General features: G+C 44.8%; 2 protein-coding genes across 3 annotated transcripts; one reads left to right on the top strand and one right to left on the bottom strand.

Annotated features, from left to right (window-relative positions):
* The first annotated feature begins 38,378 nt into the window (after positions 1-38,378).
* On the top strand, positions 38,379-41,755 carry LOC109764055 (E3 ubiquitin-protein ligase RSL1-like). The gene is made up of 3 exons (XM_073502044.1): positions 38,379-38,971; positions 41,027-41,082; positions 41,454-41,755. The coding sequence occupies exons 1-3, from the start codon at positions 38,379-38,381 to the stop codon at positions 41,567-41,569; spliced, it is 765 nt and encodes a 254-aa protein (XP_073358145.1). The 3' UTR covers positions 41,570-41,755.
* Positions 41,756-41,991: 236 nt separating this feature from the next.
* LOC109763999 (peroxisome biogenesis protein 19-1) lies at positions 41,992-44,754 on the bottom strand. Of its 2 annotated transcripts, none has more exons than XM_020322883.3 (4): positions 44,515-44,754; positions 44,152-44,431; positions 42,692-43,008; positions 41,992-42,234 (listed from the first exon to the last, which is right to left on the bottom strand). In XM_020322883.3, the coding sequence occupies exons 1-4, from the start codon at positions 44,625-44,627 to the stop codon at positions 42,189-42,191; spliced, it is 756 nt and encodes a 251-aa protein (XP_020178472.1). In that variant the 5' UTR covers positions 44,628-44,754; the 3' UTR covers positions 41,992-42,188. The 2 variants fall into 2 exon arrangements, with proteins under 2 accessions (XP_020178472.1, XP_020178464.1); XM_020322875.4 differs by having other exon boundaries at positions 44,152-44,434; positions 44,515-44,752.
* Positions 44,755-72,089: the final 27,335 nt, after the last annotated feature.

Here is a 72,089-nt window from a genome sequence, read left to right as displayed (position 1 = left end):
CAGCAGCCGGCCGATCGCTCCAGTGGTACAACCAGGCGGGGCTTGATGCCGGAGAGGATGAGTCCATTTGCTCGCTCAACCTAGCCGTTTGACTGCGGGTGGGCAACGGACGCTAAGTCCAGTCGGATACCCTGCGTCGCGCAGAAACGTGCCAGTGCTCCTTTGGCAAAGTTTGTGCCGTTGTCGGTGATGATGCTGTGCGGTACGCCGTACCGAGTAGTGATGTCAGTGATGAACGTCACGGCAGTCGGCCCGTTCAGCTTCTTGATCGGCTTCGCTTCGATCCACTTGGTGAACTTTTCCACGGCGACAAGCAGATGTGTCAAGCCGCCACGGGCTGTCTTGAAAGGGCCCACCATGTCCAGTCCCCAGACGGCAAAGGGCCAGGTGAGGGGAATGGTCTTGAGTGCAGAAGCCGGCAGGTGTTGCTTGGAACTGAAAACTTGGCATCCTCTGCAGCTCTTGACTATCTCTTTGGCATCTTCCAAAGCAGTCGGCCAAAAGAAACCGTGGCGGAAAGCTTTGGCCACAAGTGATCTTGAGGCTGCGTGGTGGCCGCATTCGCCTTGATGGATATCCTTGAGGATTGCCACTCCTTTTTCTGGCTCGACACATCGCTGGAAGACTCCAGTGACGCTGCGCTTGACAAGCTCTCTGTTGATTATTGCATATGCTCCGGCTCATCGTTGCACTAGTCTTGCTGAGATCTCATCAGCCGGCAGCACTCTGTTGACTAGGAATTTGAGGATGGGCTGGGCCCATGATGGAGCTGTGACTTCTTCTTCTGTTAGTGCGCCCACCATGACTCGGGTGGGTGGGTCGGGTGGCGTGGAATTGGAGTCGGCCACCGCTTCTTGTGTTGCTGTAGTCCCCGGGCCGACTGCTGCAGTCCCCGGGCCGGGTTCTGAAGTCCCCGGGCCGGGTGCGACTACGGCAGTCCCCGGGCCAGTTGTCGAAGTCCCCGTGCCGCCTGCGGGGTTCCTCCAGTCGGATCCGGCTGCATCGGGGACAGGCGGTACGAAGATAGAGTCCGACTCTGGAGACGGCTTGATGGACGGCTTGAGGAGGCGCTGGAGGGAGACGCCGGTCGGTATAGCCTGTCGGGTGGAGCCGATCCGTGCCAAGGCATCTGCTTGGTCGTTGTCGGCCCTTGGTACGTGAAGGAACTCGCACCCTTCGAAGTACCCACTGATCTGCTGGACGAGGAATCGATAGCTCGCCATGTTTGCATCCTTGGCGTCCCAGTCGCCAGATGACTGCTGGACCACCAAGTCTGAGTCGCCATAACACAGGATCCGGCGTATGCCGAGTTCTTTGGCTAGCCGGAGCCCATGTATGAGCGCCTCGTACTCGGCCACGTTGTTGGAGGCGGCGAAGTGGATTTGCAGCGTGTATCTGAGTTTGTCGCCTTTGGGAGAGGTGAGGACGATGCCGGCTCCCAAGCCGGTGCGCATCTTGGACCCGTCGAAGTGCATCCGCCAATGGGTAGAGTCGGGAGCCGGCGGTAGGTACTGGGTCTCGGCCCAGTCGACGAGGAAGTCGGCCAATGCTTGGGACTTGATGGCGGTGCGGGGTTGGTAGAAGATTGTCTATGGTGCCAATGCAATGGCCCATTTAGCCAACCGGCCGGATGCATCCCGGCTGCCTATGATCTCGGCAAGCGGGGCGGTGCACACGACCGTGATGGGATGCTCTTGGAAGTAGGGCTTCAGTTTCTTGGCGGCGAAGTACACCCCATAGCACATCTTCTGGTAGTGCGGGTAGTTTTGCTTTGAGCTGGATAGTACTTCGCTTAGATAATACACCGGCCTTTGAACTAGCTGGGCTCGGCCTTCTTCCGGGCGCTGGACCACGACAACTGTACTGACCACTCGGCTAGTCGCGGCAATGTAGAGGAGCATGGGCTCCTTCTCAGTCGGCTCCGCCAGGACAGGTGGAGTGGTCAGCATCTTCTTCAACTCATGGAAGGCTTGGTCTGCTTGGTCATTCCACTCGAAGTGAGTGGACTTCTTCATGAGTTGGTACAGGGGGAGAGCCTTCTCTCCTAGCCGGCTGATAAAGCGGTTTAGGGAGGCCAAGCACCCGGTGAACTTCTGCACATCTCGCAATTTGGTGGGAATCTCCATCCTCTCGATGGCCTTGATCTTCACAGGGTTGCACTCGATGCCGCGTTCGGAGACCAGAAAGCCTAACAACTGGCCGGCTGGTACTCCGAACACGCATTTCTCAGGGTTGAGCTTGATTTGGAATCGGCGCAAGTTGGCGAATGTTTCTTTGAGGTCCTCCAGCAGGGTGCCACGCTTCTCTGTCTTCACCACAATGTCGTCTACGTAGACGTGGGCATTTCTGCCGAGTTGCTTGAGGAGGCATTTCTGCATGCAACGCTGAAAAGTGGCACCGGCATTCCTTAGGCCGAATGTCATAGTCAGGTAACAGAAAGCTCCGAATGGTGTGATGAAGGCAGTCTTCAGTCGGTCTGCTGGGTCCAACTTGATTTGATGGTACCCTGAGTAGGCATCCAAAAAACTCAACAGCTCGCATCCGGCTGTGGAGTCTATCACTTGGTCAATCCGTGGCAAAGCAAACGGATCCTTGGGGCAGGCCTTGTTGAGGCTGGTGTAGTCTATGCACATACGCCACTTGTTATTCTTTTTCAAAACCAAGAGTGGGTTGGCCAGCCACTCTGGAAAAAATACTTCCATAATAAAGCCAGCGGCGAGGAGCCTGGCTATCTCTTCTCCTACGATTCTTCGCTTCTCTTCTGACAGTCGGCGGAGGGGCTGCTTGACCGGCTTCGTGTTGGCTCGGACGTGCAATTTGTGCTCGGCGAAATCCTTCGGGACACCCGGCATGTCCTTTGGGGACCATGCGAAGACATCTCGATTCTCACGGAGGAAGTCGACAAGCTCGCCTTCCTATTTACTGTCCAGGTTTGCCCCAATGACAGCAAACCTTTCCGGGTTCTCCGGGTCCAGGGATATCTTCTTCGTCTCCTTGGCCGGCTGGAAGGAGCCCTGCGCATCATAGTCTTTGGGGTTGGGGGACAAAGCCGGCTGCTTGCCGGCCATGGCCACAACCCGTTCCAACATCTTCTTCTCTTCTGCCACTACGAGGGACTCGGCCAGCCGACTGCTGGCCATGGCGCACTCGATGGACTTCTTGTAGTCGCCGGCTACGGTGATGATCCCCTTCGAGCTCGCCATCTTCATCTTTAGGTAGGCGTAGTGGGGCACAGCCATGAACTTGGCCAGAGCAGGTCGGCCAAGCAAAGCATGGTAGGGGCTCTCCAGATCCACTACCTCAAACCAGATCGCTTCTCGGCGAAAATGATCCTTGTCTCCGAAGAGAACATCCATCTTGATCTTGCCGACCGGGGAACAAGACAAGCCGGGCACGATGCCATGGAACACGGTCCGGCTTGGCATGAGCTGCTTCGCCTTGATGTTCAGCTTCTCCATGGTATCGCGGTACAGTATATTGATACTGCTTCCGCCATCAATCAGGACGCGGGAGAATCGGGCAGCTCGCCTCTCCGTCGCGAGGGTGACATCCAAGACTAGTGCATAGGAGCCAGGGGATGGCATCACCTCTGGGTGGTCGGCCTGGCTCCAGTTGATGGGCTTCTCGGACCAGTGCATGAACTCGGGAGCGCTAGAGACGACTGCGTTGACCTCTTGATGCTGACGGCGCCGACTACGCTTGTCTTCAACTTGGCTTGTGAAGACGACATAGGCGGCGTGCTCTTCAGGGAACTCATCTTGAATGGCTCCGACTGCTGGCCGAGCCATCGGCTGCTGGGGGGCTGGAGGCGGCGGGCCGGGAGGCGGAGGCGGCACCAGCCCCTCGCCCTTGGAGATTCGCGTGAGCCAGTGGCACTTTCGGGCCGTGTGGTTGGACGGATTCGCGCCGCTGTGGAACTTGCAGGGGACGTCGAGAGTCTGCTCGTAGGAGAAAGCCGGCTGCCAAGCTGGCCTGCCACCCTTCTTCTTGGGAGCGGGCCGTTCTTCGGGTTGCTCATCTTCAACTGTGGACACCTGCCGACTGGTGGAAGGCGGCATAGGGGCCTTGCGCTTGTGGTCGTTCTGGTAGGGGCGCCGATTGGACTCGCTAGCCGGCGTCTTGGGAGCCGGAGCAAGCACCTTCCCAGAGGCGTCCACTCGGAGCTCGGTCTTCATCGAGGAGTCGGCCGTGGCGTACTTATCCGCGATGATCAGCAGTTCGTCGAGGGTAGCCGGCTCGTCGCAGAGGAACCGGTGCTTGAGGAGGGTGCCCTCTCGGCACTCGGCGGTGAAGTACTCGATGGCCTGAACCTCGTGCACCCCCTCGCAGGAGTTGCGGAGCTCGGCCCACCGCGTGAGGTAGTCGCGGGTCGACTCGTTGGGCCCTTGGACGCATAGGGAGAGCTGGCGAGGCTTGGGAGGCCGCTTGTACGTGCTGGTGAAGTTGCGGACGAAGACTTCCGTGAAGTCCAGCCAGCTGTTGACGCTGTAGTGCTTGAGGCTGTTCAGCCAGGTGCGCGCCGTGCCTTGCAGCATGAGGGGGACGTATTTCACGGCGACGCGTCTGTTGCCGTTGGCTATGCTGACCGTAGTAGAATAGTCGATGAGCCAATCTTCCGGCTTCACAGAGCCGTTGTACTTGGGCGTGTCTCTGGGGAGCGAGAACCCTTTGGGGAAGGGCTCGTCGCGGATGCAGGGGCCAAAGCACGGCGGGCCGACATCGTCTTCTTCTTCTAGCGCCAGGGATCGAGCTAGGCGGTCGATCTGGTGGCGGGCGTCGTTCTCGCCGACTCCTTCGCGGCGACCTACTCGGCCACCAAGAGTCAGATGCGTGACAGGCGGCGGGGTGGGACGTCTCTCCCCTCGAGGCGGGGGAGGAGGCGGGTTTCCTTGGCGCTCCACCGCTCGAGGGCGGCCTTCCGCGTCACGCTCGATGGTGATACGAGTCCGGCTGCGGCTAGCAACCGGCTCCTTGTCTTTCCTCTCGCGGGCGCCGCTCGCAGTCGGCGACCGGGACGTCGCGGCGTGCTCCCGGCGCGGGGGATGACTATCAGCGCGGGCGCCGGCTTCGTGCCGTTCTGCGGCCGCGTCGATCAGCTGCTGGATCCGCCTTGTCATGTAGGGGAGCTCATCGGCTCCCAGCCCATTTAGCTCTTCAGCGGCCGCTTGAGCGGCTCGTAGATTCTCGAGCGGGGTGGCGTAGCCGGGGCGATCTGCCCCCAGCATGCTGGCGATAGCCGCGCCGCGCTTCTGGACGAAGCCGGCTCGGCTCGGCCCGCTATGCGGCGGCGTACCGAAGGCGGCGCGGTCGACTTCGCGCTGGTGGGCCTCGGTGAGGCGTCTCATGGAGGCTATCTTCTGGCGTTCCGCGATGAGGGCGAGGCGGCATGCCTCCAAGATCTCGGCGTCGGCGTCGGCCGGGATGGGGACGGATAAGTCGTGCATCGTCGCTTGCAGGGCGTCGTGGGCGTTCTCGCCCGAGTTGGCGACGTGGCTGATGACCAACACTTCGGTGACAGCGCTGCTGCCGCTGTCAGCTTGAGGGAGAGGTCGTCGAAGACCACCACGTCGGAGGGGTAGGCGTCGAGCGATGCCGTGTCGGAATCGACAAGCATCGGGTCGGTGGAGCCGACCGACTCCAAGTCTGCAGCAGGCTCGCTAGAGACGTGAAGTTGGTCGAGGAGGCTGACGAGGCGGCTCTCGGGGTAGTCCGTCGACGCCTTGCAGCGCGTCGGGGCGAACGCCATCGGGCGCAGCAGGCTGGCTGCGCTCGCGGGGGAGAAAAAGGGTTCCCGTCCAGAACAGGTCTCCGGACGACGGTGCACCTGGCCCCACGGTGGGCGCCAAATGTCGGGTGGTAGGTGCGACATATGCCAACGGGTGGCTTATCATTGTGGGAGCCAGTAAGACATCGCCGGTGCCTGGAAACGGGATGAGGCGAAGACATGCTCGCCGGCGAATCTTACCCAGGTTCGGGGCTCTCCGTGGAGATAACACCCCTAGTCCTGCTCTGCGGGGTCTCCGCATGATCACTAGATCAGAACGAGTAGCTACAAGTGCTCCTTGAGCTGTCGGGTTCAAGGGAGAAGAAGAGCAAGTCTAGCTCTCGCTTCCCTCTCTATATGGTGTGTGTGTGACTCTAAGAAACCAACCCTTTGCATGGGTGCCCCGGGGGGTTTATATAGGCCTACCCCCCGGGGGTACAATTGTAATCCGGCTGGGCGCGGGTCCCAGTCGTCAGTGTCTATGCTCGCCGGCTTCTCCGCCGGCCATTGGGGCCCGCCGACTGGTGGGTCCCGCCGGCTGCCGGCCTCTTGGTCGACAGGCCGGCCCCACCGCCTGGGGGTCTTGTCGGCGGCTGTTTACTGTAGCCTCGCCCCTGATGACGAGGGCTTTGTCGAGGTAAGCGTGGCTACAGTGTGCCGCCTCGAGGGCTCTCACTGTAGCCTTACCTTGTCTTGTCTCCTTAATGTGGCGCATGTTTCGAGGGAGGGGGTAGCCGCCTTCTGGGGGCCGGCCACACCCCTGGCCGACTGGGGGAGGCCGGGCCGCCTTCGCGCCTCTCTCTGGCTAAAGGGGCCCGCCGCCCGCGGGCCATACTGGCGTCTGTCGCGGATGACGTTGAGGCCAGCATGGCTATAGGGCCGAGCCGGACGGGAGATGGCTGACCCGTACGGCGTCCTGTGGCCATGCCTGCCTCGGGATTCGGGGGTAGTGGGTTGTACTTTAGCCATACCCCGTCTTGTCACCGTTATGTGGGCGTAGTCTTGGTGGGTGCGGTCTTGGCCGGCTTCTTGGAGTCGGCGTTCTTCATGGCCGGCTCTTGGGAGTCGGCGTTCTCCATGGCCGGCTTCCTAGAGTCGGCGTTCTCCATGGCCAGCTTCCTGGAGTCGGCCCTCTCGTAGTTATCTTGGGGGAGGTTTCTGAGGTGGGGTCGCCTCCTGAGAGTCGGCTCCTGGGGTAGCCGGCCGGGGGGAGGCGGCCCAATGCTTTGAATGCTTGAAGGCTCAAATGGCCTGATAATTTTTGAAGAGCCAGGGGTAGTCGGTTAGGCTACCCGTGGCCATTTACTCCGACAGTTGCGTCGTGGCTTGCCGTTGCCATCTCTGGCTTCGGAGGTGCCGGGGTCGCTGGTGCTGTTGCTTCTACGAGCTAGCCAGCTGTCTTCTCCCGCGCAAAAGCGGGTCATAAGTGCAGTGAGAGCTGTCATAGACTTTGGTTTTTCTTGGCCGAGGTGTCGGGCGAGCCACTCGTCACGGACGTTGTGTTTAAAGGCCGTGAGGGCTTCGGCGTCCGGACAAACGACAATTTGGTTCTTTTTAATTAAGAACCTGGTCCAGAGTTTCCGGGCTGACTCTCCGGGTTGCTGGACTATGTGACTGAGGTCATCGGCGTCTGGGGGCCAAACATAGGTACCTTGGAAGTTGTCTCTAAAGGCATCTTCCAAATCTTCCCAGCTGCCAATAGATTTTTCTGGAAGGCTGTTTAACCAGTGTCGTGCTGGTCCTTTGAGTTTTAGGGGGAGGTACTTGATGGCATGGAGATCATCACCGCGAGCCATGTGGATGTGGAGAAGAAAATCTTCGATCCATACTGCGGGATCCGTCGTTCCATCATATGATTCAATGTTCACGGGTTTAAACCATTCTGGGAACTGGTGCTCCATTACCTCATCGGTGAAGCATAAGGGGTGTGCGGCGCCTCTATATCGGGCGACATCACAACGTAGTTCGGGTGAAGTCCCTATGCGGTTTTCGGCCCAGGTGAGGTTGTGCCTGTTGCGCCAGGCCTGATGGTTGTCTTCTCGCGTTGGGGCAGGCCCCTTGATCCATAGATTGATCTGGCTTGGCCTGCTCTATTGTCCAGGTCCTGTCATAGGTCATAGGTGTATCCTGGTGCCGCTGTCTCTCTGCCTCTACGCCGGGGTGGTGCGGGTTGGTGTTCGGCGTAGGTGGCCACTTTATCTCGCCCGCGTGGCGGCTGGTCTGGTTCATCAGCACGGCCGTGTCTTGACGGTATGGGCTCGAGAGCCTCGTCGTAAAATTTTGGTAGTAGCCGACGCTTCGGATAACTCTTTGCTGGGCGTTGAAGGCCATACTCTTCGGCAGGCAGGACCTGGGTCCATCTGCCGTTGAGTGTATCCTGTTCGGCTTGGAGCTGTTGCTACTTCTTTTTTAGGCTTCTCGCAGTGGCAATTAGCTGGCCCTTAAAGCGCTCCTGCTCGAGTGGTTCCTTTAGCACGATGAAGTCTTCGTCGCCGAGGCTCACATCATCCTCGAAGATTGGTAGATAGTTACTATCCTCCGAGTCCTCGTTCCCGAGTGGATCGTCAGGGTTAACTTTCCCATCCTCCCAATCATCCTGTTCGGATGTTGGCTCGACGGGGGCTTCAGGGTCTTCGGCATTCTCCGGAGTGTTATTGTCTCCAGTTCCGGTATTGTTGTCTTTTTCACGACGCGATTTTGAGAGGCACCGCTGACGTTGATGCTTTGGAGGTGCCTCAGCAGGCTTGTCCTCAACCGGATCCTTCCTGCCGTCATCGTCATCCTCTTTGGGTGTGTCCACCATATACACGTCATATGTGGAGGTGGTCGTCCAACGTCCGGTGATCGGCGGGTCTTGGCCTTGTTTGTCTCCGGCATCGTTATCCATGTTGTCGATGTTTTCGGAGGCGTAGTCCCGCATGTCGGTTAAATCTTCGACAGTGGCTATGAAGTGGGTGGTGGGTGGGATGTAAAATTCCCTGCTTTCAGCCCCTAGTCTGGGCTGGGTGTAATTCAGAGGTGATTCCTCTGTGATGGCGAGGGGTCGCATTAAGTCCAGAGCCTCGTTTAAAAGCGAGGTTTGGACGGGGAAACGAGAGTCCGCGGGGCTGGCCGGGGCGAAAGCCTCCTGGTCACGCTCACTTGGCGCGGACTTCGAGAGTTCAGATCTGGAATCCGGGGGCGAGTCCGTCCTTTCAATGATAGGGGGAACCCGGTCTGATTCCGAGTAGCCATGGACACAATCGCCTTCGGATCCTCGACAGTGCGGTTTGCAGCAGAGATTCCGGTGGCCTCCAAACTCCCATCTTCGGACCTGGTGGTTTGCTTCGGATCTCAGGCCAGAGCGGTGGTCGGGGCCGCGAACCCTTTGAAGATCAAGTCTCCTTGGATATCGGCGACATAGTTTAGGTTCCCGAAATTGATCTGATGACCAGGGCGTAGCTACCGATCTGTTCGAGGTGGCCAATTGAGTTGGCACATAGAACGAAGCCACCGAATGCAAAAATCTAGCCGGGGAGGAAAGCTTCCCCGGAAACGACATCATTGTTGATGATCGAACGAGCCATCAAACCTTCTGTCGATGGCACAGTGGAACTCCCAATGAAAGCACCAATGTCGGTGTCAAAACCGGTCGATCTCGGGTAGGGGTTCCCGAACTGTGCGTCTGAGGCTCGAAGGTAACAGGAGGTAGGGGACACGATGTTTACCCAGGTTCGGGCCCTCCTAATGGAGGTAATACCCTACTTCCTGCTTGATTGTCTTTGATGAGTATAGGGGTTACAAGAGTTGATCTACCTCGAGATCGTAATGGCTAAACCCTAGATGTCTAGCCTATATGATTTGTGATAGCCTCTACGGACTAAACCCTCCAGTTTATATAGACACCGGAGGGGCCTAGGGTTGTACAGAGTCGGTTTACAGAGAAGGGAAATTGCACATCCGTACGTCAAACTTGCCATCCACGCAAAGGAGAGTCCCATCCGGACACGGGGGAAGGTCTTCCATCTTGTATCTTCACTGCCCATCAGTCCGGCCCACGTCACATAGCCCAGACGCCCGGGGACCCCATAATCCAGAACTCCCTCACCAACTATCGTGGATTTAACACAGCAGATGCCCTTGTGAAAGGACTTAGGTGGAGCCCTCGCAACTTAGGTTAGATTGAGGGGTTGAACTAGACAAAGGACACAAGGAGTTTACCTAGGTTCGACCCCTTTCAATGAGGTAAAAGCCTACGTCCTGCTTCTAGTTGTATTGCTTGAGTTTCAATTACAAGGGAGCGAATACGCTTGACCTAGTTCTCGATTGGTGGTTTCTTGAGATGACCCGCCGCTGGGTCTCACCTTAATATACACAGGTGAAGATCCGGAGGCTTACAGTCCCGGCCGGCTCACACAACGTGACCGACCCGGTTTCTAACTAGTCATGCCTTACGGGGCAAGTCATCATACGACAAGTCATCGGCCCGGGTCTTGGGCTTTCTCCAGGCCTGCCTCCATGAGCCGCCGTCTTCACACTTCTCTTTGGGCCTCCCTGGACCTTTTTTATATTAAGCCGCTAACGATGTAACCCGGCCCCTCCTAGGCTGGTCACACCTTGGGGCTATATCCTCAACACCCTGCAAATCACCATGTTCAAATTTGGCACTTTTCCGGGCTCATTTACACTATTTAGGGGATTATGTGCATTTTGTAGGCATTTAGCATAGATAAATCCAATCCAGCTACAGCTGCACGGGGTGATGAGAGGGAGGTGGGTTGTCGTTCGATCGCGGTGCATCCTACGGTGCACACGCGCGATCCGCGTGGTTGGGGTTACCGCCAATCATAACGCAACACACAATAGGCTCACGCACAGTGTTTTTGAAGGCGACGGAGATGAACCATGTGCGATAATGAATGAGCAAGATTGTAAGGGAAGCGAAATTTCCTTCATCGTTTATCCTTGAGCTCTTAAAAACCACTGCACTGTATGGATGTCCGGCCACTCCATCCCAGAGCTCTCTCCAAGCATCGTTCATGGCACCATGGTGCACAGTAACTGGTAAGGAAGCGATGGCATCCCACCGCACCGAGTTCCTCACCACCCGCGACCACATACATGGTAAGGAAGCGATGTCATCCCGTTGCTCCGAGTTCATCGCTGCCCGCGGCCGCACAAGTACGTGGGCGGACTTTGATGCTGCCATGGCCAAATGGTCGGTGGATCTAGAGGCGGCCAAAGCTGCAGAGAAGGAGCGGAAAAGGCAGAAAGGAGTCAATAAAAGAAAGAAGAGGCCGCACGCCATGCTGAGGAGAGCTCAGCGGAGACCGAAGCACGGTGGGCTGCCGCCGACAAGGCTGGGAAGGTGAATGACGGCGTCTGGCCAGCATGCCCTGATGCCAGCATGTGACAAGTAGTTAGTGCGTGTGTCACCCGTAAGTTTGTATAATTAATTACGAGCATCTACCAGTACTACATACGTACTAGTTTTAGAGCAAATTACCAGTAGTACTTTCAGTTGGTACTATCTATTATTAACATACAATGTCGGTAAGCGCATCCTTTGAGGGCTTTGAGCGTTGATTAGCATGTGTTCACTAAAGTTTTGTAGCCACACCCCGGCCCTAAATCCTCTCTAAACGTCCGCCCGCAGCCACCGGAAGACATCGGAGACTAGAGCTGGCCGCAACTAGTTTTTAGTCCCACCTCGCCACGCGAGTTAGCCGCACACCGGCTTAAATAGCCGTGCCGGCCGATGGTAGCAAGCTTCTCTCTTATTGCATAGGATCAATTCTGGCCATGCGAGCGAGGCAGGTTGAGACTTGATTGCATTTCATAAACCGGTGATTGCTCATCCGGTGTCACCTTTGCCTCGTTCATGTACATTGAATAACCCTGCTACAATGAAAGAGATTTTTAAATTAGGTGCGGCTGGAGATGCTGATAGATATAAGAATTATTAGAAGATCACAAAACACACAGTTTGTATGGCGTACCCGTGTGTGTTTTTTGCGTTAATAATCCATAAGTCAGTTACCTGTGCGATGTTTCCTAATAAAGCAAGTGTACCATTGACCGAAAAAATCAACTACACGTCTACATTTTTTTGGAGACGGGATCTGCCAATTTTCTTTTTTCTCGCACTCGAGTATTTTATGTGCTTCGCCTGTGTTGTGTGTTTCCCCCGCCCAAGTTTCAAGTTTCACAGTTAAATTTTTGTTAGGCGTGCGATTTCAGAATTTATTCCTCCCACCACATCCCCACCCATCAAATTTATGCAGTATCTCCCCCCATGCCCCCCTCCCGATAGCTCAAACCGCCGCCGCCGCAACCACAGCTTCAACCACATCTATGTTCTGCCCGAGCATCGTTGTTCCAGTCAGGTAACCCACCGATCTCTATCACGGCCCCTGCCTGATTTGTTAAATGGCGCCTGTGAAACATCCTCATGCCTCCAAATCCCCACCGCCGCTACCTCCAAAGCATCGCCGTGCAAGCCCAACCACATATCACGTGGAGGTCGAGGAGCTAATGGTGGTCGATGGCGCGATGGCCGATCTGCGTGTTGACCCGGAGGAACACCTCGCCTCCGCCGCCGCCAACTTGGTGCAGGCTCTGGCCTAGATGAAGTGCCCCAGCGACTACCCCCCAGGACTTACCAAGTATGATCTGACCAAGTCAATCTTACCAATACCACTTGCAATGGCTATGTTTTGTACGGTTGATGTATTAAGCATGTTCGTGCCTTGTTTATTTCAGTACTACACACTGTGTGATGTTCAAGTATTAACTCTCCAGCTCAATTTCACCAATACCAGAAACAAACTTACAATACATGACTTGGGATGTTGTTAGGCCTTTTGTAATTAATAGTTGTATCCATTTTTAATTTGTCCCTTTGCTACCATGCTACTCTCTGCGATGAAGATATCACTAGAGATGCTGCCCATTTGCTATTTTTGGTGGATGCTAACCCTGTTGTAGTTAACGTGCCTTTCCATGTACTTACGTAGGGCTATAACAGGCGATGCTGTTGTTTGCCGTCGAGGTTAGCTGCATCCCATGTCTTACAGTATTTTACATCATTTGTGCAATTGCAGTTTAACTTCTAACATTTATTGGTTGCCCGTAAGTACACATGTCAGTCGCACTGATCCACGCTTCGACCCGGAGGAACACCTCGTCTCCGCCGCCGCTGACATTGGGCGGGCTCTTGCCAAGATGAAGTGCCCCAGCAACTACCTCTCAGGACTTACTAAGTATGAACTCACCAGTTCAATCTTACCATTACCAGTTGCAATGGCTATGTTTTGTACGGTTGATGTATTAAGCATGTTGTAGTAAACATGCCTAACTCGTCTTAGCTATTTTCGATACCAATTTGTAGACAACTGGGCCATTCTCTGCTCTGGCAGAACCTGCCTTGCGATGTTTAACTCTATCAATTTCATTTCTATCAGTACCAGTTTCAATGGCTATACTAGGTTGTCTGTTGTAGTAAACAATTTTGTCCATTTTTAATCCATCCCTTTGCTACCATGCTACTCTTTCGCAATGAAGATATCACTAAAGATGATGTCGTTTTCTTACCATTTGCTATTTTTGGTGGATGTTAACCCTGTTGTAGTTAACATTGCCTTTTCATGTACTTACACAGGGCTACAATGGGCGATGTTATTGTTTGCCGTCGAGGTTAATTAGCTGCATCCCATGTCTTATACACCCTCTGTTCCTAAATATAAGTATCTTTAGATATTCTAATATAGACTACATATGGAGCAAAATGAGTTATCGAGATTCTAATCTAAACTATGTCTATATACATCTGTATGTAGTTCATATTGAAATCTCTGGAAATACTTGTACTTAGGAAACAGAGGTAGTTGTATTTTACATTATTTGTGCAATCTCAGTTTAGCTTCTAACATTTACTAGTTGCTTGTAGGTACATATATGAGCGGTACTGATCCACACTTTGATCCCTTTTGCGTATGGGGCAATGACATATTCATGAACAAGCGTCAAGTGAGGAAACCAACAAAGATTCTTAGGCGAAAGACACGGGTGATGGGAATTAAGCTCTTTGTTTACACTTTGTCCAAGACAACAGTGAACTTTAGGATGGTAAGTAATGTGTTGCCTTTTCCCCTGCCCACAACAAGTTACTCTATTAGACCTGAGTATCTGAAAGTATTCTCTTTTCAGTGGTTTCCGAAGCAATTTAATGATGATTAACTTGCAAACTACATGACCGGAGTGGAGGCAACTAAGGTTAAAGTATATAATTCATACTACCATGATAATTCTCTAGAAGTCTTCCTGAATGCGGTGAAGGATGTGCGGGCGATCATCACAAGGGGTTGGACAACAGTTGTTCGCGCCTATGGCATGCAGGAGGGCACATTATGGGCATTCCGCTTCTTCAACACCATTGGCAGACAAAACGATTTACACTTGTATCTTCAACTTTACCGCCTCTAAATATCATGGTTCATCATAGTTAATTGCTACCTAATCCTGTAATTACTGAACATATTGTACTGAGAATTTCATTTATGGATTGGTTGTTGAACCATTGCACTGAGAATTTGAATTCCATGTTTCATATTTCAAAATTTCCAATTCAAATAGTAAATTATAGGGAAAAATAAAATTAAACAGGAGCGATTAAAATAATGTACACACGGTTAGAAAAAAGACAACATGTGCGATGAAAAATAGAGAACAGACGGTTCTTTGCCGTGAAACGTTTGCGATGCCCGACGGACGCACACACGGTTTCGTCTCATATGCATGTGCGATTCATGGTAATACGACAAACGTTTCAAACCTGTGTGCATGTATGAGGCGATAGTAGAGGCACCGCACACATTTTACATTTTTGAACTATGTGCGGTAACGTACCTATCACAAACACATCGGTAGATTAAATGTTTGTGATATCCACCTTTTTCACAAGACTATAGCGGCGTAATCATTTCAGATGTCTCTCAGATCAGAAATGTAACGTCGAGACGTAACGTGTGGGACTGGCCTGACTTCTCATACGTTTATTCTATGGCGATCCTCAGTAGCCGCTCGTCTATCCCCGACGATTTCTGAGTCGTGTGGGAAGGACCCCCCCTGTCGCCAACACCCACTAGGCGACGGTTTCAAACTCCGTCGCGGAAAGGGGTTAAAAACCGTTTGTATAGCACGTTACGGTACCAGTGTGCTCAGGATAGTGGACTGGGTCTTTGCCTTCACGACAGGGTATGGGGGGAGTTCTATTTTCAGCCGCTGCCTGTCACGTCCCCTAGGAGGGCGGATAGGTTGATCAGTTTGGTCATGCCTGAATGGCACTTGTTCGGCGACTTCTTCATTGAACTCTGGAAGTAGACACCGACGTGGCTAGGACTTGGCTTGGGCTTCACGCCGTAGCTCCATGTCTTGTTCGGTTTTGAGAACCTCTACCCATTTGTCGTTCAGGGTATTTTGATCAGCTTCAAGCTGTCTCTATTTCATTTTTCATGCTACAGGACGTCACGATGAGCCGTCACTGGAACCTTTCTTGCTCGTAGGGGTCCTCGGGGATGATAAAATCCTCGGGTCTGAGGTAGACATCCTCCTCTGACTCGGGGCGGTAATTACTATCTTCTCCATCCTCGGGACTATCGGGGTCCTCATTATCAGACATCCATGTAGGGCTGTTAGGCTGGCCGGGTGTGGCGTTATCGCTGTTGCCCTGATCCTTGATGTCGCCTGCGGTGGTGCCGTTATCGATGGCATTCGTATTGTTTGTCTGGCTCTCCTTGCCTCTACCGGAACCCTTGGGTCGCCTCCGATGACGTCGGTGTTTTGAGGAATCTTTTTTCTTCTCCTCGTCACCCATAGGTTTTGAGGCATCCTTAGGGGTGTCGACTATGTAGACGTCGTAAGTGGAGGTCACGGCCGAACTGCCAGTACATGGTATGGTCGTAGGCAAAGCCGCTTGCGATGTGTCCCCGACATACTCATTTATGTTGGTTGCCTCATCAGAGCCGTTGTTCAGTACGTTGGTTAAGTCTTCGACCGTAGTGACTAGGTGGGTGGTGGGTGGAACATAAATTTCCCGATCATCGGCCTTACATTTGATCTTATCGTAAACCAAGGTCTAATCATCCAAGATTGAGAGTCTTTGGATGCGATCCAGCATCTCGTTTAGGTGCAGGAGATCCTCGGTGTCCATGGCTTGACTGTAAGCCGGACTGATTTCAAGTACGTTCTGCGGGTCGCTTGACGCAACTATGGAGTTTGGGTCAGCCAGGGTCGATCCTTGGCTAACTAGCAAAGAGATCAGATCTGGGCTTAATGTTGGCTCCGAGCTCAGTCTTGGCTTGAGGTTGAGGTTCGATGAGATGGTGGCCGGACCCGAGTTTGATGACGCACAGGTGATCAGGTCTGCAGGGTCAAATCTGATGTGAGATCCGACAAGGTTCGGGCCCGAGGCCACCGAAGAGATCTCGAGTCGATCCGGTCTCCAGCCGGAGAGGGCGAGATCACCACGCGAGTCAGCAATGTATTCCAAGCTTCCGATATCATTACTTGGTTCAGGATGAAGCTTTTGATGCGGTCGAGATGGCCGGTCGAGTTGGCGTGCAGGACGATGCTGCCAAAAGCGAAGAGTTGTCCGAGGACGAAAATGTCACCACAGCCGATGTCATAGTTGATCTGTAGGCGAACCATTGATCCTTTTTTGACCGCACAATGGAACTCTCAATGAAAGAACCAATGTCGGTACTAAAACCGGCAGTCTTTGGTAGGGGGTCCCGAGTTGTGGATCTTGGATCGATGGTTAATAGGATACAAAGGGCACGATGTTTTACCCAGGTTCGGGCCCTCTCGAAGAGGTAAAACCCTACGTCCTACTTGGTTGTATTGATGATGGAGTATCGAGTACATGTTTTTTTATCATAACAACTTTATTCATCAAATAATAGCAAGGTCATTTACATAGTGATGAAGAATAAAGTCAGGGGCATTGGATTCCCAAGATTCAGACTTATTGATGCTAAAACAGTGTTTTGCCAAGCAATCTACTACCATATTTCACTACTGGAATCAGCTTCTTTGCCGTCCTCCATGGCGGAAGGCAAAGGCATGGATCACGGACGGCAAAGTTCTTTGTCGTCTGCCAGCAGACGGCAAACTGTCCGTCCCAACACGTGCCAGCAAAGGCCTTCTTTGTCGTCCGCTTCCTGGAAGCGGACGGCAAAGGATTGTGCCGTCCGCCGTTGGCGGCCAGCAGACGGCAAAGATCGTGGACGGCAGTGAGGTGGTGTGAGGGCCGTTAGGTGTTAACGGCGTGCTTTGCCGTCAGCCAGCGGACGGCAAAGAGGCTAAGGTCTTTGTCGTCCACTGGCAGACGGCAAAGTGCTCAAACATGCCAGTCCCAGGAAGCACAGGTAGCTGCCACGTGGCATGTTTGCCGTCAGCTAGCTGACGGCAAAGTTCTTTGCCGTCAGTAGCTGACGGCAAAGAGCCTGTACAGCCCTGTTTTTAATTTAATTCATTCAATTTGACAGCAATTCAGAGATACACAGATATACACAACAATTCACATATATACACAACAAGCATATCCAACACACAAGTTTCATCATATATACATACATAACTAACACATATATAGTTCCATCCTTACATATTACAAAAGTTTCACATTGTTCATCCTACACCGTTATCCATCCATCCATATAACAAGTTCCAACCATGCAAGTTCATTGATACAAAATAAAAGCACAAATGGAAAAGAAGCACTCCATCCATGCAAGCTTCCGTGAATTAAATCAAATCTGCAAAATGATAAACAAGATGTTAGAAAAAGAAGAAGAAAATGAGGAAGAAGAAGAAGACTATAAGAAGTAAGCATACTTAAGTAAAATGGAGCTAACCTAGAAGAAAATGAAGAAGAAGAAGAAGAAGAAGACTAAAAGAAGAAGAAGAAGAAGAAGAAGAAGAAGAAGAAGAAGAAGAAGAAGAAGAAGAAGAAGAGCTTATTATGTAAACTTGGTCATTTTGTGCTAACATAAGTAATTTTGGAGCTAACCTATAGGAAACTAAGCGTAGTAGAGATAACTTAGCATATTAGAGCTAACATATGTAACGAAGCATATTAGAGCTAACATAGGTAACTAAGCATATTAGAGCTAACTATATATAGATCATTTTGGAGATCTGACATACCTGACATAGTTCAGTTCTCATTGTTCTTCTCCTTCTCCTTCCTCAGCCTGATGCGCCAAGAGCGGCAAGGCGGTGGAGGCAGTGGGATGTAGTCTTCTACCACAATCGGCGTGGTCATGTCGCCCAGTTGTGGGATCGTCGGCGCCACCACCGGCGCGAGGTCATTGTCAGGCACCACCACCATCGCGAGGCCATCTTCAGGCAGGACAGGCACGACCATCGCTAGGTCATCCTCAGCCACCACCATCCCTTTCCCATGGTGCACCACCACCATCTCTTGCCCTTGGTCAGCCACCACCATCGCTAGGTCATCATCAGCCTGATGCCCACTCTGCTCCTCTTCTTCCCCACTCTAGTCCGGATCATCCTCCTTGCTGTCTTTGCTGCAGCCAGAATCGTTGCTGCTTTTGCTACAACCAGAATCGTTGTTGCTTTTGCTACAGCCGGAATCGCTGCTGCTTTGGCTGTAGCCAGTGTCGCTGTTGCTGCTCCCATTGCCTGTCCAAATGCAACAATGACCATTAACAATCAATGCGAGATAAAGCCAAATGTAGAGGAATAAGAAGAGGCAGAACGTACTGGCATCATCATCGTCGGGGAGAGAGGACGAGAGAAACACACACAAGGAGAGAGAGAGAGAGAGAGAGAGAGAGAGAGAGTGGGGCGGCCGGGGTGGGGCTCGGCCCGTTAGTTAGGTCAACTCTTTGTCGTCCGCCGTCCTTTGCCGTCCGCTTTTTTGCTCTTTGTCGTCTGCTAACAGACGGCAAAGAGGGGGGCGTTAGGTTTTTTCTATGCAGCTCGTTAGTGGGGCCTACATCTCTCTTTGCCGTACGCCAGCTGACGGCAAAGATTCTTTGTCGTCAGCTAGCGGACGGCAAAGAAGTGGCTGACGGCAAAGACCTTCTTTGCCATCTGCCTTTTCTTTGCCGTCCGCTTTGTGGAAGCTGACGGCAAAGAGGCTCTTTGCCATCAGCTGGCAGACGGCAAAGAAGTGGATTCCAGTAGTGTTTGCTTCTCTACTGCAGTGGACAAACTCAATACTAGCAAACTCCATGGCCATGAGAGAACACTCTGCCATCATTGGAACATCAGTTCCCATATAGGCATTTGGATCAGAGATGTCCTCCAACGCCAACATACTGTCTGACTCGATGATGAGTTTTGTGCAACCCAATTTTTCTGCTAGGATCAAACCACTTCGGATAGCCATAACTTCCACTGAATCTGCCCTAAAAGCATGGCGTAGTACACAGGTCCCTGCTGCCAGAAAATTACCTCGATCATCTTGAGCTATCGCTCCGCAGGCTCCTGTCATATTCTCCACATGAAATGATGCATCAACATTGATTTTAACAACTCCCTCTCTTGGCTTCTTCCAGCTATGATCGATCTTGTGTATAGGCTAGTTTGGAGTATAAGCTCGGAATAAATCTGTAGCTAGAACCCGTATAGAAATGGCTGATTATTCTGCTGATAAGATTGACTCTCTTTTGGTAGATTGGCATCTCTGCCACTAAATGAACCACATAGCGACCAGAATCAATTCGGCTATTGGTATTTCATGCATCATAGTGCGAAGTCGGACCAAAATCTCTAGGTTGATTGATCCTGAGCGGTCCTGCCGCACGACCCGATCAATTTCATCATTAAGACCCAACTCGGTTCAAACCTCTGATTCCCGAGAACATGTGAACAAGCAGTCTTGAATGTCCTCAAGTCCGATCTTACAAAATGGACACTGAGGAACCAGTGGAATATGTCTGCTTGCTAGCACTCCATAGCATGGTAAAAAAACCTTAAGAACTTTCCAATCAAAATGTTTAATGTTTCCCGGGAGGCGAAGTTGCCATAACTCCTTCCAAATTGTATTCAAATGAACACTACTCGGGCTGTTAGAGCTTGAGTAATGACATCCAAACTGATGATCAAACTCAACATGGTAGGCCGACCTGACTGAGAAAGTTCCGGACCTAGTAAAGTGCCAAGCTACAAAGTCGTCAACAACTTCAACATTAAGAGGGATCTGCAATATTCTATTATCATCCACGGGTGAAAAGACACTCTGTATAAGCGCCTCGTCCCACTGTCCAGTATGTGAGTCGATGATTTCTTCCACCTTTGTTAACATTATTCCTCCTCTAGGGGTGATTAATTTCCTCGACTCACTAGATGGGATCCGAGGGTCACCCCAAATGTTTATGTGTGAACCAGAGCCCACTCGCCATATACAACCCCTTTTAAAGGTCTGAATTCCTGCTACAATGCTTTGCCACGTAAACGAGGATCCTTTCTTTGGTCCTGCCTCTAGGATATCGCCATTAGGATAATATTTAGAACTCAACACTCGTGCACGCAAAGAGTCGGGATTCTGGAGAAGTCGCCAACACTGCTTTGCTAACATAGCAAGATTAAAGCAGTGAAGGTCTCTAAACCCCATACCACCTTTCTTCTTTGGAACACACATCTTCTACCATGCAAACCAGTGCATTTTCTTCTTCTCTTCTTCATCTCCCCACCAAAACCCCGATATCTCATTAGTAACTGATTTACATATTCCTTTAGGCAACTTGAACACAGACATGGCATAAGCTGGAATTGCCTATGCCACTGATTTTAACAGAATCTCTTTACCTTGAACTGATAGATTTTTTCTTTCCATCCCCTCAGTCTCTGGCATACTCTATCAACTAGATGTTGAAAACAGTCACCGGTCCACGCCAACCATGGTAGGCAGGCCCTGATACTTATCTGACAAAGCTTCAGTTAAAATATCCAATATTCCACAAACACTCTCCCTGTCTGTAACTCTAGAATTTGGACTAAAAAATACTAGTTTTTGGTGTACTTACATGCTGGCCTGAACTAGAGCAATATGTGTCTAGAACCCTCTTCAAGGTATTTTCATTATGATCAGCCGCTTTCATCAAAATCAGGAAGTCATCAGCAAAAAGAAGATGAGAGATAGAAGGTGCATTTTTGGATGCTTCTATACCTTCAATTCCACCAATGTCTTCCTCATGAGCCAGCATGCTAGAAAGACCTCCAGAACAAATCAGAAATAGATAAGGGGATACTGGGTCCCCCCGCCTCAGACCCCTTGTTGGTATGAAATCCTCAGCTCTTTGTCATTGAATCTGATTCTATAGCTCACAGAAGAAACACATTCCATGATCAGCTCCGCCCATTGTGACTGAAAACCCAATTTTAACATCATTTGTTTCAAGAAGCTCCATTCTACCCTATCATATGCCTTTAGCATATCCAATTTCACAGCACAAACCCCATTAGACCCATGTGTCTTCTTCTTAATCGCATGAAAACACTCATAAGCTACCAGCACATTATCAGTGATTAACCTGTCTAGGACAAAAGCACTCTGCGTTGGAGATATCACCTCGGGTAGGATCTTCTTTAGTCTATTAATCAGCATCTTGGAAATAATCTTATAAACCACATTACACAAACTAATGGGTCTGAACTGGGTTATTACCTCAGGGCTATCCACCTTAGGAATAAGCACATCATTCGTGGAGTTCCACCCCTCGGGAATTTTTTTGTTATTGATCCCCTCAAGGATTTCTTTTGACAGCTCATCTCCTACAATATGCCAGAATCGTTGGAAGAATATAGCATGAAGACCATCTGGACTAGGAGCCTTCATGTCACTGCTACCTCTTGAGCATGCGTTGGTTTTCCCTTGAAGAGGAAAGGGTGATGTAGCAAAGTAGCGTAAGTATTTCCCTCAGTTTTTGAGAACCAAGGTGTCAATCCAGTAGGAGGCCACACGCAAGTCCCTCGTACCTACACAAACAAATAAGAACCTTGCAACCAACGCGATAAAGGGGTTGTCAATCCCTTCACGGCCACTTGCAAAAGTGAGATCTGATAGAGATGATAATATTTTTGTATTTTTATGATAAAGATTGAAAGTAAAGATTGCAAAGTAAAAATAGATTAGAAACTTATATGATGGAAAATAGACCCGGGGGCCATAGGTTTCGCTAGTGGCTTCTCTCAAGATATCATAAGTATTACGGTGGGTGAACAAATTACTGTCGAGCAATTGATAGAAAAGTGCATAATTATGAGAATATCTAGGCATGATCATGTATATAGGCATCACGTCCGTGACAAGTAGACCAACTCCTGCCTGCATCTACTACTATTACTCCACACATCAACCGCTATCCAGCATGCATCTAGAGTATTAAGTTCATAAGAACAGAGTAACGCATTAGGCAAGATGACATGATGTAGAGGGATAAACTCAAGCAATATGATATAAACCCCATCTTTTTATCCTCGATGGCAACAATACAATACGTGTCGTTTCCCCTACTGTCACTGGGATCGAGCAACGCAAGATTGAACCCAAAGCTAAGCACTTCTCCCATTGCAAGAAAGATCAATCTAGTAGGCCAAACCAAACTGATAATTCGAAGAGACTTGCAAAGATAACCAATCATACATAAAAGAATTCAGAGAAGATTCAAATATTGTTCATAGATAATCTTGATCATAAACCCACAATTCATTGGATCTCGACAAACACACCGCAAAAAAAGTTACATCGAATAGATATCCAAGAAGATCGAGGAGAACTTTGTATTGAGATCCAAAGAGAGAGAAGAAGCCATCTAGCTAATAACTATGGACCCGAAGGTCTGTGGTAAACTACTCACACATCATCGGAGAGGCTATGGTGTTGATGTAGAAGCCCTCCATGATCGATTCCCCCTCCGGCGGAGCGCCGGAAAAGGCCCCAAGATGGGATATCACGGGTACAGAAGGTTGCAGTGGTGGAAATAGGTTTTCGTGGTGCTCCTGGTTGGTTTCGGGGTACATGGGTATATATAGGAGGAAGAAGTAGGTCGGGGGAGCCACGAGGGGCCCACGAGGGGCCCACGAGGGTGGGGGCGCGCCTAGGGGGCAGGCGCGCCTCCCTGCCTCGTGGCCTCCTCGTTGATTTCTTGACGTCCACTCCAAGTCCTCCGGATCACGTTTGTTCCAAAAATCACGCTCCCGAAGGTTTCATTCCGTTTGGACTCCGTTTGATATTCCTTTTCTGCGAAACACTGAAATAGGCAAAAAAACAGCAATTTGCACTGGGCCTTGGGTTAATAGGTTAGTCCCAAAAATAATATAAAAGTGTATAGTAAAGCCCATTAAACATCCAAAACGGATAATATAATAGCATGGAACAATCAAAAATTATAGATACGTTGAAGACGTATCAAGCATCCCCAAGCTTAATTCCTGCTCGTCCTGGAGTAGGTAAATGATAAAAACAGAATTTTTGATGTGGAATGCTACCTAGCATATTTCTCAATGTAATTTTCTTTATTGTGGCATGAATGTTCAGATCCGAAAGGTTCAAGATAAAAGTTTAATATTGACATAAAAATAATAATAGTTCAAGCATACTAACCGAGCAATTATGTCTTCTCAAAATAACATAGCCAAAGAAAGCTCATCCCTGCAAAATCATATAGTTTGGCCATGCTTCATTTTCGTCACACAAGATGCTCTCATCTTGCACAACCCCGATGACTAGCCAAGCAATTGTTTCATACTTTAGTAATTTCAAACTTTTTTCAACTTTCACGCAATACATGAGCGTGAGCCATGGATATAGCACTATGGGTGGAATAGAATAATGATGATGGGGGTTGTGTGGAGAAGACAAAAAAGGAGAAAGTCTCACATTGACGTGGCTAATCGACGGGCTAGGGAGATGCCCATCAATTGATGTCAATGCAAGGAGTAGGGATTTCCATGCAACGGGTGCATTAGAGCTATAAATGTATGAAAGCTCAACAAAAGAAACTAAGTGGGTGTGCATCCAACTTGCTTGCTCACGAAGACCTAGGGCATTTGAGGAAGCCCATTGTTGGAATATACAAGCCAAGTTCTATAATGAAAATTCCCACTAGTATATGAAAGTGACAAAACAAGAGACTCTCTATCATAAAGATCATGGTGCTACTTTGAAGCACAAGCGTGGAAAAGGGATAGTAGCATTGTCCCTTTTTATTTCTCTTTTTTCTTTTTTTTATTTTCTTTTTTTGGGCCTTTCCTTTTTTCTATTTGGCCTTTCTCTTTTTTTTGGCCTTTCCTTTTTTTTATTTGGGACAATGCTCTATTAATGATGATCATCACACTTCTATTTATTTACAACTCAATGACTACAACTCGATACTTAGAAAAAAAATATGACTCTATATGAATGCCTCCGGCGGTGTACCGGGATGAGCAATGAATCAAGAGTGACATGTATGAAATAATATGCATGGTGGCTTTGCCACAAATACGATGTCAACTACATGATCATGCAAGGCAATATGACAATGATGAAGCGTGTCATAAAACGGAACAGTGGAAAGTTGCATGGCAATATATCACAGAATGGCTATGGAAATGCCATAATAGGTAGGTATGGTAGCTGTTTTGAGGAAGATATAAGGAGGTTTATGTGTGATAGAGCGTATTCGTATCACGGGGTTTGGATGCACCGGCGAAGTTTGCACCAACTCTCAAGGTGAGAAAGGGCAATGGGTACCGAAGAGGCTAGCAATGATGGAAGGTTGAGAGTGCGTATAATCCATGGACTCAACATTAGTCATAAAGAACTCACATACTTATTGCAAAAATCTACAAGTCATCAAAAACCAAGCACTACACGCATGCTCCTAGGGGGATAGATTGGTAGGAAAAGACCATCGCTCGTCCCCGACCGCCACTCATAAGGATGACAATCAAAGAACACCTCATGTTTCAAATTTGTTACACAACGTTTACCATACGTGCATGCTACGGGACTTGCAAACTTCAACACAAGTATTTATCAAATTCACAACTACTCAACTAGCACAACTTTAATATCACTATCTCCATATCTCAAAACAATCATCAAGTATCAAACTTCTCCTAGTATTCAATGCACTTATATGGAAGTTTTTATTATATCCATCTTGGATGCCTATCATATTAGGACTAATTTTATAGCCAAAGCAAATTACCATGCTGTTCTAAAGGACTCTCAAAATAATATAAGTGAAGCATGAGATATCAATAATTTCTATAAAATAAAACCACCATCGTGCTCTAAAAGATATAAGAGAAGCACTAGAGCAAAATTGTTTAGCTCAAAAGATATAAGTGAAGCACATAGAGTATTCTAATAAATTCCGATTAATGTGTGTCTCTCCCAAAAGGTGTGTACAGCAAGGATGATTGTGGTGAACTAAAAAGAAAAGACTCAAATCATACAAGACGCTCCAAGCAAAACACATATCATGTGGTGAATAAAAATATAGCTACAAGTAAAGTTACCGATGGACGAAGACAAAAGAGGGGATGCCTTCCGGGGCATCCCCAAGCTTAGGCTTTTTTGTTGTCCTTGGATTTTACCTTCGGGTGCCTTGGGCATCCCTAAGCTTAGGCTCTTTCCACTCCTTGTTCCATAATCCATCAAATCTTTACCCAAAACTTGAAAACTTCACAACACAAAACTTAACAGAAAATCTCGTGAGCTCCGTTAGCAAAAGAAAACAAAACACCACTTCAAGGTACTGTAATGAACTCATTATTTATTTATATTGGTGTTAAAACTACTGTATTCCAACTTCTCTATGGTTCATAACCTCCAATACTAGCCATAGATTCATCAAAATAAGCAAACAACACACGAAAAACAGAATCTGTCAAAAACAGAACAGTCTGTAGTAATATGTATCAAACGCATACTTCTGCAACTCCAAAAATTCTAAAATAAATTTCTGGACGTGAGGAATTTATCTATTAATCATCTTCAAAAATAATCAACTAAATAGCACTCTCCAGTAAAAATTTGTAGCTAATCTCGTGAGCGCTAAAGTTTCTGTTTTTTACAGCAAGATCAAAAAGACTTCACCCAAGTCTTCCCAAAGGTTCTACTTGGCACAAACACTAATTAAAACATAAAACCACATCTAAACAGAATCTAGATGGATTATTTATTACTAAAAAGAACCAAAAATCAAGAAATGAAAATAAAATTGGATTGCCTCCCAACAAGCGCTATCGTTTAACGCCCCTAGCTAGGCATATATAATTCTAATGATGCTCACATGAAAGACAAGAATTGAAGCACAAAGAGAGCATCATAAAACACGTGACAAACACATCTAAGTCTAACATACTTCCTATGCATAGGCATCTTATAGGCAAACAAATTATCAAGGCAAGGAAAAACTAGCATATGCAAGGAAGCGGAAAGAAACAATAGCAATCTCAACATAACGAGAGGTAATTTAGTGAAACAAAAATTTCTAGAACCATATTTTCCTCTCTCATAATAATTACATGTAGGATCATAAGCAAATTCAACAACATAGCTATCACAAAACATATTCTCAACACGATCCACATGCATGCAAAGTTGACACTCTTCCAAAATAGTGGGATTATCATTAACTAAAGTCATGACCTCTCCAAACCCACTTTTATCAAATATTTCATAAGATTGAACATTCTCCAAATATGTGGGATCTAAAGTTGACACTCTTCCAAACCCACTTTCAATACTATTGCAAACACTAATATCAATCTCATATTCATCATGGGGCTTTAATAAATTTTCAAGATCATAAGAAGAATCACCCCAATCATGATCATTGCAACAAGTAGTAGACATAGCAAAACTAGCATCCCCAAGCTTAGGGTTTTGCATATTATTAGCACAATTGAAATCAAGAGAATTTATAGTAAGATCATTGCAATCATGCTTTTCATCGAAGGAACTATCAAGTATGGGTGCAATAGCAACGATATCATGTTTAACATAAGGAACTATAGCAAATTCATCTTCATAAATATTGGCATCATGGCCACAAGAATAGCAAGCATCATGTTCATCAAGGGATATTTCAATCAAATCATCGGAATCATAATTTTCTATAGATTCATGCATATCATTATTTTCTTCAGAAGCAACGGTCATTCTTTCAATAAATGCTTTGACATAGACATTATGAGCATAGTTTTCATAGCAATATTTAAGTATGTCAAAATTTTCAGATTCGTAGAGAGTAATATCATACTTTTCAATCAAAGAAGCAACTTCATAAGCACCCTTAAAAGCAACAAATTCTTCAGTTTGTTCGATATCATAGTAACTATAAACACCCTTTGCATAAGAAGATAAGATTTCATTTTCATTAAACTCACATAGGTAGGGAAGGTGTTTTTTAGGGTTCTTAGAGCAACAAGTAAAATCATAAATTTCACAAAGATTCCAAGCATAACACAACAATCTGTTTATTTGATCCCATAAGAGTCTCCCTTTTTCAGACAAACGGTGACGCACAAAAGGAGCATGCTCATCTAAAGATTTCCCATCAACTAGGCTAGTTGGGGTTTTAGCACGAGCACATAAGGATCGAAGATGATCCAAGTAGAACACTTTAAGTGGATCCATATCAATAGATTTTTAGCAAGCGAAGATGCAAGCAAATAGAAGGCACGTGGAAACACAAACAGAAAGACATACGGGAAGAAGGCGAAGAAAAGGCAAAGGTGAAATGGGGGAGAGGAAAACGAGAGGCAAATGGCAAATAATGTAATGCGAGGGATAAGAGTTTGTGATGGGTACTTGGTATGTCTTGATTTGTGCGTAGACTCCCCGGCAACAGCGCCAGGAATCCTTCTTGCTACCTCTTGAGCATGCGTTGGTTTCCCTTGAAGAGGAAAGGGTGATGCAGCAAAGTAGCGTAAGTATTTCCCTCGGTTTTTGACAACAAAGGTATCAATCCAGTAGGAGGCCACACGCAAGTCTCTCGTACCTACACAAACAAATAAGAACCTTGCAACCAACGCGATAAAGGGGTTGTCAATCCCTTCACGGCTACTTGCAAAAGTGAGATCTGATATAGATGATAATATTTTTGGTATTTTTATGATAAAGATTGAAAGTAAAAATTGCAAAGTAAAAATAGATTGGAAACTTATATGATGGAAAATAGACCCGGGGGCCATAGGTTTCACTAGTGGCTTCTCTCAAGATAGCATAAGTATTACGGTGGGTGAACAAATTACTGTCGAGCAATTGATAGAAAAGTGCATAATTATGAGAATATCTACGCATGATCATGTATATAGGCATCATGTCCGTGACAAGTAGACCGACTCTTGCCTGCATCTACTACTATTACTCCACACATCGACCACTATCCAGCATGCATCTAGAGTATTAGGTTCATAAGAACAGAGTAACGCATTAGGCAAGATGACATGATGTAGAGGGATAAACTCAAGCAATATGATATAAACCCCATCTTTTTATCCTCGATGGCAACAATATAATACGTGTCGTTTCCCCTACTGTCACTGGGATCGAGCAACGCAAGATTGAACCCAAAGCTAAGCAATTTTACCATTGCAAGAAAGATCAATCTAGTAGGCCAAACAAACTGATAATTCGAAGAGACTTGCAAAGATAACCAATCATACATAAAAGAATTCAGAGAAGATTCAAATATTGTTCATAGATAATCTTGATCATAAACCACAATTCATCGGATCTCAACAAACACACGCAAAAAATTTACATCGAATAGATCTCCAAGAAGATCGAGGAGAACTTTGTATTGAGATCCAAAGAGAGAGAAGAAGCCATCTAGCTAATAACTATGGACCCGAAGGTCTGTGGTAAACTACTCACACATCATCGGAGAGGCTATGGTGTTGATGTAGAAGCCCTTCGTGATCGATTCCCCCTCCGGCGGAGCGCCGGAAAAGGCCCCAAGATGGGATCTCACGGGTACAGAAGGTTGTGGCGGTGGAAATAGGTTTTCGTGGTGCTCCTGGTTGGTTTCGGGGTACATGGGTATATATAGGAGGAAGAAGTAGGTCGGTGGAGCCACGAGGGGCCCACGAGGGTGGGGGCGTGCCCAGGGGGCAGGCGCGCCTCCCTGCCTCATGGCCTCCTCGTTGATTTCTTGACGTCCACTCCAAGTCCTCTGGATCACGTTTGTTCCAAAAATCACGCTCCCGAAGGTTTCATTCCGTTTGGACTCCGTTTGATATTCCTTTTCTGCGAAAAACTGAAATAGGCAAAAAAACAACAATTTGCACTGGGCCTTGGGTTAATAGGTTAGTCCCAAAAATAATATAAAAGTGTATAGTAAAGCGCATTAAACATCCAAAACGGATAATATAATAGCATGGAACAATCAAAAATTATAGATACGTTGGAGACGTATCAGTCACCTATTTGAAAAAGAGCTTTTCTCACTTCTTCTTTTGTATACAACGTATCTATATTTTTTATTGTTCCATACTTTTAGATTATCTATCTTGGATTTTTTTATGCATTTATATGCTATTTTATATGATTTTTGGGAATAACCTATTAACCTAGAGCCCAGTGCCAGTTTCTGTTTTTTCCTTGTTTTTGAGTTTTACAGAAAAGGAATATCAAACGGAGTCCAAATGAGCTGAAAATTTACGGTGATTTTTTATGGACCAGAAAAAGCCCCCGAAGCAAAAGAGTTGGGCCAGAAGAGCCACGAGGCCTCCACAAGGGTGGAGGGTGCTCCCCATCCCCCTGGGGGTGCCCCCGGTCTTGTGGGCTCCTCGTGGACCCTCCCTGACTTGTTCTCGATGCCCAAAATTCCTATAAATATAGAAACCCCCCAGAAATAAACCTAGATCGGGAGTTCCGCCGCCACAAGCCTCTGCAGCCATGAAAAACCAATCGGGAGCCCGTTTCGGCACCTTGCCGGAGGGGGAAACCATCACTGGTGGCCATCTTCATCAACCCAGCGGTCTCCGTGACGAGGAGGGAGTAGTTCACCCTCGGGGCTGAGGGTATGTACCAGTAGCTATGTGTTTGATCTCTCTCTCTCTCGTGTTCTTGATTTGGCACGATCTTGATGTACCGCGAGCCTTGTTACTATAGTTAAATCATATGGTGTTTCTCCCCCTCTATCTTCTTGTGATGAATTGAGTTTCACCTTTGAGGTTTCACTATTACCGGATTGAATACTATTATGGATTTGAGAACACTTGATGTATGTCTTGCGTCGGATACCCGTGGTGACAATGGGGTGTTCTATTGATTTACTTGATGTATGTTTTGGCACTCAACTCACGGATTCCCGAGGTGACATTGGGGTAATCTATGCATAGGGGTTGATGCACGTTTTCGTCCTTGTTTCTCCGTAGGAATCTTGGGGCACTCCTTGAGGTTCTTTATGTTGGATTGAATATTATGAATCTGAATTTGTTTGATGCATATCGTATAGTTGACCCATGGATACTTGTGGTGACATTGGAGTATCTAGGTGACATTAGGGTTGATTTATGTGTGTCATATGGTGTTATTTTACTATGAACTCTAGGACTGTTTGTGACACTTATAGGAATAGCCCAATGGATTGATCGGAAATAATAACTTTGAGGTGGTTTCATACCCTACAAGCAATTTCATCTTATGTTCTCCGCGATAGGAACTTTGGAGTGACTTTTGTCGCACGTTGAGGGATTGCCATATGATCTAATTATGTTATCATTGTTGAGGGAACTTGCACTAGTGAAAGTATGAACCCTAGGCCTTGTTTCTAAGCATTGCAATACTGTTTTCGCTCACTTTTGTTCCTAGTTAACTTGCTGTTTTTATATTTTCAGATTATAAAAACCTATATCTACCATCCATATTACACTTGTATCACCATATCTTCGCCGAACTAGTGCACCTATACAATATACCATTGTATTGGGTGTGTTGGGGACACCAGAGACTCTTTGTTATTTGGTTGCAGGGTTGTTTGCGAGAGACCATCTTCATCCTACGCCTCCCACGGGTTGATAAACCTTAGGTCATCCACTTGAGGGAAATTTGCTGCTGTCCTACAAAACTCTGCGCTTGGAGGCCCAACACGAGTCTACAAGAAGAAGGTTGCATAGTAGACATCAAGCTCTTTTCTGGCACCGTTGCCGGGGAGGTGAGTGCTTGAAGGTATATCTTTAGATCTTGCAATTGAATATTTTAGTTTCTTGTTTTATCACTAGTTTAGCCTATAAAAGAAAACCACAAAAAATGGAATTGAGGTTGCCTCATATGCTTCATCTTTTTAATGTCTCTCATGAAAATGATGGAAAGGAAATTGTGCTCTAGTGTTAGAAGAAGAAGTCTATAAATTGTTTGGCACTAAATCTTTGAATGATGAGCATGATTGCAATGTTGTTAGTATGAATTCCTTGAATATCCATGATGCTAATGATATGCAAAGCCACAAGCTTGGGGATGCTATGTTTGATGAAGATGATATTTTTTGTGCCCCATGTTGTGATGAGCAAATTTATTATGATGATATCACGCCTCCTATTTATGATGATTATATTGATGAAAGTGGGTTTGGAAGAGTGTCAACTCTAGGTAATTATCCCACTATTTTGGAGGGTGTTGAATCTTATAATATTTATGAAAGTAGATTTGGAGAGGTCATGACTTTATTTAGTGATGAATTCACTATTTCGGAAGAGGTTCCAATTGATTATGAGAACAAAGTTGCTATCTATGATGATTATTGTGATGACATGTATGCTATAAAGAATAATGATAACCATGAAACTTGTCATCGTGATTTTAATTTCAATTGGATTATGCCTCACATGATAGTTATTTTGTTGAGTTTGCTCCCACTACTATTCATGAGAATAAATTGGTTTATGTGGAGAGTAGTAAAATTTCTATGCTTATGAATCATGAAAAGAATGATTTATGTGATAGTTATATTGTTGAATTCATTCATGATGCCACTCAAAATTATTATGAGGGAGGAACATATGCTTCTACATATTGCAATAATATCAAGTTTTCTCTCTATGTGTTGCAAATCTTGAAGTCATGCTTGTTTTGCCTTCCTATGCTAGTTGATTCTTGTTCCCATGAGTTGTTTGCTCACAAAATACCTATGCATAGGAAGTGGATTAGACTTAAATGTGCTTGCCACATATGTTTCATGATGCTCTCTTTGCGTTTCAATTCTTTACTTTTATGCGAGCATCATTGAAATCATCATGCCTAGCTAGAAAGGCATTAAACAAAAGCGCTTGTTGGGAGACAACCAAATATTTACCCCTGCTGTTTTTGCATGTTCACATGATTAAGCTACTGTAGTAATCATGTTTTATAGCTTTTGTTTCATAAAGTTCCAAGTAAAGCCTTTGGGATAGTGTGGATGATAGTTGATTCAATTCTGTCCAAAAACAGAAACTTTTACGCCCAGTCACAGAATTGTTAAAAATCACTAGAGAGTCTAAAAATTCTGAATTTTTTACAGTATATTGATATACAAATTGTCTACGTTGGCCTAATTTTTCAGAATTTGTGGAGTACCAGAAGTATGGTTGTTGTTCATATCATTACAGACTGTTCTGTTTTTGACAGATTCTGTTTTCAATGCATAGTTTGCTTGTTTTAGTGTTTCCATAGCTTATATTGAGGATATAAATTGTAGAAATGATAAGGTACAGTAGGCATTGTGTGGGAACAATTATGAATATTATCTTGATAGTACCAAAGTGAATGATTTGTCTTTATCATACTAACCCATCTCACGAAGTTTCGTTAAGTTTTGTGTGATTGAAGTTTTTAAGTTTTGGGTGAGATACCGATATTAGGAGAATAAGGAGTGGAAAGACACTAATCTTGGGGATGCCCAAGGTACCCCAAGGTAATATTCAAGGAATACCCAAGCAACTAAGCTTGGGGATGCCCCGGAAGGCATCCCCTCTTTCGTCTCCAACATTAACGGTAACCTTATTTGGAGCTATATTTTTATTTGTTACATGATATGATTTTTGCTTGGAGCGTCATTTTCATTTTATTAGGATTTGCTTTCTGTTATTTAGAGTAATTATTTGCATCTTTTAGTTCAATAAAAAGTCAAGTGTAGCCTTTACCATGCTTATTTTGCAAGTCTATATGTTGCTGTTTTGAAAACAAAAAGTTTTCTATCATTGTCTGAATTCTTCTGGAAAGTCAGAATGTGATAAAATCTTGAAATTTTTACACAATGAGTAACAAAAAATTATCTACAGTGTTGTAATTTTTCAGAATTCTTGGAGTTAGGGAAGTATGATTCCTCTTGCATTCTTTATAGACTGTTCTGTTTAGACGGATTGCTGTTATGTTTGCATTTGTTTGCTTGTTTAATGATTTTATTTGAGGATAGGAGTATTAAATATGCAGAGGCATTTAGTATTTAATGTCAAATTATAATTTTATTTATTTTCTACAGTAGAGAATGATAAGGTTTTGCATGGATTTATACTAACCTATCTCACGAGTTCTTGTTGAGTTTTGTGTCAATGAAGTTTTTAAGAATTAGGAAAACCGTGATATGAGAGGAATTAGGGAGACACAAAATCTCAAGCTTGGGGATGCCCAAGGCAGCCCTAGTTAATATTTCAAGAAGTATCAAGCATCTAAGCTTGGGGATGCCCCGGTTGGCATCCCACCTTTCTTCTTCAACAACTACCGGTCAGTTTTGTTTAAGCCTAAGTTTTTGCTTCTTCACATGATATGTGCTATTCTTGTAATGTCATTTTATTTTGGTTTGCTTGCTGTTTGAAGAAAGTACTTAAGATCTGAATTTTTTTTATGAGAAGAAGTCTTCACATAGTCACATAATTATTCAACTACTCATTGTGCTTCGCTTATATCTTTTGGAGTAGCTTGTCATTTGCTCTAGTGCTTCACTTATATCTTTTTAGAGCATGACAGTGGTTTTATTTTGAAGAAATTGATGAACTCTCATGCTTCACTTATATCATTTTGAGAGTCTTAAATAGCCTGGTAATTTGCTTTGCTTATAAATTTAGTCCTAATATGATAGGCATCCAAGAGGGATATAATAAAAACTTTCATATAAAGTGCATTGAATACCATGAGAAGTTTGATTCCTTATGATTGTTTTGAGATATAAAGATGGTGATATTAGAGTCATGCTAGTGAGTAGTTGTGAATTTGAGAAATACTTGTGTTAAGGTTCGTGAGTCCCGTAGCATGCATGTATGGTGAACCGTTATGTAACGAAGTTGGAGCATGAGGTATTTTTTGATTGTCTTCCTTATGAGTGGCGGTCGGGGACGAGCGATGGTCTTTTCCTACCAATCTATCCCCCTAGGAGAATGCGCGTAGTACTTTGTTTCAATGACTAATAGATTTTTGCAATAAATATGTGAGTTCTTTATGACTAATGTGAGTCCATGGATTATACGCACTCTCACCCTTCCACCATTGCTAGCCTCTCTAGTACCGCGCAACTATCACCGGTACCATACACCCACCATAGACCTCCCTCAAAACAGCCACCAGACCTACCTATTATGGCATTCCATAGCCATTCCGAGATATATTGCCATGCAAATTTCCACCGTTCCGTTTATTATGACACGCTTCATCATTGTCATATTGCTTTGCATGATCATGTAGTTGACATCGTATTTGTGGCAAAGCCACCGTTCATAATTCTTTCATACATGTCACTCTTGATTCATTGCACATCCCGGTACACCGCCGGAGGCATTCATATAGAGTCATATTTTGTTCTAGTATCGAGTTGTAATTTTTGAGTTGTAAGTAAATAAAAGTGTGATCATCTTCATTATTAGAGAATTTTCCCATGTGAGGAAATTAAAAAAAAGGACAAAAAAAGAAGGCCCAAAAAATAGAGAAAAAGAGAGAAAGGACAACGTTACTATCCTTTTACCACACTTGTGCTTCAAAGTAGCACCATGATCTTCATGATAGAGAGTCTCCTATTTTGTCACTTTCATATACTAGTAGGAACTTTGGAGTGACTTTTGTCGCACGTTGAGGGATTGCCATATGATCTAATTATGTTATCATTGTTGAGGGAACTTGCACTAGTGAAAGTATGAACCCTAGGCCTTGTTTCTAAGCGCTGCAATACCGTTTTCGCTCACTTTTGTTACTAGTTACGTTGCTATTTTTATATTTTCGGATTACAAAAACCTATATCTACCATCCATATTACACTTGTATCACCATCTCTTCGTTGAACTAGTGCACCTATACAATATACCATTGTATTGGGTGTGTTGGGGACACAAGAGACTCTTTGTTATTTGGTTGCAGGGTTGTTTGAGAGAGACCATCTTCATCCTACGCCCCCCACGAATTGATAAACCTTAGGTCATCCACTTGAGGGAAATTTGCTATTGTCCTACAAAACTCTGCGCATGGAGGCCCAACACGAGTCTACAAGAAGAAGGTTGCGTAGTAGACATCAATGGTGCCATCAAAAATTGGTTCATCTGTGATGTAACTATTAGCTTAATTGTAGCCAACAAGCCCTCATCTATGTCCCCTGCATCAGAATTAAAGAGGCTTTGAGAATAATCAAGAATAAGGGGTTTGTGGTTATTATTCCCCTCTACCCAACCATCATTAATATTATTCAATTTTTTAATTAAATTGTGACATCTACGTGCCGACGCAAACTGATTAAAATATTTTGTGTTGCAGTCACCGTGACACAACTAGTTCACCCACATGTGTTGGGCCCAATAGATCTCCTCCTGCTCGAGGAGGTTCTCAATAATCAGCATGAGCTCCTTCTGCTTCGCCTTAGTTTCAGATGTATATGGAGCACGCATTAGATCATCCAACTCCTTTTGAGCAGTTCGCAAGCACACACGAGGGCCCTTCAGTACCTTCTGATCTCATGAGTGTAAGTCTCTATGTACTGTCACAAGCTTCTCACTGGTCGTTGGACAAAGGCCTCAAACAATAGCTTTTTGCCAAGCCGTTTTCACCACTTCTTCCACTGACTCTTCTGCCAACCAACGCGCCTCGAATTTTTGGCCAGCACTTGACCGTGTTGCCACCACTCCTACCAGGTAATCCGTGTCCAAGCAGATCGGCCGATGATCTGACTTAGCCATATCCAGGTTAAACACTCCACAAAGCGGGTGCATCTCCATCCATTTTGCGTTTGAGACTATGCGACCCAGCCGCTCTTGTAGCCCTCCTCTGAAGAACGTGAACTTGTCCCCATGATATCCTATATCTTCCAACGAGCAATCTGCAAGTGCGTCCTAGAAGGCTTGAAGCCAAGATTGATGCCGTGGAGCTCCACCTTCCTTCTCTGACGAGAAAAGGATCTCGTTGAAATCACCAATCGCCACCCATGGAAGGCTTGATTGTGCATGAATATCACGTAAGAGCTGATAAGTTCGCTCTTTATTGTCCCAACTCGGCCACCATACACTCCCTACAATCTCCAAACTTTCCCATCTGGTTCCTCTACCGACACATCAATGCAGCTAAAGGTAGTAGTCCGGGAGTAGATCCTAACCTCCTTCTTCCAGGCAAGTAGCAATCCACCTTTTCTGCCATCAAGACTTGGTGCAACAATCTTGTGGTCCGTCCCCAATTTCCTCATTAGAACATCTGCCTTATCTTCGTCTAGGTGTGTCTCAGACAGAAAAAACACATCCACGTTATGCCGCCTCTGGATGTCCAAAAGTGAGCGAACCGTCGGGGCACCCAGGAGGCCCCAGCAGTTCCAACTTATAAGTTTCATTGCTCCCGGTGACCCTTCACGGAGGAGGACAACGGTGGATCAGTTGCTGCCTCGGAAGAGCCCAATTTCAACCTTCAGTTATCTTAAACCTTTTCCTTCCTCAACGAAACCAAACTCAATGTGAGAAAGTACCAGCTCCACCAAATCAAACTGTATCAGCACATAAAGAGATCAGCGCATCCAAGCTGTGAAACGCTAGAGCACCACTTCCCCATGGGAATCTTACAAATCCATGCACGGCATGCTCCTTGGATTAAACCTAGAAAACTAATCTACTACGATGACCTGGACGGCCGTAACCTCGTAGTGGAGAGAGAGACCAGCGACGACGCCTCGTGACGTCGACCTGGGACAGAAAATGCCGGCCCTCGCGCCACCGCCAAGGAGGCGGCCGACGGCGGACCAGCCAAACCTAGCCGCGTGGAAGATCGCCTCTAACCTCTACGTACCGGTTGATCTACCTCGAGATCATATGTTGTGTTCTAAACCCTAAGGCTAACAATTGTGATTGTGTCCCTATGGACTAAATTCCCCGGCTTATATTGGCACCAGGGGTATCTAGGGTTACACATGATCAGTTGTCAACTAGGGATAATCATGCCGATAGATGAAGTGGTCCTTGAAGTACACACCAAGTCTTCAGCTGAGACCGTTTTGATCATGTCTGAGTTTGTGTCTTGTGGAGTCCTTCCTTGTGAGATTAGTGGGCCATAAGCTTGGCCCATGGATTGTGGGCTAACTAGGTAGGTACCCCTTAGTACAGGACACCGTCACACGGACTCCTTTCGATTTTTACAATCTTTTTTTCAAAATCCTTGAACTTTTCCGGATTGATGAACCTTAAATTGATGAACTATTTTTTTAAAATTGCTGATTTTTTTTATATCTGTGCACTTTTTTCAAAATTGGTGAACTTTTTTCAAATTCATGCACTTTTTTCAAGATTGATGAACTTTGTTTTGGAAATCAGTGAACTTTTTTCAAAATTGTTAACTTTTTATCAAAATTGATGAACTTTTTTTTCAAAATCGATGAACTTTTTCCAATTTGTGATTTTTCAATAATTTTATAAACTTTGTTTTTCAAAATTGATGAACTTTGTTTTTCAAAATCGATGGACTTTGTTCCGAAACTCTATGAAGTTTTTCGAATTTCATGAACTTTTTAAATTTTTGAATTTTCCCCCATATTTTGCGAACTTTTTATTGCAAATGAATGAACTTTTTTTAAATGAATTTCTTTTCATTTTTTTCGAAATTTGTAGTTTGTCTACAGTAGTAAAAACGGTTGACTTTGGGCACAGCTTACCGGTCAACCATCCACCCGTGCAAGCGATCGAAGAGACTATTATTATTATTATTATTGAAAAAAACGATCGCAGAGATGAGCGATCGAAGAAACAGCGAGCGATTCGAGGATAGGCTCTTGTTGGGCCAGGCCCATGGCGAGCAGCGCGCTTAAGGCGCCGAACAGGAGCGCCCCGCTGGGAAGCCCCTCGAGGGGTACCTTGGACTAGTCGCTCGCATCAATTGCTGTGCAACCAAAAGTCTAAAACATGGTTTTAACCAAAACACGGTCCAATCATATCATTTTCGCTCACCTTGGGAACATAAGACTATGGAAACCAACAGACGCCATTTAAATCTCGCCGTAAAAAGAAGAGGAAGGTCCTTTAAATCCCAACTAAACCAACAGATATGGTACCATTCTCTCTCCGAAACAAGAAGATCGTATACCATCCGTATTCATCGTAACCGTAGCTACACTGGCCGTAAAAAACGCCAAACTCAGTAACTTCCCACCTTTCCAACCAAAAAGCTCGCGCCACAGCAATGGAGGTGCCCGTGGGGAAGGCGCAGCAGCCCTGCGGCATCTGCATGGAGCCCATGGCGCCTTCCGAGGCCCACCGCGGCGGCAGCGGGTGCGCGCACGCCTTCTGTCGGGCGTGCCTGGCGGGCCATGTCCGCGCCAAGGTCGAGGCCGGCGCGGCCGTCGTGCGGTGCCCGGGCGTGTCCTGCGCCGGCGCTCTCGACCCGGAGTTGTGCCGCGCCGCCCTCCCGGCCGACCTGTTCGTGCGGTGGTGCGGGCTGCTATGCGAGTCCATGTTCCTCGGGGCGCGGCGGACCTACTGCCCTTTCCCCGACTGCTCCGAGATGATGGTGGCCGACGACGACGGTGGCGGCGTGTCCGAGGGGTGTGTGACGCAGTCGGAGTGCCAGGTGTGCAGGCGGCTGTTCTGCGCGCATTGCGCGGTGCCGTGGCACGCCGGCGTGAGCTGCGCTGAGTTCGCGCAGCTCGGCGCTGGGGAGCGCGGCCGTGAGGATCTGCTGCTCGTTGAGGCCGCCAGGGAGTGCAAATGGAAGCGCTGCCCGCGGTGCCGGTTCTACGTCGAGAAGTCCCATGGCTGCCTGCACATCACATGCAGGTACGTACTGTATAACACCTAGATGAATTTGCGACACGCCCATATCCATGCTTCTCTAATTTAGTAGCTATATGCCGACCTTTAACTTCTGATGTGTAATGTCGTAGCAGTAATTTTCTGGTGCAGAACAACACTTGGTTTCTGTGGAGTATATGTTTGTGACTTTTATCTGAAGTTTTAATAGTGGGGGAGTAACCCTTTCGGCTTTCGCTTTCGTAGTAGTGGGGGCATAACGAGCAGCGCATTTTGGAGATTGAACTCCATGGAGGCTTTGGACCAACTCTAGCAAATGCCGTATAATCTCGACCTGTAAAAATCGTTTGCGGCTCCATGTAAACTGACTTTGTTGTACCGCACGGTGTCGGGCAAAACAGATATCGCAAACCCGTGCTGTAAGGGTTTGTGGCATCTATTCTGCCTTGACGCCGTGCCGTACTGTAAATCCGTGCCGCAAATCATGGTTTTAGGCAATATAACTTAAATAAAAACAAATGTTCAAAGTTAAATGTTTTAACATCATACAATACATTAATTCTCTCAAATACAACAAATATTCAAATCTGAACAACAAATGGTCCGGAATTATTACAATAACAAATGTTCCAGAATTAAAACAATTGTTCAAATCACACATGAAAACAAATATATCGAATTAATACAATGGGAGTCTATTTCCCATAGAATTGCCACTGATACTCAATGAGATCATTGCAGAGCTGCTGGTGTGTGTCATGGTCTTCAATCTGTCGGTAGGTCTCATCAAATGCAGTTATCTCATCTGGGTTTCTGTTATCAAATGCAGTCTATTTCCCATAGCTACCAATATTATCACAGAAAAACGTTTAAATCCCTCTCATCCTCGTTGATCATGTTGTGTATAATTACACATGCAGTCATGATATTTGAGTATCCCTGAAGCGAGTAGGACCTCGATCGATGGCAAGCTGAGGTTCCAACACACCAAATGCCCTCTCAATATCTTTGTCGGCATGCTTTCTTGTGCTTGGGTGGAAATAGTTTGTATTTTGCCTGCACTAAATCCTCGCAAACTGGCGGCATTTCTCAAGGAGTGAAGAAACGACAATTTTGCTCGCAAGCTTCCACAATGCGAACAAAAAGAGGCCTATGCATTCGATAACGCCTACGTGTAAGAGATGACCCGGATAGGTTGGTACCTCGGCAAAATAGTCTTTTATGAGCAATTTGTGGCCGCGAGCTCAGTTGCGCGGAATTACAAAGGAGGTCGACGATCGATCTGTGGCACTTCTTCTTCTTCTTGCAGGCTTCAAATTTGTCGACGAGATGCAACAAGAGGACGTGCTTGGCATATCGTCAAAAAGCATCTCATCTATGTCCAATCATCTGACTCTGACGACGAGGACCAACTCCAAATATCATCCATCTATGAAAATAAATTCACAAGTTCATCAAAAATCGCCCGTTGGCCGAATTGAAAATCTGTAGAAAAGCTACAAATCTTACCTTTCATCGGAATCAAATCCTGCCCAAGCAAAGACGAAGCAGCCGCAACCCCCTTCCCCCCCATCGCTGACCGAAAGTCGCGCCCCCTCAGCTCCCTTCTCCACTGCAGCCGCCGCTTCCCCTACTTCCTCTCGCCTCCCTGCAGCTCGTGTGGACGGTGGACACTCAATCGTGGCCGGAGCAACTGGATCTGCCCGCAACATGGCAGCACTCGAAGCTACCGGACGGATCCATGGCGATGGCAGTTGCAGCCCGCCCGTGGCAAGAAATGCCCCCAGCTTTAATCTTGGTGGAGAAGATGCGGGCACGGAGCAGGGTGGCCGGGGGAAGCAAAAGTCATCGAAGATTTGGGGAGGGTGCGGCGGTCGAATGGCGGGTGCGCGCGGAAATTTCCCTCCCGCCAAGTCGCACGTGGGATAGAAGAAACCGCAAAGTAGGAGGCCCGATTAATTAACATGTGTATGTCAAGTACTCCCTCCGTTCTTAAATATACCCCTTTTAAAGATTTCAGTATAGACTAGATGTATATAGACATATTTTAAAAATGTATATTCACTTATTTTGCTATTGAAGGGAGTATATGATGCTTGATCGGTCGGAATGTAGGCGGACGCTCTGCAAAGCCAAAAGTATATGAATTCTTGTTACTTTAATTATCGTGCTAGCTCTAATTATGTTTATGCGGATTTTGTCTCCATGCATCCCTATTTGATCGTTGCTTGATTTTTGAATATATAGAAGTGCATTTAGATGTGCTCTAAGTATCGTACATCTAAATCATATGGCATTGATTTTACACTAAGATTTGTGCAAGCAGTTTCTTTTTCTTTATGATGCCTGATCAGTTCTTGGACTTTTTTATGGCTGAACATGTATATGTGATATATCATATGTGCCTAATTGTATGGGTTTTTTTTCATGTTTTCATGATTTATGAAAAAACACTAAAACAAACTGCTACATGGTCTGCTATTTAGAACTTTGCTTGATCCCATGGCAGGTGTGGCTTTGAGTTCTGCTATGGATGTCAAAAGCCGTGGAAACTCGAACACGACGGCTGCCCTGGAGAATGAAGTGTGTGCCCGTATTGAGTGTTCAATGTGTTCAATGACTTAAGTTGACAACCCACTGTATGCCCGTTGAAACTGAAGCGGGCAACGCGAGGAGATTTCATGCACATGATCGAGTTTACTTTTTATTTTGAGCGTGCCGAATCCATTTGAGGCTCAATTATTGGCTACATTGTCATTCTCAGACTTCGAGCATATGTTAGTTCCCTGAGTTGATTCTTCAGACCTTCAAGCATTTCTTTTGTTCCCATGAAAAGCACGAAGATGAATGCAGACCATGTTGTTTACAATATTTATGCAGAAACACTCGGATATAATTCATCTCTGAAGAATTGTGCATATCCAAACAGACTACTTTGCTCATTATTATTGTACATCAACTGAACCAAATATGACATTCATCCATGAATAAGAAAACTGAATCCGTTCTATATCTGCAGATATAATTCATCTCTGAAGAATTGCCCATATCCAAACAGACTTACTTTGCTCATTATTATAGTACATCAACTGAACCGAATATGACATTCATCCAAGAATAAGAAAAACTGAGTACGTTTTATATCTGCAGAGCTTCACAAATAATCCAACGAAAAGAAATTTCAACTGGTTACAGGTATTGTCGCTACTACATGGAATTTGCACCCAATGGAATGCTTTGCTCATCACATTATGCAGCAATTTTCTGTTGATTCAAGCATCTCAGGAGATCTGCAATACAGTAAAAATCCCTAGTTAATCAGTACTTCAGTGTAAATAAGGGTGTGCATCAATTCAGGCACAAAATTAATGCTAATTCAGGCAGCCTATTGTCTTGTAGTTCGAATCCAGAAGCAAAAACGTTCTGTTTCCCAACAAATAGAAGATAAACGACCATCACAAAAGAACAAGATCAACAATACATCATTCCGCCTGTCAGTGTTCAATAAGACTTTTTACAACTCACACCATTAAAAGAAGATTACATGATCTTCAGTAATAAAGTTTACCATTGTTCATCACAAGATATAAGTAATAAATAAATTATTATCTAGAGATACTATATCACATAAAACAAAATAAAGATACCAGTAGCCCACAAGCGTATAAACTTCAGTTCAGAGGACGTGCAAATAAAAGCAGTAATGACAGCGTTCTGCTTTAAAATGGAAATGACTGCAAGACTTACAGTTGTCCCAACTTGCTCAGATCCAGATCCGGAACAATATCTTGAACAAGATCACTGGGGGGCTGACCACATTCTTGCATGTTTTGCATAATCTCAAAAACCTTAGACATATTCTCAGGCTCATGTTCATAGACCTCATTAAGTTTCAGCATGAGTTCAAGCTGATTGCCGTAACGCTCATATTCTTCTTTGCTTATCTTGCTTTTGTTATCCTCCAGCCATTTTGGGTACTTCTCTACAATGTCCTTCATGGGTTCGTAAAGAATCTCCTTGGAAAGAAGTTGTTTCATCATTGTTTCAACAATAGAGTCCATATCCTGCGGAAGATGAGCAAAGTAAAGCAATTGATTCACAGTTGTATGAATACAACATAGGTTAACCGCACTTTATCATCAAACATTCTGTTTTGTAACTTTCTAACGACAAACACTAAATTAACAGCTTCTTTGCATGAAATTCTCAAATTCCCATGGTTGATCCATACAACTAGTAAATAACCAATAATATATACGACTTCTTCCCAAATAGACCAACAATATGCCAATGATGGTGCCGTAGTTTACATACTCCTGTAATATGTGTTGTCTTAAAAACTTCTTAGCAGTATCCATGCATATGCCCAAAATTTGCGATTCCATTACAACTGAAGACATCACATTCACATGTTCTAGGATTGGAGCAAACTTATTACACCATCCAAACTGCTATTCAATTTAACGAGTATGCCTTCCAAAACCAGATTTACATCAATGGATTCCTTCACCCCTATGCCAATGAGTTCATTTAGCTTTCTCAGGCAAAGATTCTTAAATAAACTAACAAAAATCCGTATGCCAGTACACCATTACATCCTAATTCTGTATCCCCACGAAGTGCTGGTTCACCCAATGGTTTTAAGCATGTCACATCTTTGACCAACATATATTAAGCAGCCTATTCTGTAAAACCCTCTGATATCTCCGTCTTCTAAGGCTCAGTTTGCGGGGTAAAACAAACACTAAAATAGGGAAAAGTAGAACCTAAATTGCATGAACATGCATTGTAAATGAAGCATACCTGCACTCGACATGTTTTCTCTTTAAAACATTTTAGTAATAGCCAGGCATATCCAAAATTGACAAGATAGGAATTGGAGCGAACATACGACATCACCTGAGTAGCTATAAAATTAAGGGAGTATGCAGAGCAAAAATCAAATTACATCAATGGCTTCCTCATTGCAGGCAACTAAATTAGCTTTCTACTCGCAAAAAAGGAAAAACTAAATTAGCTTTCTAGGTCAAAGATTCTTAAGCTAATGAATATCCCTAATAAAATGCCAATACACCGTTGCATCCATCCCAGCACTTTGACCCGATTTTAGCATGTCACATCTTTTAACAGCGTTGATTGAGCAGTCCCCGAAGTCATCGGGACTCTTTTCTAAGTTCAAATGAACATGCATCGTACACCAATCATACCTGCGCGCCAGCGAACTCCTCGAACTGCTTCACAAAGTCCTCCATCATCGCCTCGTCATCCAGGCCTGCGATTCCCCCGGTGGCCGTCTCGAGCCCCCGGACCGCCTCCCGCGTCTCGCGCGTCAGCTTCTCGAGCGCCTCTGACGCGTGCGCGCCCCTCGGCAGCGGCGGGGGTTGCCTCGCCGCGCGCCTCCTTGGCGCCCTGGGGTCAGGCAGCGACATCCCCAGGCCCCTCACCGGCCTCGCGCTCCCGGACGACGACGATGCCGATGCCTCGCTGCTGCTGCAGAGAAGGGACATCGTCACAGATTCAGTCAAAATCCTCGCGAAATAGTTTTGACTCGGCGGGTGCTCGAGGTGGACCTTTTGGGGGCGGCGGCGAGATCGAGGCTGGTGAAGTCGTCGAGGGCGCTGTCGAGGAGCTGGTCGAGGTCGTCGGCGGCGGCGGCGCCGGAGCTGGGGTTGGAGGAGGCCATGGAGGGTCGGGCCTCAGAGCTGGGGAGACGCCGCGGCGTGGATGGGGCTCCTGATTCGGGGGGTTCGGCGGAAGGCGTGTGGGAATTGGGCTTGGGATTCAGGGGTGGGAAATAAAGAGGAGGAGGAGGAGGCGGGCGAGCAGAGGCGAGGTAGTCCTAAGGCTGGCCATAGTGGGGTAACATAAATGGTAACATAGGGACTAGCAAACATGCTTATGTGACACATAATTAAAGAAAAAAGAGTGTTAGAGTAACATAGATAGATACCGTATCATGTTAAATGCTATGCTACTTTGTGTCATGCATGGCAATAAATATGATCATCTATGATACTAGTTTATGATACTATGCACTATGGAGGTAGTATCATACACTAGTATCATATGCATGTTACTAGCATATGATACTCCCCACTATGACTAGCCTAAAGAGCACGGCCGGCAGTGGATCCCTTCTCCCACTAGCAAGGATAGCCTTCGCTATCTCAACCGTCGGATGGTCATCCTTGGACGCAGGAACCGTATAAATTTAGGCTGTATTTGGATGCAAAGTTCTTTTAAAACCACTAAATTAGAACTTGTGGGCACAAAATATCGCCTTAGATTTCATAATTGATGCGCCCTTCGACAGAAAAACAACGGTGCAAATAACTTTTCCCGATCTTTCACGGCACAATTCAGTTGCAATCAGTATTTCTCCTTAATCTTCGGTCGTTCCCAAATCCGTGTAAAGCAGCAGCAAATCAATTTGCAAACCAGCGTAACAACAATCTAGACTACTCCAGAACTAGACTTACTAGATGCAAATTTAATCAAACAACATACAAACCCTACGAGACGTCGGAATCACGTGGACGAGCCCTTTGGACTCATGTAGCAGATCAGAAGTCACGGGTTTCAATCCTCCACGCGAAGCTAACACAGACCTTAGATGGATTCTCCACAAACGGAAGTGTTGTGCACACGATCCGTGCATGCACGATCCACACACGACATGATTTGGGCCACAGATATTTACGAAACGAGGCAACCCAAGGGTGTAGATGTGTTGTCGTGCGCAGATCGTGCATGAATTTATCGTGTGTAGCAGTGCTCCTCCACAAAAACAAGCAGAACTTGGCCGCACGAACATATCGAGTTTCTGGTTTATCTCCCGTAAAAAAAACTCCCTGATACACGGCCGGTTCAGCCCTATAAATAGTGCGCGCAGGCACTCGGCTAGACTTGTACGACTTAGGCCTTGCAGATTTCTTCTTTAACACTTCTACAGTACACTTTATATTATGTGCATCTTTAGAAAGAATAGCATAAAACTCACCCTTATGCATAAAAGTGTACATGTTTGTTCACTCGTGATGAAGAGTGTTAACATCATGCTGCCACGGACGCCCCAAAATAAGGTGACAAGCATGCAGTGGCATAACATCGCATTCCACCTTATCAACATAGCCATCAACAGAAAAAGTAACCTTCGCCCTATGAGTTACCTTCACTTTGCCAACATCATTTATCCACTTCATATAGTATGGTCTTGGGTGCTCCCATGCTGGCAACAAAAGAGACTCCACCACATCCTTGCTAATCATGTTGCTAGCATTGCCATCATCAATTATAAGTTTGCAAACTTCTCCCTTGATGATACATGCAGTTTGAAAAATACTCCGTCGTTGTCATTGTTCAACAATGGTCTTGTCATCTCGCTGGACCTTATGTGCTAGCAAACTCTCCATATCAGGATCATCTTGAGGATAACATAGTATGGTATCACCATGACCTCTTTCGATTTCATCCTCTAACTTAGGCGTCTCGTCTTCAAATTCTGAAATATATTCCGCATCAACAAGTAGAACCCTTCGTTGATTGGAACATTCATGCTTCATGTGTCCACGTCCTCCACACTTGTGGCAAATTGAGAAATAGTAAAACGGGGCGAGCCATGCCCCTCCACAGGGATTTGACCTCTTCAGCCGTTGGATTCTGCATACAAACGCACTAGATCGCTCAACTATCCCACAGTGCACGCATGGGCCTTTTTTTTCTCGCCATCCCTGAGCGTCATGACTGGCCCACGTCTATGGGCTGCTGCTCCGGTGACCGACTTGGACGTCCTCATGTTAATCGGGCCGAGGAACCGTCAACGGGCCGCAATTTCTCTCTTATGTACGAATTGGGTGTTAATATGTGGGCTTATTGTATGCGGTTGTCTCATGGATCGTCGTGCCCGAGATGACGGTTGACGGGTGGCGGCGGCAGGCGATGTGGAGTAGGTGGATGGAGGTGCGGCACCACAAGGACTTGAGAGTACGAAGAAAGAAGAGGAGTGCTTGATCCATCTAACACAACTGCTTAGGAGGCGATAAGGGATTACATGGGATCCAATCCAGGTGTCCATCGCTGCACCATCTGGCTGCAGGTGCTGCAACATCTACGATTTACCAGAGTCTGCGCCTTCCGTCATGGTAAGATTTCGTTATGAATTGTTACTATGATTCCTGCATGGTACAATTATTTTGTTCTGCTCCAATTAGCACTTAGATCTTAGTTACTTCGTGTGTTGTGCCAGGTCTAGGTTAGCTAGGCATTTTTTTTTGCCATTCGACGAGGACGGTTCATTTGTATTTTATTTTAGTAAATATTTGTACAATTGGCGGTTCACACTATCTTAGTGATGTCTTCGTAAACAATGACGCACTCCCTGGCATGTTTAAGAAAAAAAATATTTCTGCTTGGATTTCTCCATTGTTAATTCAGTTGTTACAACGGTGGTTGTGCACCTAAATCTTTAAGGCAGTAGGCTAGACATGCAGACGGAGTGTTGTCATTAATTTTCATTTGCTTCGATGAGAACATATAGCAAAACCTCTTTATCTTATGAATCCTCCTTTTGTATTGACGGGTGATGACATTATTTGTTATGGCCTTTTATCTAATGTACTCTAATTTGGACGTAACAAATATTTGTAATACCAAGAATTTTATTTTCAAATTTTTATGTCATTTCTTTCTTAAGATGAACGGGCGCGGCAACGCGCGCTATCATGCTCTAGTAATATTATGGTGATGCGATGACGTCGCACTAGATGAAACCTGAGACACCTCCTTTGGCGCAGCCGCCACTTTGCTTTGTTCAATGCTTCCTGACTTATAAGAAGGAGTCGGTTTAGCACTAAACCCACCATCAATAGGAGAAAAACCACGTCGCCCACTATTGTAAGTTGGACGAGTCTCTGAAGCTTGCTTCTCCAATACCCAACATTCAGCACGCTTCGCTTGATGAAGCAACTCATGAATATCATTATATTGCATTAAATCAACACGGCCACGAATCTTTTCTTCTAACCCCTCAAAGAAACGCACCATGGTCGCCTCCAAAGACTCACGCATGGCTGTACGGATCATCAAAATTTGCATCTCTTTATAGTACTCATCATCTGATTTTGTACCTTGCACTAGACGACGCAGTCTACTATGAAGCTGGCGAGTGTAATAACCAGGCACAAAACGTTCCCTCATGATTTGCTTCATGTCAGCCCATGTCACTGGTCACTCGTGAGTACGGTTCTTATTATCCCACCATACAAGAGCATACTCTGTAAATTCCATTGATGCAACACGAACCTTCTTCTCTTTGGAGTAGTTATGCCCATCAAAAATTTGATTTACGCGCATCTCCCACTCCAAATATTTCCCAAACCATCATCCTCCTGGGCACCATTGCCACCATAGTCACGGCGCCGCCCAGCATGGCGGTGAGCCCCAGCATCATGCCGTGGTCGTTGAGGTAAGCCTCCACGGGCATCGAAATCCTCATGAAAATTACCATCATCGTCGTTGTCACGGTCACAACGTCGTCCTGGTGAGCGGGACTGTCGGGGTGCCACATCTCTCGCCTGAAGGCGCTGAACTGCTGCGGTGAGCCGATTAAGACTCTCATGTTGGGGAACGTAGTATTTCAAAAAAAAAATTCCTACGATCATGCAAGATCTATCTAGGAGAAGCATAGCAACAAGCGGAGAGAGTGTGTCTACGTACCCTCGTAGACCGAAAGCGGAAGTGTATAGTAACGCGGTTGATGTAGCCGAACGTCTTCGCGATCTAATCGATCCAAGTACCGAACGTACGGCACCTCCGCGATCAGCACATGTTCAGCTCGGTGACGTCCCTCGAACTCTTCATCCAGTTGAGGCCGAGGGAGAGTTCCATCAGCACGATGGCGTGGTGACGGTGATGATGAAGTTACCGGCGCAGGGCTTCGCCTAAGCATTACGATGATATGACCGAGGTGTGTAACTGTGGAGGGGGGCACCGCACACGGCTAAAAGATCAACTTGTGTCTTTGGGTGCCCCCTGCATCCGTATATAAAGGAGGAAGAGGGAGAGGCAGCCGGCCCTAGGGGGCGCGCCAAGGTGTGGAGTCCTACTAGGATTCCCTAGTCCCAGTAAGATTCCACCTCCCACACGGAGTAGGAAAGGGGGAAGGGAGAAGGAGAAGGAAAGGGGGGGCGCGGCCCCCTTCTCCTAGTCCTAATCGGCCTCCTGCCCAAGGGGGGGCGCACCAGCCCCTTGTGGGCTGGTGTGCTTCCCTCTTATGGCCCATAAGGCCCATAACTTCTCCGGGGGGGTTCCGATAACCTCCCGGTACTCCGGAAAAATGCCCGAATCACTCGAAACCATTCTGATGTCCAAATGCAACCTTCCAATATATGAATCTTTAACTCTCGACCATTTCGAGACTCCTCGTCGTGTCCGTGATCTCATCCGGGATTCCGAACAAACTTCAGTACATCAAATCACATAACTCATAATACAAATCATCATCGAACGTTAAGCGTGCGGACCCTACGGGTTCGAGAACTATGTAGACATGACCGAGACGCATCTCCGGTCAATAACCAATAGCAAAACCTAGATGCTCATATTGGCCCTACATATTCTACGAAGATCTTTATTGGTCAAACCGCATAACAACATACGTTGTTCCCTTTGTCATCGGTATGTTACTTGCCCGAGATTCGATCGTCGGTATCATCATACCTAGTTCAATCTCGTTACCGGCAAGTCTCTTTACTCGTTCCGTAATGCATCATCCTGCAACTAACTCATTGGTCACATTGCTTGCAAGGCTTATAGTGAAGTGCATTACCGAGAGGGCCCAGAGATACCTCTCCGATACTCGGAGTGACAAATCCTAATCTCGATCTATGCCAACCCAACAAACACCTTCGGAGACACCTGTAGAGCATCTTTATAATCACCCAGTTACGTTGTGACGTTTGATATCACACAAGGTGTTCCTCCGGTATTCGGGAGTTGCATAAACTCATAGTCAGAGGAACATGTATAAGTCATGAAGAAAGCAATAGCAATAAAACTAAACGATCATAATGCTAAGCTAACGGATGGTTCTTGTCCATCACATCATTCTCTAATGATGTGATCCCGTTCATCATATGACAACACATGTCTACGGTCAGGAAACTTAACCATCTTTGATTAACGAGCTAGTCTAGTAGAGGCATACTAGGGACACTCTGTTTTGTCTATGTATTCACACATGTACTAAGTTTCCGGTTAATACAATTCTAGCATGAATAATAAACATTTATCATGATATAAGGAAATATAAATAACAACTTTATTATTGCCTCTAGGGCATATTTCCTTCAGTCTCCCACTTGCACTAGAGTCAATAATCTAGTTCACATCGTGATGTGATTTAACACCAATAGTTCACATCCTTATGTGATTAGTTCACATCTCCATGTGACTAACACCCAAAGGGTTTACTAGAGCCACAAATACGATGTCAACTACATGATCATGCAAAGCAATATGACAATGATGAAGCGTGTCATAACAAATGGAACGGTGGTAAGTTGCATGGCAATATATCTCGGAATGGCTATGGAAATGCCATAATAGGTAGGTATGGTGGCTGTTTTGAGGAAGGTAAATGGTAGGTTTATGGTACCGGCGGAAGTTGCGCGGTACTAGAGAGGCTAGGAATGGTGGAAGGGTGAGAGTGCGTATAATCCATGGACTCAACATTAGTCATAATGAAATCACATACTTATTGCAAAAATCTATTAGTTATCGAAACAAAGTACTACGCGCATGCTCCTAGGGGGGTAGATTGGTAGGAAAAGACCATCGCTCGTCCCCGACCGCCACTCATAAGGAAGACAATCAATAAATAAATTATGCTCCGACTTCATCACATAACGGTTCACCATACGTGCATGCTACGGGAATCACAAACTTTAGAACAAGTATTTATCAAATTCACAACTACTCAACTAGCATGACTCTAATATCACCATCTTCATATCTCAAAATAATCATCAAGTATCAAACTTCTCATAGTATTCAATGCACTTTTTACGGAAGTTTTTATTATACCCATCTTGGATGCCTATCATATTAGGACTAATTTTATAGCCAAAGCAAATTACCATGCTGTTCTAAAGGACTCTCAAAATGATATAAGTGAAGCATGAGAGATCAATAATTTCTATAAAATAAAACCACCACTGTGCTCTAAAAAGATATAAGTGAAGTACTAGAGCAAAAATTTTCTAGCTCAAAAGATATAAGTGAAGCACATAGAGTATTCTAATAAATTCCGATTCATGTGTGTCTCTCCAAAAGGTGTGTACAGCAAGGATGACTGTGGTAAACTAAAAAAAAGGCTCAAATCATACAAGACGCTCCAAGCAAAACACATATCATGTGGTGAATAAAAATATAGCCTCAAGTAAAGTTACTGATAGACGAAGACGAAACAGGGGATGCCTTCCGGGGCATCCCCAAGCTTAGGCTTTTGGTTGTCCTTCAATTTTACCTTGGGGTGCCTTGGGCATCCCCAAGCTTAGGCTCTTGCCACTCCTTGTTTCAAAATCCATCAAATCTTTACCCAAAAACTTGAAAACTTCACAACACAAAACTCAACAGAAAATCTCATGAGCTCCGTTAGCGAAATAAAACAAACCACCACTTTAAGGTACTGTAATGAAATTATTTATTTATATTGGTGTTACACCTACTGTATTCCAACTTCTCTATGGTTCATACCCCCCGATACTAGCCATAGATTCATCAAAATAAACAAACAACGCACGAAAAATAGAATCTGTCAAAAACAGAACAGTCTGTAGTAATCTATGTCAAACGCAAACTTCTGGAACTCCAAAACTTCTACCAAAATAGGACGACCTAGATAATTTGTTTATTGATCTACTTCAATTGGAATCAGTATTTTATCAATTTCTGGTGATTTTTAACAATTGTTTTTGTGTGCAAAAAAATTCTGACTTTTTCAGCAAGATCAAATAACTATCATCCAAGAAGATCATATAGGTTTTTCTTGGCACAAACACTAATTAAAACATAAAACCACATCTAACCAGAGGCTAGATCAATTATTTATTACTAAACAGGAACAAAAAGCAAGGAACAAAAATAAAATTGGGTTGCCTCCCAGCAAGCGCTATCGTTTAACGCCCCTAGCTAGGCATAAAAGAGAGAATAGATCTAAGTATCATCATCTTTGGTATGCAATTCCTCAATAGAACACTTATAACCTTAGGAGTTTCCTTCTTTTTGTTAATGACCAAACTCCTAGGCAAGAAATCAAGAAATTCATTTGTAGCAAAAGGTTCCTTAATGATAGCGAAAAAGTTGGGGTGAACACTTATGGATTTGAGGTCCGCATTTTCCTTACTAGAAGATTCACCCTTATTTTTAGGAACATACATAAATTTGGCAACTTTGATAGTAGGAGGATTTGAAGTATTTCTCACGGCGGAAAAAGCAGAACCTAAGTTGGTAATGATATCCTCAAGTTTATCAATTCTAGTGGAATCTTGATCTATTCTTTCATTAACTAAGGGTTCTTTTTCTTTAAAAAAATTCAGAGTCATTCCTACCTTAGATCCATATTGGGTAATTTGGTTGTGGATCTTTTTATCCAAATTCTCAATCAATTCCACAGTGGTAACTTTATTTTCAATAATTTCAAGCCTTTGCATCACATGTTCCAAAGTTAGCATAGTTCCATTAACCAAAAGAGGTGGTGGGCCGAACAAATCTATCATAGCATTATAAGAATCAAAAGTATGGCTACCCAAGAGATTCCCTCCAGTAATGGTATCAAGAATATATCTATTCGAAGGAGTGATGCCTACATAAAAATTGCGAAGAAGAACGGAAGTGGATTGCTTCCTAGTAGATCTATTCTGAGCGTTGCAAATTCTGTACCAAGCATCTTTTAGATTTTCCCCCTCCCTTTGTTTAAAATTAAGAACTTCATGATCAGGAGTACTAACTGTAAGTGCATCTAGTGCCCCTTAGTGATTTTTGTGTATTGGAGACTTATAGGTTAAGGGACTAATGTGTTTATGAGTGTACACAGGTCTATAAGTCTATGAGGAGTTTGATACTTACAGAGAAAGTCGACCCCTAAAAATGAAGTTCTTCGTCTGAAGACTTTGGATTTCTGAAGACTTTGAAAGTGAAGAAATTGGTGTAACCCTGAATACTTGGTATTCATACGAGGAACATGAAGCGTGAAGACTTTTGTTTTCGTAGTTTCATTTTCTCTTTCTTGAGTCATAGGAAACACCGTACTGTTAAAGGGGGTCGAGGAAATACTAAGGAAAAATTTCCATGTGATGCTCAACTCAAAATCCTACACCTACCAATCCCTTCGAGTGAAGCCATTGGAAATCTCATACAGTTCAGTCAATTTCTTCAGTGACAGAGACGAAGTTCTTCTGGTCTCTAAGGAATTTGTTCTGACTGAGGAATTAGGAATTCGCCAGTGCGGATTGCCTACACAGTGAGGAACATGATAGCCCTGAGGAATTTGAGCCTCAAATATCCGACCGTTGCTGTCCTACGCGCCAGCTGTCGCAAAATATCTACCCACCTAACGGTCATATCATTGAAGGGCATTTATGTCTTATCATGTCGGGCTGCTCCCTAGGCTATAAATAGTCGCCCCCTACAACCACTAGCTGGTTGGCTGCTCCGAGAGAAATTGACACTTGCCATTTGACAGCATCCCATCCTCCGAGGACTTTGAGCAAAAATCATCGAGTGAGGAAAACCCAAACCCAAACACCTACAAACCCAAAGTGATTGAGCATCACTGAAGAGATTGATCCTGTGTGGATTCGACACTTGTTACCTTTGAAGACTGTGCTTCTTCCAGACGGTTAGGCGTCATGGTCTAGAGCATCCAAGAGGAATTGTGGATCGCCGAGTGACCGAGTTTGTGAAGGTTCAGAAGTCACCTGAAGACTTACCACGAGTGATTGGGCGAGGTCTGTGTGACCTTAGCTCAAGGAGAATACAATGAGGACTGTGTGTCCGGGACTATGTGTCCTCAGGTTTAAATACCTAGCCGCTCCAACCAGATGTACAACTGAGACAGCAGTTGGAACTGCTCTACCAAATCATTGTCTTCGCCAAGCTTACTGGTTCTATTTCCTCAACTCTTTCATTTCTTCTTTACAGTAGTTGTGTGCTTGTTCATATCTGTTTGAAGACTTTGACTGAAGACTTTCTGTTTGTCTTTATCCTGTGTTATCATGTGTTTACGCTTTTTGTACTCTGTGCTTGTCTTCATTTCATCATGATGACCATGCTTGTGTTGTGTTATGTTTACTTTTGAGTACTTATTCCGCTGCAAGTAGTTCTTCGCTAAGGAATTTCCTCGTCCGCAAATTCCTCAGTGAAGAATTCATAAAAATTGCCTATTCACCACCCTCTAGTCGATATAACGCACTTTCAATTGGTATCAGAGCAAGGTACTCCCTTGTTCTGTTTGATTTTGGGTTAACCGCCTGGAGTTTTAGTTATGTCGACCGCAGGTATGATCAAGGTCTCTGCTGGGTGTCCTACCTTCGATGGGACGGACTACCCTTACTGGAAGAATAAGATGCGGATGCATCTTGAGGCAATTGATTACGATCTCTGGTATGGTGTGGAAAATGATGTTCCCTCAGTCACACCTTCTCTGAACGCTACTGATGTGAAGAGATTCAAGCAACTCGATTCTCAAGCGAAGAACATCATATGTGGCCATCTGAGCAAAGGACAGTATGGAAGAGTGAGTGCTTTGGAAACTGCTAAGCTTATCTGGGATAGGCTGTCCAAAGTGAATGAAGGAGTCTCAACTCAACGTGACTCTCGTGTTGACGTTCTTCGCAATCTCTTCAACCGCTTCAAGAGAGTCGACAATGAAAATGTTCAGCAAACCTTCGATCGCCTCACTGACATCTCAAATGAGCTTCAAGCACTTGGTGCCACTGACATCACCGACCATGAGGTGGTGAAGAAATTGCTGCGATCGCTTGATTCCTCATTTGATACTCTGGCACTGATGATACAAGAACGTGCTGATTACAAGTCACTTGATCCCGCTGATATCCTCGAGAGGCTAAACACTCATGAGTTCCAGCTTGCTGAGAAGAGAGACCTCTATGGTTCGAGCTATGGCAGATCAGGTGCCCTGAAGGCCAAGGCTGTCTCTGAATCTGAAGGTGAAGATTCTGGTAGTAGCCTTGGTGATCCTGAAGAACTGAGCCAGGAGCTAGCACTGCTCGTGAAGAAATTCCATACATTCTCAAGAAGTGGTCGCTTTGGAAAATCCTCAAGGAGCAATGATTCCTCATCCAGTGACTACAAGAAGAGGCTATGCCACAAGTGCAAGAAACCTGGTCACTACATTCAAGATTGTCCTCAGTGGGAAAATGAATCAAAGAAGAAGAAATACAAGGATTACAGTTCTGATGATGCGAAGAAGAAGAAGAAATCTTCAAAGTATTCATCATCAAAATCCTCAGAGTCTTCATCTCACAAGAAGAATAGCTCCAAGAAGGCTCGGGCATTCATTGGCAAGGAAATGGACTCTGAGGCTAAATCTGAGGAACATGAGGAAGAGGAGGCATCTGAGGAGTCCGAGTCTGGTGTGGGGAGTCTAGCTCTCGCTACTGCATTCGTCAGCAAGTCTATCTTCAACTCTGAAGAAAATGGCTTCACTAACAAGGCTGATGAAGACAATGATGACTACGCTACCACCTATTGCTTCATGGCAAAGGGTGCCAAGGTACTCAAATACCCCTCCTATGAATCAATTGAGAATGAATCTGATGAAAACCTCAAGCCCAGCTACTCTAAACTTGCTAAGATTGCTGTGAAACAACAAAAGGCTTTTGAAAAGGTTCAAAACATGCTAGACAAAATTGATGATATGTTGGGTGAAGAAATGGATCGCACTAAAACCTTGACTGAAAATCTTCAGAGACTTCAGTCTAGGTTTGACAACCTTCAAGGTCATCATAACACTCTCTTATCTGATCATGAGAAGCTTTCTTATGAATTTCTTTAAAGAAAGCAAGATCTTGAAAAGCTAAGAGTGAGTTATGAAGATCTTCAGAAGGAGCGCGATTCATTGCTTGCTCAACAAATTAGCGCTACTCAAGAAGAATTTGTTCCTCCATGTTTGAAGTGCATTGAACGTGAATATGCTAATTCTTCACCTGAGTGTTCAAATGCTTCTAATGCTACAAATTCTTCACTTGTCTCTGCTATCACTAATTCCTCATCTGAGGACATTGCTAGTATCACTGATGATGCAGGGCTGAAGGAATTATATATGACAGGCATGTACAAAAGCCTCAAAGGGCATCAGACTCTTTGTGATGTGCTTAAAAAGCAAATCCTCAACAGGAACCCTAGGAAAGAGGGTATTGCCTTTGAGAGGAAACTCAATGCTGATGGTACATATTGGAAGCCTGAGCAGTACCCCAAAACCTCATGGGTTGCTGCAAAGGGACCTCCAGTTGATCCATCCAATTTATCTAGCTTTACATGTGAATCTCCTCATTCTTCTGATGAGTCATTTGACTCCAACTATAAACTGTTCAAAAATCAGAATGGTGAAGTATTTGCTAGATATGTTGGCACTAACTGCAGGAACGGTTCCCCTGTGAAGAAAATCTGGGTTCCCAAAAGGTGCCTTGAAAATCTTCAGGTGAATGTCCTCATGACACCACCAGTGAAGAATAGGAACCCCAGATCAAATTCTTCATATGGATCCAAGTCCTCATACGGACCAAATTCCTCACGTGAATCAAATTCCTCAAAAGGATCAAAGTCCTCATATGATCATCATCGTGCTAACACCTCTGTTTCGCAGGGAAGAGCTAAGGCCTATGAATATGAGCATTATTCTTCTAACCATTATGTTCATAAGTCTTCGAAGAATTTCTCTGCCTATTCATATGCTTACCCTAACTCCTCTTATGTGAAACGAAATGGACTGGCTTTTATGCCACCTTTCTCATATGGAGCTCGCAGAGTGATGAACTCTTTGCCACCCCTTCAGATGTGGGTGGTGAAGAAAAAGAACTAATCTCTTATGCAGGGTCAGGTCTCCAGACGTGCTTAAACGTCTGAAGAATTTGCTGGAGACCTGAAAATGCCTGAAAGGACGCAGGCTAATCATGAAGAAATGAACTTTCATTTCTCACGTCCTCATACTGCTTTATCTGTTCTATTGCTTGATGAAATTGATCTGCTGAATTGATGTCATATTCTTCACTGATGAAGTATATGAGTTCGTAAGCTGCACTAATTCATCTGCAGGATGATCAACCCAAAGCCACTGAGTGGGTCCTCGACAGTGGATGTACAAACCACATGACTGGTGACAAGAATCTTTTGATGGATGCTCCCTTATCTCCATCGCATCTGAAGCATATCATCTTCGCTGACAAAGGCAAAAGTCAGGTATTGGGTCTAGGTAAGGTTGCGATCTCAAAGGATCGACACATGGACAAAGTCATGCTTGTCGAGTCCTTAGGATACAACCTCATGTCTGTCTCAATGCTTTGTGATCTTGATATGGTTGTTGTCTTTGGCAAGTATCGTTGTGTTGTGACCATGGAAGCTTACAATTCCAAAGTCTTCGAAGGCTTTAGGAGAGGAGACTTGTATATTGTTGATTTCTCTACAGGACCACAACCAGTCGTATGCCTACTTGCAAAAGCTTCAGAAGGCTGGCTATGGCATCGACGACTTGGTCATGCAGGCATGAGGAATCTGCACACGCTAGCGAAGAAGAAGAATGTCATTGGCATTGAGAATGTCAAATTCCTCAAGGATCACTTATGCGGAGCCTGTGAAGCTGGAAAGATGACCAAGGCCAAACATCCAACGAAGACAATTATGACTACCACTCGTCCATTTGAATTGCTTCACATGGATCTCTTTGGTCCTAACCATTATTCTGCTGTCACAAATGATGCATCTCTCTATGGCTTTGTTATTATTGATGATTACTCTCGTTACACATGGGTGCATATTGTCACTTACAAACATGAAGTGCAGGAAGTCTTCAAATGATTTTCCTCGAGAGCTTCAACCAACTTTGGTGTGAAGATCAAGCACATCAGGAGTGACAATGGAACTGAGTTCAAGAATTCTGGTCTTGATGACTATCTTGATGAACTTGGTATTACTCATGAGTTATCTGCTCCTTATACTCCTCAGCAGAATGGTGTTGTGGAGCGCTGATACGTCTCCAACGTATCTATAATTTTTTATTGTTCCATGCTCTTATATTATCTGTTTTGGATGTTTATGGGCTTTATTAAACACTTCTATATTATTTTTGGGACTAACCTATTGACCCAGAGCCCAGTGCTAGTTCCTGTTTTTCCCTTGTTTCAGTGTTTCGAAGAAAAGGAATATCAAACGGAGTCGAAACGGAATGAAATCTTCTGAAGAAGTTATTTTCGGAAGGAAAGCAACCCGGGGGACTTGGAGTCCACGTCAAGGAAGCAACGAGGAAGGCACGAGGCAGGGGGGGCGCCCACCCCCCTGGGCGCGCCCTCCACCCTCGTGGGCCCCTCGTGGCTCCCCTGACGTACTTCTTTCACCTATATATACCCATATACCCTAAAACGATCGGGGAACAGAATATATCGGGACTTCCGCCGCCGTAAGCCTCTGTAGCCACCAAAACCCAATCGGGGCCCTGTTCCGGCACCCTACCGGAGGGGGGAACCCTCACCGGTGGCCATCTTCATCATCCCGGCGCTCTCCATGACGAGGAGGGAGTAGTTCACCCTCGGGGCTGAGGGTATGTACCAGTAGCTATGTGTTTGATCTCTCTCCCTCGTGTTCTTGATTTGGCACGATCTTGATGTATCGCGAGCTTTGCTATTATAGTTGGATCTTATGTTTCTTCTCCCCTTCTACTCTCTTGTAATGGATTGAGTTTTCCCTTTGAAGTTATCTTATCGGATTGAGCCTTTAATGATTTGAGAACACTTGATGTATGTCTTGCCGTGCGTATCTGTGGTGACAATGATATATCACGTGATTCACTTGATGTATGTTTTGGTGATCAACTTGCGGGTTCCGCCCATGAACCTATGCATAGGGGTTGGCACACGTTTTCGTCTTGATTCTCCGGTAGAAACTTTAGGGCACTCTTTGAGGTTCTATGTGTTGGTTGAATAGATGAATCTAAGATTGTGTGATGCATATCGTATAATCATACCCACGGATACTTGAGGTGACATTGGAGTATCTAGGTGACATTAGGGTTTTGGTTGATTTGTGTCTTAAGGTGTTATTCTAGTACGAACTCTAGGGCTGTTTGTGACACTTATAGGAATAGCCCAACGGATTGATTGGAAAGAATAACTTTGAGGTGGTTTCATACCCTACCATAATCTCTTCGTTTGTTCTCCGCTATTAGTGACTTTGGAGTGACTCTTTATTGCATGTTGAGGGATAGTTATATGATCCAATTATGTTATTATTGCTGAGAGAACTTGCACTAGTGAAAGTATGAACCCTAGGGCTTGTTTCCTAGCATTGCAATATATACCGTTTACGCTCACTTTTATCAAGTTACCTTGCTATTTTTATATTTTCAGATTACAAAAACCTATATCTACCATCCATATTGCACTTGTATCACCATCTCTTCGCCGAACTAGTGCACCTATACAATTTACCATTGTATTGGGTGTGTTGGGGACACAAGAGACTCTTTGTTATTTGGTTGCAGGGTTGCTTGAGAGAGACCATCTTCATCCTACGCCTCCCACGGATTGGTAAACCTTAGGTCATCCATTTGAGGGAAATTTGCTACGGTCCTACAAACCTCTGCACTTGGAGGCCCAACAACGTCTACAAGAAGAAGGTTGTGTAGTAGACATCAAGCTCTTTTCTGGCGCCGTTGCCGAGGAGGTGAGTGCTTGAAGGTATATCTTTAGATCTTGCAATCGAATCTTTTTGTTTCTTGTTTTATCACTAGTTTAGTTTATAAATGAAAACTGTAAAAAATGGAATTGAGTTTACCTCATACGCTTCATCTTTTTAATATCTTTCGTGAGTATGATGGGAAGGAAAATTGTGTCAAAGTGTTAGAAGAAGAATGCATTAAAATGTTTGGCACTAAATCTTTGAATTATGAGCATGATTGCAATGTTGTTAGTATGAATTACTTGAATATCCATGATGCTAATGATATGCAAAGCCACAAGCTTGGGGAAGCTATGTTTGATGAAGATGATATTTTTTGTCCCCCAAGTTTTGATGAGCAAATTTATTATGATGAAAGCATGCCTCCTATCTATGATGATTATTGTGATGACACGTATGCTATAAAGAATAATGATAACCATGAAATTTGTCATCTTGATCTTAATTTTCAATCACATGATAGTTATTTTGTTGAGTTTGCTCCCACTACTATCGACGAGAATAAATTTGTTTACGTGGAGAGTAGGAAAATTTCTATGCAAGTAGATCATGAAAAGAATGCTTTAGGTGATGGTTATATTGTTGAATTCATTCATGATGCTACTTAAAATTATTATGAGGGAGGAATATATGCTTGTAGGAATTGCAATAATATCAAGTTTCCTCTCTATGTGCTTAAAGTTTTGAAGTTATGCTTGTTTTACCTTCCTATGCAAGTTGATTCTTGTTCCCATAAGTTGTTTGCTCAGAAAATCCCTATGCATAGGAAGTGGGTTAGACTTAAATGTGCTAGTCATATTCTTCATGATGCTCTCTTTATGTTTCAATTCTTATCTTTTATGTGAGCATCATTGAAATCATCATGCCTAGCTAGGGGCGTTAAACGTTAGCGCTTGTTGGGAGGCAACCCAATTTTATTTTAGTTTCTTGCTTTTTGGTTCTGTTTAGTAATAAATAAATCATATAGCCTCTGGTTAGATGTGGTTTTATGTTTTAATTAGTGTTTGTGCCAATTAAGACCTATAGGATCTTCTTGGATGATAGTTACTTGATCTTGCTGAAAATTCCAGAAACTTTCTGCTCACGAAAACAATTGTTTAAAATCACCAGAACGTGATAAAATACTTATTACAATTGCAGAAGATCAATAATCAAATTATCTAGGTCTTCCTATTTTGGTAGATTTTTCTGAGTTCCAGAAGTTTGCGTTAGTTACAGATTACTACAGACTGTTCTGTTTTTGACAGATTCTGTTTTTCGTGTGTTGTTTGCGTATTTTGATGACTCTATGGCTAGTAAAATAGTTTATAAACCATAGAGAAGTTGGAATACAGTAGGTTTAACACCAATACAAATAGAGAATGAGTTCATTACAGTACAATGAAGTGGTGTTTTGTTTTCTTTCGCTAACGGAGCTTACGAGTTTTCTGTTAAGTTTTGTGTTGTGAAGTTTTCAAGTTTTGGGTAAAGATTCGATGGACTATGGAATAAGGAGTGGAAAGAGCCTAAGCTTGGGGATTCCGAAGGCACCCCAAGGTAATATTCAAGGATAACCAAGCGTCTAAGCTTGGGGATGCCCCGGAAGGCATCCCCTCTTTCGTCTTCGTTCATCGGTAACTTTACTTGGAGCTATATTTTTATTCACCACATGATATGTGTTTTGCTTGGAGCGTCATTTTATTTTCTTTTGTTTTGCTTTCTGTTTGAATAAAATACCAATATCTGAAATTATTAAATGGGAGAGTCTTCACATAGTTGCATAATTATTCGACTACTCATTGATCTTCACTAATATCTTCCAGAGTAGTTTGTTGTTTGCTCTAGTGCTTCACTTATATCTTTTAGAGCACGGCGGTGGATTTATTTTGAAGAAATAGACGAACTCTCATGCTTCACTTATATTATTTTGAGAGTCTTAAACAGCATGGTAATTTTCTTTGGTTATGAATTTAGTCCTAATATGATGGGCATCCAAGAGGGATATAATAAAAACTTTCATATAAAGTGCATTGAATACTATGAGAAGTTTGATTCTTTATGATTGTTTTGAGATATGAAGATGGTGATATTAGAGTCAGCTAGTGGAGTAGTTGTGAATTTGAGAGATACTTGTGTTAAAGTTTGTGATTCCCGTAGCATGCACGTATGGTGAACCGTTATGTGATGAAGTCGGAGCATGATTTATTTATTGATTGTCTTCCTTATGAGTGGCGGTCGGGGACGAGCGATGGTCTTTTCCTACCAATCTATCCCCCTAGGAGCATGCGCGTAGTACTTTGTTTCAATAACTAATAGATTTTTGCAATAAGTATGTGAGTTCTTTATGACTAATGTTGAGTCCATGGATTATACGCACTCTCACCCTTCCACCATTGCTAGCCTCTCTAAATACCGCGCACCTTTCGCCGGTATCATACACCCACCATATACCTTCCTCAAAACAGCCACCATACCTACCTATTATGGCATTTCCATAGCCATTCCGAGATATATTGCCATGCAACTTACCAGCGTTCCGTTTATTATGACACGCTCCATCATTGTCATATTGCTTTGCATGATCATGTAGTTGAGATCGTATTTGTGGCAAAGCCACCATTCATAATTCTTTCATACATGTCACTCATGAGTCATTGCACATCCCGGTACACCGCCGGAGGCATTCATATAGAGTCATATTTTGTTCTAAGTATCGAGTTGTAATTCTTGAGTTGTAAGTAAATAAAAGTGTGATGATCATCATTATTAGAGCATTGTCCCAGTGAGGAAAGGATGATGGAGACTATGATTCCCCCACAAGTCGGGATGAGACTCCGGACAAAAATAAAAAAAGGAAAAAAAGATGCCATAAAAAAAAGAGAAAAGGCCCAAATAAAAAATAAAAAAATAAAAAAATAAGAGAAAAAGAGAGAAGGGGCAATGCTACTATCCTTTTACCACACTTGTGCTTCAAAGTAGCACCATGATCTTCATGATAGAGAGTCTCCTATGTTGTCACTTTCATATACTAGTGGGAATTTTTCATTATAGAACTTGGCTTGTATATTCCAATGATGGGCTTCCTCAAAATGCCCTAGGTCTTCATGAGCAAGCGAGTTGGATGCACACCCACTTAGTTTCTTTTTGAGCTTTCATATAATTATAGCTCTAGTGCATCCGTTGCATGGCAATCCCTACTCACTCACATTGATATCTATTGATGGGCATCTCCATAGCCCATTGATACGCGTAGTTGACGTGAGACTATCTTCTCCTTTTTTGTCTTCACAACCACCATTCTACCACCTATAGTGCTATGTCCATGGCTCACGCTCATGTATTGCGTGAAGATTGAAAAAGTTTGAGAACGTCAAAAGTATGAAACAATTGCTTGGCTTGTCATCGGGGTTGTGCATGATTTAAATACTTTGTGTGGTGAAGATAGAGCATAGCCAGACTATATGATTTTGTAGGGATAACTTTCTTTGGCCATGTTATTTTGAGAAGACATAATTGCTTTGTTAGTTTGCTTGAAGTATTATTATTTTCATGTCAATATTAAACTTTTGTCTTGAATCTTATGGATCTGAATATTCTTTCCACAATAAAGAAAATTACATTGAGAAATATGTAAGGTAGCATTCCACATCAAAAATTCTGTTTTTATCATTTACCTACTCGAGGACGAGCAGGAATTAAGCTTGGGGATGCTGATACGTCTCCAACGTATCTATAATTTTTGATTGTTCCATGCTATTATATTATCTGTTTTGGATGTTTATGGGCTTTATTAAACACTTTTATATTATTTTGGGGACTAACCTATTGACCCAGAGCCCAGTGCCAGTTCCTGTTTTTTCCCTTGTTTCAGTGTTTCGAAGAAAAGGAATATCAAACGGAGTCGAAACGGAATGAAATCTTCTGGAGAAGTTATTTTCGGAAGGAAAGCAACCCGGGGGACTTGGAGTCCACGTCAAGGAAGCAACGAGGAAGGCACGAGGCAGGGGGGCGCGCCCACCCCCCTGGGCGCGCCCTCCACCCTCGTGGGCCCCTCGTGGCTCCCCTGACGTACTTCTTTCACCTATATATATCCATATACCCTAAAACTACCGGGGAACAGAATATATCGGGAGTTCCGCCGCCGTAAGCCTCTGTAGCCACCAAAACCCAATCGGGACCCTGTTCCGGCACCCTACCGGAGGGGGGAACCCTCACCAGTGGCCATCTTCATCATCCCGGCGCTCTCCATGACGAGGAGGGAGTAGTTCACCCTCGGGGCTGAGGGTATGTACCAGTAGCTATGTGTTTGATCTCTCTCCCTCGTGTTCTTGATTTGGCACGATCTTGATGTATCGCGAGCTTTGCTATTATAGTTGGATCTTATGTTTCTTCTCCCCCTCTACTCTCTTGTAATGGATTGATTTTTCCCTTTGAAGTTATCTTATCAGATTGAGTCTTTAATGATTTGAGAACACTTGATGTATGTCTTGCCGTGCGTATCTGTGGTGACAATGGGATATCACGTGATTCACTTGATGTATGTTTTGGTGATCAACTTGCGGGTTCCGCCCATGAACCTATGCATAGGGGTTGGCACATGTTTTCATCTTGATTCTCCGGTAGAAACTTTAGGGTACTCTTTGAGGTTCTATGTGTTGGTTGAATAGATGAATCTGAGATTGTGTGATGCATATCGTATAATCATACCCACGGATACTTGAGGTGACATTGGAGTATCTAGGTGACATTAGGGTTTTGGTTGATTTGTGTCTTAAGGTGTTATTCTAGTACAAACTCTAGGGCTGTTTGTGACACTTATAGGAATAGCCCAACGGATTGATTGGAAAGAATAACTTTGAGGTGGTTTCGTACCCTACCATAATCTCTTCGTTTGTTCTCCGCTATTAGTGACTTTGGAGTGACTCTTTGTTGCATGTTGAGGGATATTTGTATGATCCAATTATGTTATTATTGTTGAGAGAACTTGCACTAGTGAAAGTATGAACCCTAGGCCTTGTTTCCTAGCATTGCAATACCGTTTACGCTCACTTTTATCATTTGTTACCTTGCTATTTTTATATTTTCAGATTACAAAAACCTATTTCTACCATCAATATTGCACTTGTATCACCATCTCTTCGCCGAACTAGTGCACCTATACAATTTACCATTGTATTGGGTGTGTTGGGGACACAAGAGACTCTTTGTTATTTGGTTGCAGGGTTGCTTGAGAGAGACCATCTTCATCCTACGCCTCCCATGGATTGATAAACCTTAGGTCATCCACTTGAGGGAAATTTGCTACTGTCCTACAAACCTCTGCACTTGGAGGCCCAACAACGTCTACAAGAAGAAGGTTGTGTAGTAGACATCAAGCGCAAGAACATGGCTCTTGTTGAGATGGCTCGCACTATGCTTGATGAATACAAGACGCCTCGTCGTTTCTGGATTGAGGCAATTGATACTGCTTGCCACATCATCAACAGGGTATATCTTCACAAATTCTTCAAGAAGACTGCTTATGAACTCCTCACTGACAAGAAACCCAATGTGAGTTATTTCAAAGTCTTCGGTGCTAAATGTTGGATTAGAGATCCTCATCACAACTCTAAATTTGCACTGAAAGCACATGAAGGTTTTATGCTTGGTTACGGAAAGGACTCGCACACCTACAGAGTCTTCAACAACGTTCATCACAAAGTTGTTGAAACTGTAGATGTGCGGTTCAATGAAACTAATGGCTCACAAAGAGAGCACCTACCTTCTGTGATAGATGAACCAGCACCTGAGGAAACTATCAAGTTCAAGGCTACTGAGGATGTCATTCCTACCGAAGAATCTGCTGAAGAATTCATTCCAGAACGTGAAGAACGTCGAGCTAATGCACCTGAAGAAAATGGTGCTGAAGAAAATGTTGATCAAATTCCTCGACGACAACCCGCTCATCCTCGCGTTGCAAACGAAGTGCAAATTGAGAAGATCATCGATGACATTGAAGCACCAGGTCCTCTCACACGCTCAGAAGCTTCACATTTATCTAACTTTTGTGGGCACTTTGCTTTCGTGTCTATCACAGAGCCCACTAAGGTAAATGAAGCATTTCTAGAGCCTGAGTGGATTCAAGCTATGCAAGAAGAATTACATCAGTTCGAGCTCAACAACGTCTGGGAACTGGTCAAACGTCCAGATCCTCGCAAGCACAATATCATTGGCACAAAGTGGATCTACCGCAACAAGCAAGATGAAAATGGCCTTGTGGTGAGGAATAAGGCATGACTTGTAGCTCAAGGCTACACACAGGTTGAAGGAATTGATTTCGATGAAACTTTTGCACCTGTTGCTAGACTTGAGGCTATTCGCATATTACTTGCTTATGCTAACCATCATGATATCACTTTATATCAAATGGATGTGAAAAGTGCATTCCTCAATGGTAAGCTTGAGGAAGAAGTATATGTTGCTCAACCCCCAGGTTTTGAAGATCCAAAGCATCTTGACAAAGTCTTCAAACTCAATAAGGCCCTCTATGGCCTCAAGCAGGCCCCTCGGGCATGGTATGATACTTTGAAGGAATTCCTCATGAAGAAAGGCTTCAAACCCGGTTCACTTGACCCAACTCTTTTCACTAAATCTTATGATGGTGAATTGTTTGTGTGCCAAATATATGTTGATGATATTATCTTTGGTTGTACTGACCAACGTTACAGTGATGAATTTGCCTATATGATGAGTGAAGAATATCAAATGTCTATGATGGGAGAATTGAAATTCTTCTTAGGTCTTCAAATTCGTCAACAGCGCAATGGCATATTCATATCTCAGGAGAAATACCTCAAGGATGTATTGAGGAAATTCGGCATGCAAGATTGCAAAGCTGTCAAAATTCCAATGCCCACAAATGGCCATCTATGCACTGATGAAAATGGTATTGACTTCGATCAAAAGGTATACCGCTCCATGATTGGCTCCTTATTGTATTTATGTGCATCTAGGCCAGATATTATGCTTAGTGTTTTCATGTGTGCCCGATTTCAAGCTACACCGAAGGAATCACACCATAAGGCTGTGAAGCATATTCTTCGATATCTAGCTCACACACCAACACTTGGATTATGGTATCCCAAGGGCTTGGCTTTTGATCTCATTGGATATTCAGACTCTGACTATGCTGGTGATCGTGTGGACCGCAAGTCAACATCAGGCACATGTCATTTCCTCGGACGATCTTTGGTCTGTTGGTCCTCGAAGAAACAGAACTGCGTATCACTGTCTACTGCTGAAGCTGAGTACATTGCTGCTGGTTCTTGCTGTGCTCAATTGCTGTGGATGAAGCAAACTCTCAAGGACTACGCCGTCAACGTGAAGAATGTGCCTCTCTAATGGGACAATGAGAGTGCAATCAAGATTGCTCACAACCCAGTTCAGCACTCGAAGACAAAGCACATTCAGATTCGTCATCATTTTCTTCGTGATCATGTGTTGAAGGGCGACATTTCTATTGAGCATGTGAAGACTGAAGAACAGCTAGCCGATATCTTCACAAAGCCCTTGGATGAGAAGAGATTTAGCAAGTTGCAGTGTGAGCTAAATATCTTAGAATCTTCGAATGTTCTTTGAAAAGGACACTCATCCTAACACTTATGCAAAATTGATGACTTAGATGTGCAACACATGAAGAAACATTTTTCTTCAATCAATGAAGAATAACACTCTAAGTGTGAAGAAATTAACGAAGAATTTGATTCTCAGAGCCCTACGACAATTGTACGCGGTGTCTGAAATCATCATTCTTATACGGTGGGTCACGCCACCACCAAAAGTTGAAAATCTTCAATTTGAGTTTTTCCTCAGTTTTTGAAATTCCCGAGTTGTTCATATTCTTCAACTTTGCAATGTCTTCACTGTGTCCGTCGTTTTTCTTCATTGGCTATATATATATATATATATATATATATATATATATATATATGAGTTTTTGTCCTCTACAACATTCACTTATTGCTATTTCTTCAAGTTGCTCTTTCTACTAAGTGAATGTGATCGGACCCTTCCCCCTCTATGCTATACTCAACCAAATCTATTGACAAATTCTTCATGTGCGTTCTATTTGAAACTCGTTCAAAATCTTTACTGTGTCCTTGTCAGCTGAAGAATTTGCGAACAGAACTTTTAACTTATCTTATCTAAATTTCCGGCTTCGCCGCTCAAACCGTTCCACATTCCACAATAACACTTATCTATCCACCCACAATCTCACACGATCGCCACCTCTCAGTACATGGGTGACACATGTCAAGCGAATGAGAAGGGTCAGGGGCACATTCATCCAATTTCTTTGGGCGAACAGTTTTTCACCGTGGCTATATATACCCCTCCCCTTCCTCTCTTCACTTTTACTCCGCTCGATCTCTCTCCAGCTCGAGCTTCTCAAACCCTAGAGCCACCGCTACTTCATCGTCGCTAGTGAGGAAGAGCTTCACTGCCTCGACCTCGTCGCCGTCGTACTCACGCCGGCTGCGGATTTCTTCACTCTGCCACCGCCGTAGCTGTCTTCCTCAGCCAAGTTAGGGCGTGGAAGATCTGAACTGACGAACTTCAGATCTACACTTCCCAGTTCATCGTGTTCTTTGTCCAGGGTAATTAAAAGTTACTTTTAATGCCCTCTTTGATTCAAATAGTTTTTACAAAATCTTCAAAGGTGTTTTTCTTCAAATCCTCACACACTAAAGCACCTCTCATGTCATCTGTTCTTGATCCGTTTCTCTAAGCAATATTTTTCTTCAAAATTTCTCAGTTGTGTGGATTTTCAATCTATACAACTCTGGAACCTAAGTCAAAGAACGCTTAGTGAAATTCTTCAAGACTCATCTGGTCAAATTCCTCAAACTTGTTCTTTTTGAAAAACCTCTGAGAACGCATATGACCTCTCCAAATTCCTCGCAACTATACTCTGTTCACAGGTACACATGTCCGCTGCTGAATCACTAGGTTCTCATCAACTTAACTCATTTGCAGCATTCCTCGAAGAAAAGTTGCACACCTCTTCAGAGAATTCTATTGTTCAAATTCCTCAGCTGAAGAAAATGGTTGATGGTAAGAAGCCACATAAAGGAGGAAAAAGGCCTGAGGTCAATACTGCTTTTGAGATCCCTGATGACATATACAAGGATTACTGCACTCCTGATGAGGCCAAGTTTGGCAAGGAGGTCAAAAATCAGCGCAAGGTGCGCATCCAAAGGATAGAGAGGAGATGGGCAAGGGAGTGGAGGGAGTACAGGTATGTCACTCCCAAGTATATGAAGAAATTTGCTCTAAATCCTCCATGCCCAAGACCTCCGTTGGCACCTGGCCAAGAAGCAGATCCCACCAGCCTCAAGCATGGTGAGGATTATCCTGATGAATGGGCCAAGCGCCAGGCCAAATTGGCCAGACAAGCACGAGAAGCAGTGAGGAAATTTAACGAAGACTCTGCTGCTGCTGCTGCCACTGCTGAGGCCTTCTCTATCAAGCCAAAGAAGGCCATGTCAAAGAAGCCTGCTCATAAGCCAAGTGCTTCATCTTCAATGCCCTCACGGCCAAGTTCCTCAGCAATGCCCTCACGGCCAGAATCTTCAAAGCCCTCACGGCCAACTCCTCAAGCTGCTCCAGCTCCTCCAAAGTCCCCAGCTCCTCCACCAAAGTCCTCAGCTGCTCTGTCCAAATCCTCAGCTCCTGTGCATCTCGCCATGTGCCAAAGGACAATAGGCATCTCTATTGCCTCAGGAGCTTCTGCTAGTTCCTCAGCTGCACCAAATTCTTCAACTGGCCCCTCTCTGCTGAATACAAAGGCCACTGCTGGATGTGGCTCTCGCCCAAGTCCTCACAAGAAGCAGGTCGCCTTCCAAGTGCCGTCTGATGAAGACGAAGCTGATGATGAGGAACTTGCCGAAATCATCAGAGACAGGCAGCTTAGGGCCGCTAGAGCCAAAGGCACAAATGTGCCTCTACTTTTGGATCCAAAGTTGATCCTTGATTACATTGATCTCTGGCACAAGGACCCAAACACTCCTATGCCTGATTTCAAGCTGACTCCTGGCCAAAGTGATATGCTGACTGCCTTCATCCAAGAAGAGAAATGGAAATTTGAAAAGGCCAGGCAGATCAAGAAAGCGCAGTATAAGAAGGAGCGCTTCCTGAAGAAACACGTTGTCTCTATGACAACTGAAGAACTTGTCAATATTCAATCTGAGATCAAGAAACTCAGTGATGAATTTGACGTATACAGAGCTGACTAGCTTGGAGCCAAAGTCAGGTTTGTGAAACTGTCTGAAAAGTTCACTTCCAATGTTGCAGCCCCAACGCAACAAGAAAATCCTCAGGCTGAAGCATCTGCTCAGCCGACTGAAGAAAATGCCAGCGCCACTGATGACAATCAGGCTGCTGAAGACACTCAGAGCACCAGGGCTGATGACTGCATTCCAGCCGCTGAAGAAATTGCCAGGGCATCCACTAGTGGTGCGCCTGAGGAAAATGAAGAAGTCAGGGCAACTGCATCAGTTGTGCCTGAAGAAATTCAACCTAATTCCTCTGCTCCTCCTGCGCCTACCCCAACCCCGATCCTTCCATCTGCATTAGATGTGAAGAAGACCAAGGCTGCAGAGCGAGCAGCTGTGAAGAAAAGGAAAGCATCAACTTCATCAGATTCTTCAGCTCCGAAGAAGATGAAGCCGTTGACCAGCTCTTTTGCAAATCCAATTGATGTTGTTCCTATCTCAACCATGCCATCAAAGGACCTTGTTCCTTTTGATGAAGAATATGTGATTCCAAGTGAATCAGATGAAGAGATTCCTTCTGCTGCTTCGTCAGAGCAGTTGGCTGAAGAAATTGAAGCGGATGCAATCCCTTCAAAACCAATTGTCTCCTCGCCCATGCCTCAGTTCACTGCTGAAGAGGCCGACGTTGAAGAACTGGAAGAAGAAGAAGATGTGGACATTGGGTGTACAACACCAGTGCTGAATGATGACTTTTGGGAAAGTCAGCACCCCAACTCTCCTCTGTTCACACCACTGCAACAAATTCCTCAGCCCCCTGTCAACACTGAAGTTCAAATGGGATCTAAAGAACCTCATGCCACTCCATCTGTCCATGAAGAGATTCCAGCCACTAGTGCTGAAGAAAATGTAAATGAAGAATTGAAGACCCAGGCTGCCACTGAAGAAGAAGCTGAAATTCCTCAGCCTGTGGAACCTGAGATTGCGATTCCTGAAGTGGTGATGCAATTGACTGACACTCCTCAGCCCAAGCCAAATGATCCATTCTCGAAGAAGCAGAAATTCAAGGCTGATGACTTCTTCGGCGAGCACATGTTCACTGACTATAATCCCTATGACTCTGCTCGTCTTAGAAGGAAGCGCTTCTGGACTGCCAGCCAGGCCAATTTCTATTCTTCACTGCTCTTCAACAAGGATAAAGTCTTTGACCATGAGCATATTCCTCACGTGGACATGGAATCACTGCCTTGCTTCACCCCTGTCCTCAGTGTGCTTCATGACGCAGGCCTCCTCAACTTTTGCACAGACATTGTTGATTGGAATGAAGAACTTATTCTTCAATTCTACACAACACTGCACATCACAGGAGATGCTGACGATGTGAATACCTGGGTTCTGGACTGGATGACCAAAAACACTCATTTCAAAGCACCAGCCTCTGAATTACTTCATGCCCTGCCAATCAGTCCTCCCCTTGAAGGAGCTCGTTGCCTGTACCAAGAGCCTGAGCTCACTGCTCACTATATGCAAGTGCTTATGAAGCCTCTGAAGCCCGGTCAAGCCCCAAGGACCAAATTCTTTGTGAAGGAATTGCTCTATGTGCCAAGAACTGTCTATCGCATTCTGACGAAGACTATGAGTCCAATCAAAGGCCATGACTCGTCTGATGAGGAAATTGTTGGCATCATGAAGAATCTGCTATTCAACATCATACATGGCATTCCTGTCAATTATCATGATTTCTTCATGAGGACTCTGGCAAATGCTGCACTCTCTCCGTTTGAGTTGAAGCCTTATGCTCCTTGGATTATGATATTCCTCAGAACAAGGTCTTCACTCAACTACAAGGATGATTTTCAGAATCACCTCAGCTACTTGCCCCCAATCGAAGTCCTCAAGCGGACATGTTCCTCGGCTGATGAAAAGGGCAAGGCACCAGCTGTCATTGA

The sequence above is a fragment of the Aegilops tauschii genome, chromosome 6, assembly GCF_002575655.3.
Source record: "Aegilops tauschii subsp. strangulata cultivar AL8/78 chromosome 6, Aet v6.0, whole genome shotgun sequence".
NCBI classification, from domain to species: Eukaryota; Viridiplantae; Streptophyta; class Magnoliopsida; order Poales; family Poaceae; genus Aegilops; species Aegilops tauschii.
Note: the sequence above shows the minus strand (reverse complement) of the source record. Positions and strands in the feature narration are given on the sequence as shown.

Excerpts from the sequence above, each read along its gene's own strand:
- LOC109763999 (XM_020322875.4), bottom strand. The coding sequence starts at position 44,627 with ATGGCCTCCTCCAACCCCAGCTCCGGCGCCGCCGCCGCCGACGACCTC. Across the intron at positions 43,009-44,151 it reads AGGAGTTCGCTGGCGCGCAG|GATATGGACTCTATTGTTGA; the intron begins GTATGATTGGTG and ends CATCTTCCGCAG. Across the intron at positions 42,235-42,691 it reads CTGAGCAAGTTGGGACAACT|ATCTCCTGAGATGCTTGAAT; the intron begins GTAAGTCTTGCA and ends ACTGTATTGCAG.
- LOC109764055 (XM_073502044.1), top strand. The coding sequence starts at position 38,379 with ATGGAGGTGCCCGTGGGGAAGGCGCAGCAGCCCTGCGGCATCTGCATG. Across the intron at positions 38,972-41,026 it reads TGCCTGCACATCACATGCAG|GGAGTATATGATGCTTGATC; the intron begins GTACGTACTGTA and ends TTGCTATTGAAG. Across the intron at positions 41,083-41,453 it reads GACGCTCTGCAAAGCCAAAA|GTGTGGCTTTGAGTTCTGCT; the intron begins GTATATGAATTC and ends ATCCCATGGCAG.